At 45.7% G+C, this 72,089-nt stretch overlaps 5 protein-coding genes across 5 annotated transcripts; 2 read left to right on the forward strand and 3 right to left on the reverse strand.

The window, feature by feature from the left end:
* Positions 1–11,733: 11,733 nt before the first annotated feature.
* Positions 11,734–15,562, reverse strand: LOC127301358 (3-ketoacyl-CoA synthase 10). Its single transcript, XM_051331583.1, has 2 exons — positions 15,073–15,562; positions 11,734–13,235 (listed from the first exon to the last, which is right to left on the reverse strand). The coding sequence occupies exons 1-2, from the start codon at positions 15,484–15,486 to the stop codon at positions 12,018–12,020; spliced, it is 1,632 nt and encodes a 543-aa protein (XP_051187543.1). The 5' UTR covers positions 15,487–15,562; the 3' UTR covers positions 11,734–12,017.
* A 9,685-nt stretch (positions 15,563–25,247) lies between these two features.
* LOC127301359 (protein WHAT'S THIS FACTOR 1, chloroplastic) lies at positions 25,248–27,133 on the reverse strand. The gene has a single exon (XM_051331584.2). It carries the CDS (start codon positions 26,933–26,935, stop codon positions 25,574–25,576), a length of 1,362 nt encoding a protein of 453 aa, XP_051187544.1. The 5' UTR covers positions 26,936–27,133; the 3' UTR covers positions 25,248–25,573.
* A 243-nt stretch (positions 27,134–27,376) lies between these two features.
* Positions 27,377–29,519, forward strand: LOC127301360 (cyanate hydratase). The gene is made up of 4 exons (XM_051331585.2): positions 27,377–27,764; positions 27,964–28,035; positions 28,560–28,668; positions 29,216–29,519. The coding sequence occupies exons 1-4, from the start codon at positions 27,490–27,492 to the stop codon at positions 29,258–29,260; spliced, it is 501 nt and encodes a 166-aa protein (XP_051187545.1). The 5' UTR covers positions 27,377–27,489; the 3' UTR covers positions 29,261–29,519.
* Positions 29,520–31,290: 1,771 nt separating this feature from the next.
* On the reverse strand, positions 31,291–32,155 carry LOC127298133 (protein NEGATIVE REGULATOR OF RESISTANCE-like). Its single transcript, XM_051328077.2, has one exon. It carries the CDS (start codon positions 32,053–32,055, stop codon positions 31,654–31,656), a length of 402 nt encoding a protein of 133 aa, XP_051184037.1. The 5' UTR covers positions 32,056–32,155; the 3' UTR covers positions 31,291–31,653.
* Positions 32,156–36,300: 4,145 nt separating this feature from the next.
* Positions 36,301–36,768, forward strand: LOC127303954 (uncharacterized). The gene has a single exon (XM_051334667.1). It carries the CDS (start codon positions 36,301–36,303, stop codon positions 36,766–36,768), a length of 468 nt encoding a protein of 155 aa, XP_051190627.1.
* Positions 36,769–72,089: the final 35,321 nt, after the last annotated feature.

The raw sequence follows: 72,089 nt of genomic DNA on the forward strand, positions 1-72,089 counted from the left end.
GTAACTGGAGAAACTATTCTTCACTTATTTTCTCCATATCTTTAACTAATCCATGCTCTTATCATAAACCCTATGACATCCATTCTACTTTAATCTTGGAAGCAAGACAAGGAGATCCAACTAAGGAATATAATTCTTCTCTATTCCACATTAAATATGCATCAAACCTAGAGAGGTGAGAGTTCTATATTAATTATTAAAGAAGCAATAACAAACCTTGAGCTAAACCTTGTATATGCATCCATGTATTCAAATAATCATCTTTAAGAGAAACCCTAGGATGTTATTCAAGACCATCCCTAGAGAGAGAACCCAATTATGTTAAACATAGATATTGAGATCACACCAACCTTTATGGAGCCTAACCTTATGTTAGTGTTAAAAGTTCTTCCCCAAATGAGAGAGAGACCACTCATACCAATCTTAGCTTTACATATTTAAGAATCAAGAACAACCTTGAGCTAAAGTATTAGGTTGCAAACCATTTCCTCTTGGATTGGTGAGATAACCTAATATCAAGTGAAACAAGATTATATCCATGAATTGATAAAGTAAGAATGAGACTAATCCAACCAAGATAGCCAAGTGGAGTCTTAGCCTAGATACCTAAGAAGATATTAATAGTACACCCTAAAACCAAGAATAACTATTCATTTATGAGGGAGTTCAAGTTATGGTGTTACATTCAAGTTAGTGAGGCAACACTTGGATTTGAGGGGAAAGAGCTATCCATATACCCAGATGCTTATATCATCATTCCCTGGAAAGAACCCTAAGTAATATCTCAGGCATTCTCTTGGGATATAAACTAATAAGGCAACCATAGTAGTCCCATACAAGAAGGTAAATTAGAAGTGCTATACCTTGATTGATCAAGACCATGCTTGATCATGGAAGTGAGAACCCATTTAATGAGAGATCCCTAGGAATCCAAACCTTGATCATTATAAATTGAGTGATGATCATAAACCCTAAGAACTTGAGGTAGAGATATTAAGAACAAGTGGATCATGCTTAATCCATGATCATGCTCTTGAGGAATGTGAGGATAAGTTAAACCCTAATAGTATAAATAGATATCATTCACCACATGAAATCATAGGGAGGTAACTAGTAAGCAACCCTAGGCTTATATCCCAACCTTAACTTGTGAATCACTTGGTGATCATAAGTAGAATCCTACCATCTCTATATTTCATAAATTAAAGAACCTAAGAAAACCTTAGAGTAAAACTCCATACTTAATATGGTGAGAAACCATCCATCCATATGACCAAAGTTAACTATAAAAAGAACTATAACAACTTTAGTTACTTTAATGATAAATTGAGGATATCAATAGAAGTTAATTGGGAGAAGACAAAACTAATTCTCAAGTCCTTAGTAATTAAAGGAGCACATGAACAATTAAGCAAGTAATCATATTACCTTGGTTAGGGGAGATTAAACACTAGCAAATGCAATATGATGGCATCTCAATTCTACAACCCAGAATTATATCTCAAACCTGGTTGTGAATCACTTGGGTGATTACAATTATAAAACCAGACCATAATTGAGATTTGAACCAAGTACCATTAGGTGAATATAATTAGAACCTTAGAATTGCTCATTAGCTAAATTCTATGCTTCACTAATTAAACCTAAGAAATATCTAGTGCTTAAACTCATAATTAAACTATATGTGTGGTGATCAACCATTTATCTTTGTAACCAAGATAAACCATGATGGAAACAATATCTACTGAGATACTTTCAAATGTAGTGATAGTATTAACCTTAATAAGGGGGTTATACTAGAAATGATAAAACCCTAATAAATATGTGCTCACATAAAATCATATGCAAGTGACAAAATCCTCAAAATAGAAACCAAGCCCTAATAACAATCTCTGTAATACTTTGAGTTCAAAGTATCAACTCTAATCATTCCAAGGAATTTAATTCATAAGAAAAAGGAAATTAAAATGAGAATATAACCCATGTCTAATCACCATTTGGAATAAGTCCACATGTATGAAATTAACCAAATATAAAATACTTTCTTCAATTGGAGAATGGTGAAATAGTCATTGCATTACACCTTCATTGAATTAACATAATGGAGACACATGCATAATAGAAAAGAGTTAAAAATATGAATTCAAATTTGAATTCAAAATAGAATTGTAAAAATAGAAAATATACAATAGGAGAAATAAAAACAGAAAAAAGGAGGGAAATACTCACCTGGCCGCATCAGCCCACCAAGCCTCAGCCCATCACAGCCCAACACCACGGCCCAAGTCCAGCCCAACTTACCCCTTCGCTGAAAAATCAACGGGAGGAGGTCATCCTCATCCTCTCCTCACGCATGGAGGGCAACACGACACCGTGAGGAGCTTCTCCTCTCGCTGGCGTCCTCTCCTCGCTCGACGTCGTGACGAGGCGTGTACCTGCACCGTATAAAAGCCTCACAACGCACAGCAGCATCGGGTTCTTCCTCTCTGGCTCCAGTTTCCCCCCCAAATTGAAACCCTAGCCCGTACGGTCTCCGACCATCGCCGCTGATGGAGACCACCCCAGGCCTCGCCGTGACCACCAACGTGACCGCCGACCTCGACTTGTTATTCCTGCAAGAGGAATCGAGCCGCCATGCTCGGAATCACCGTCGATGAACTCATCTTCTCCGACGCCGGCATCAAGCTATTCCGGCGACTGCAACCTCCCCTTGCCACGCCGAAATGCCCGTCGTGCTCGCGGTGAGTCACTGACTCTCCTGAGCATCCTAGCTCATCCTCTAGCACTCCCTAGCATGCTCCGCACCGTAGACCCGTAGGCACCACCGCAGCACCTCGCCGCCGGCAAGGTTCCGGCGACCATTTGGAGGCGGCGACAACACCAGTAGATTCCTCTCGTTGTGCTCGTTCCAACAAGCCCCTACACAGCCCCGCGAGAACCCCGTAGCACCGGCGACGTCGCCGACATTCCGCCGGCAGAGAGCCCCGCCGTGATTAAGAAAAGTGTCAAAATTAAATAAAAACCAGTAAATAAATAAAAAAAGATTAAAACTATTTTTTCTTTATTTGTTATTTTGTTAAATCATTATTAGAGAGATTTAAACACTAATTAAAAACTACCCTAATTATTAATTGTTTAAAATTAATAAAATGCCAACTTCAATATTATTTTTATTTCCAAGTTACTAATAACTTCAACTTTAAAATGAAGTTATTAATCATAGAACTATATGGTAAATAGCAAACCCTAACTCCAAATTGAATGATATTACAACCCTATCATTTCATGTGAAATCTAAAACTCTAATTCAACTAGAAACCCTAATTCCACTATTACATGTGAACCCTAACTTGATTCTAACCTAAACCCTAGGTTAGAACATGTGATCATGATACTTTCCTTTCAAACATAGAACCATAATAGCAACTAAATAATTGACATGACCACATAAAATGTAAGAACCCTATCACTAGCTAATTGCTATGTTATGTTCTCATCTAAATAAAACTTGTTGATCTAGTAGGATCAACCAAGTGTAAAACCCTAGTTCCTATTCCCAAGACCACCATCCTTAACTATCCAGGATTAGCATCACACCATTGTGATGAACCCTAATAGTAACCATGATTAATGATTACATTACATAACCTTGTTCCACTAAACCCTACTAGTGTGGGATACTTATCAACCATCCTATTTAGGAACCAACCATTCTTTACTTAGGGAATTAAATAGCAAACCTAAACAACCTCAACCTAATTGATATACTTCTTATTACTTAAGAAGTATGTTCTTCAAAAGTTATTCTTTTTGAAGTAAATAAGGAGTAGCCATCAACCCTGCCTTATAGGACCTATAAACCCTACCTAGCTATCACCAGCAAGATGAACCCACCATGATGACAACCATGTATAACTAATTGCTTAAGTTACTTAGGCTTAAGTAAAACCATTCAAGCCTAGATGCTAATGAATCCAACCTTGTTAGAATCCATCTAATAGCTACTCAAGAGCTAATGGGAACCATAGTTAACCATAGAACCCCACCAACCTAATTACCATACTTATTCTTTATTAAAGAACATGTTCTTCAAAAAGTTATTCTTTTGAAGTATATGATAATTAATCATTAACCATGTCATATAGTGCTACAACCAACCACTATTCATTACATGTTAGGATTATACCAAATGTTATTGTTGTGTGCTATTAGTATTATTATTATGATATATTACTTTATGATACCAAGTAACCAATCCTTAATAAGAACCTTGTTTGTGAATCACTCTAAAAGTGCAACACACCCTGAAACAATCATTACAACTCACTGATCCTAAATCATCGGGGTTAGGTCACGCTTAGAGCGATTGCATCTCATACTTATGCATTATTGCATCCTTGCCAATCTTTTAAACATCGTCCTTACCGGACGATGATGCTATTTCAGAATTTGGAGTTATCACGTATCGAAGACTTTGCCTGCATAATCTTGCAGTCATGAAAGGCAAGTTCATCACTTGCTCATACCATTTGAGTATTTTTATCAAATTACTTGCAAAGTACTATGTTTATCACTATTGCATAAAAACCAAAATCACTATTTTCATAACTATGAATATGACTATGTGGTGGGCAATGGAACCATGGATTGTGTTGATATGGTGGAGGTTCCATTGCAAGGGTTTATATCCATCTAGGATTAAACAACAAATGTCGTCCAGTGATTCTTGTGCCGTAATACCCGTGTTAACCATAAGATCCGGAGTGGGACGGAGTAGTAAAAAGTGTTTCCACCTCTCGTTCATCAACTGATGCGCATTACCGGGTGCACTTGATCTCGAGAGACAAGATGCAGGGGTGGGAACCCGTAGAAGTCCCAACGGTAATGTGGTCTATGATGGGTTGCAACTGCCGGCGTAGGAATGTATGGTAGAGCCCTACATTGTCGTCGTGGTCGGGGTCCACCCTGAAATATGGGAATAATGGGACCGGCGTGGACCCAGGGTCAGAGATTGCAGCAACGGGTGGGTGTTCGAGGTAGCGGAGGAACATGATTGGCTAGACCTTATACCGGGCCTCACACCATAGGAAGTGTGGACGGGGAATATGCCCGGTTGGCACCAAGGATAAGATCTCTTATGGGTAAAGCAACACACCTCTGCAGAGTGTAATGAACCGTGACCTGTCACTCCCTGTTCCGGGATATGGAACTGCGAACGCTGCCGGAAAGGAGCTCCATGAAGTTCTAGTAAACCGGTGAAGGCTGACGGACATAGTTCTTCTGAATAAAAGCAACCTTTTGAAGAAATGGTTATGAAAACTTGCATTGGTATTAGACTTTCTGGTCTAATGCTGTAGCTAGTGCATTAAACACCTCTTTCCTATAATGAACTTGTTGAGTACGCTCGTACTCATCCCACTATTAAATCCCCTTCTTAGATATGGAGGCATCGAAGGAGGATCTACAGTGCAACTCGAAGGCCGAGGAGTCAACAACTACTTCAAGAGACAGGACCCTGTTAGAGGAGTCAGATACCACATCCAACAAGGAGAAAACCTAGTTTAGCCATAGAAAGGAATTAACTTCCTAAACCTAGCTCCTATTAGCTAGAATCTATTCATAGCCTCTATAGCTAGTTAAATACTCTACAAATAGAGTTCGTGATAAGACTAGACTACGAGTCGTTCTTCTGGAGTTTATTTTCAGTTTTACCTCATTGTAAAGTAGGAGGCTGTGATGATCTTATGTAACAGAGTCTATGTGTAATTCTATAGACATGCCTTGAACCCGCATATGTTTCTGTTGTACCACTCTGAGCGATATATTACTAGTGGAACGGTGTTTCATTGGTGTTATATCAGACTTGCATACTACACCATGCAGTGGTATGCCGGGTCACCACAATGTTATTATTTAACTATTGTGCTACTCAAGTGGTTTTATTATGTGATCTCCGGGGACACCTTGTCCAATGGTGTGAAGGTGACAGTGTGCACACCGTGTTTGTTTCTTAAGCTTATTTTACAGAAATATTTATGAATTGTGGTGTCTAGTTAGTACCACCTTTGTATGCTCAAAGTGACAGCGTGGGGCGTCCATAGATTGGGAATCCTAACTTTAAGGAGTGCTTATGCATCCCTACGCAGTGAATTTGTGTTTATTATCAAACCGGAGAGTGGTTAAGAGTAGCGTAGTGAAGAGATAATATCTATGTATTCAATTATGGTATCATTGTTGAGAGTGTCCACTAGTGAAAGTATGATCCCTAAGCCTTGTTTTTAAGCATTGAAACACTGTTACAACCAGCTCTGCTACATGTTTGCTTGCTGCTATTTTTATTTCAGATTGCAATTACTACTTATAATCATCTATATTACTTGTATTTCACTATCTCTTCGCCGAACTAGTGCACCTATACACCTGACAAGTGTAATGGGTGTGTTGGGGACACAAGAGACTTTTTGTATCATAATTAGAGGGTTGCTTGAGAGAGATATCTTTGACCTCTACCCCCTGAGTTCGATAAACCTTGGGTGATCCACTTAAGGGAAACTTGTTGCTGTTCTACAAACCTCCGCACTTGGAGGCCCAACACTGTCTACAAGAAGAAGCAGACATCAGGGGGTCGCAAATGTTCCGTGGAGAGGTCGAGGACAGACACATCCGCGCCGATAGGCGGGTCCTGCTCGTGCCACGTCGCTTCATACGACCACGCCTCCAACCATCAGTGATCGTAGATTAATGAACAAACGTATTCAATGACCGTCACGACGTCTAAACTTTGTACGATGATAGTTCGGAGCCCCACCGATAAGTACGTGGATTGTTGTTGTATTTTACTCAAGAGTTTATCTCGCTTTCTATTTCTCATTCCAAACTAGCCTCATAAACAACCAAATGAATTGTTTCGTCGGTCGAAGTCTTTAGCCATTTGTGAACCAAGAAATTAACATGAGTGGGACCCATTGAATTTTTATTGATAGTTAATCTTGTGCCTTCTTAGTGGGTTTTAGATGATTGATAGCAATATGATTATGAGAGTATAAAATGATTATGAGACTAAAATGTTAATCTGATTTACACATGAATATAGTCCCGATAGTTGGTTTAACAGCGTGGAAGACGACCCCTCAAAAAGAGTTGAAGCTAGAATCTATTGTGGTGTGCTTGAAGACTCCAAAGCTGACAAGGCTAAAGACTGTAGTTATCTTTTTATAGCTCAGGGTTAAATATGGATATAACGTTTTTACACTCAGGAGCATATGCTCCTGATTTTTGAAATGCATTTTAAAATAATTTCAAAATGTAAAACAAATCCGGCAAAACATTTCACGAGTACATCTTTATGTTCTATGTCCTCGTAAATTCGTTTCATGAAAAACTGATATCTTTGGAGTCATATGTAAAAAGGAAAAAAATTGGTGCAAAGAAGAGAAGGCTCTTTGTGAGATATTTATTTATCTTTTTTTACATGGGACACCAAATAAGTCGATTATCCATGAAACTTGGAGTGTGCACATAGAATGTCTATATGTGCACGCCAAATTTTTGTTCAGAATTTTTTTACACTTTAAAATATATTTTGCAGTGGCAGGAGCATATGCACATGGGATCAAATGTGCATTTCTGATTAAATAGGAACAACTTTAATATTAATGAGGGTTACATATTCAATATTGGACGCGGAAATTATTGTGTGTTCAATCATACTTAAAATAGCTTCCAAATGATACTTAAAATCTCTTCCACATAGTTAATTCTGGCTCTTATCTTATAACAGAGATTATATTTTGGTGATACTGCATAATTTGATTAGCTGGTTAGGGATAATAGAGTCTAGCTATCACAATCAGTAAAACCCCGGATCATTTTTATTTAACCAGTTTAATTAAGTCTAGCTATCATGTATTTGGTATGTTTATATTCTAATAATCCAAAGATTTTCTGTGTAGTATTTATTGATTACGATGAGATACAGAGGTTGCCCGTGGCAACATGCTCAATTACACTCTCTAATACAGCTCCCTTGTCATAAAGATTGCAAACCACAGGCTGCGCCTCACCCCGTCGCTATTACAGTATTTTGGTCCATTGCATAAAACACTTATTTTTAGTTAAGTGTCTTATACGGTGTCGCCAAAATATCACACATGTGATGACAAGACCATTGAAGATTCTCAACAAAGGTTGAGTATTTGCAACAGAACCTTCTAATGCATAGATACAATGACGTAACCAAGAACTATTTCTATAGAACTCTCGTTTAATATAGCTAGCAACTGAATCTATGTCGAAATACATGTATACATTTTGTGTATATACAATCAAATAGAAATGAGTTTTGTTAACATATTTACATGAAATGTGGAATTATGGTCTACCGGGTACAAGTGAGTAATGCTTGTTGGATGCATAATGCGTTTATAATGCTTGCAAAACCTATACGGCCGGACGAAACAAATGTGTGCCATCCGTGATAAATGCATACATCTGCCCAAAAAAGAATCATATGCGATTCTTACAACTGACTTGCAACTGCCTGTAAGAAAACGTTTGTGATGACCCTTCACATCACAAACGATTATGGAAACAAGACCGTTTGCAAAAGTTGACCTCATAGCACACGGTTTATTTAACCATGTGCGTTGTAGAGGAGCATCGCCCACCTTTGCATAGTGACGGTACCATGTGCGACGGGCCATTTCCGCAGTGTGTGAAGGCTTGTTCTATACTGGTGTTATATCTCGATCTTTCACTTACATGTGAGACATAGAGGATGTGATTGACGACGATGAGATTGAGAGCATCATTTGATGCTCTCCGTAGTGGAAATTGATAAGAAGAAGAGAAATAAGAGGGTATCCACAATAGGTCATGTTTTGCATTCCTCAAACCTGCTCTCGGCCATGAAATGCTCATGAGGGATTATTTCATCGAGGTTTGAACCTACCCTGCTCATCAAATGCATAGATATCTCTTTTGTGCGCATTGTCTAAACTTGTGAGGATAGCTGCTGATTTTTCACTTGTTGGAGGAATGCTATCGACCTCACTTGATGCAGTGAACATCAAAATATATCATCAGAAATGCAGGTTATCTTATACGGTGTTTCAGGGAATGACACTGACAAGTATCTTCCTATTATATAATATACTATGCTCGCATGAATGTGGAGGTTTTCAAAGATTACGATCAAAGTCTTTGGTCTTGAGTACCTCTCACCTTCCAAGGAGGAGGACACACAGAGGCTGATGTCGCGGAATGAAGTAAAAGGATGGTCGGCATGATTGGTATTATCGAATGCATGCACTATTGGTGGAAGAACTGTCCTGCGGCATGCCATGGCCAGTACACTTTTCACCGTCATGATCCAACTATTGTTCTTTAAGTAGTGGTGTTTAAGGACTTGCGAATTTGGCATTGTTTCTTTCATTTACAAGGTTCTTTCAATCATATCAATGTTTTGTAAAGATCTCATCTATTTGCTAGCCTGCAAAATGGAGATGATCCGGCTTGCAACTACACGGTTGATGGTCATGGATATGTATACCATGTGGTAATATCTAGATTACAACATTTGTTCTTCATGGTCAACATTTGTAAAGATAATTGTAGTAACATCAAGAAGCATGTCGAAAGGATATTGTGAGAGCTTTTGGTGTGTTGCAAGCTCGGTTCACCATTGCTCGAGATCATACTTCTTGTTGGCACAATAAATCCTTCACCAATATCATGATGGAATGTGTGATTCGGCACAACACGATCGTCGAGGGTGACAAGGATTTGGACTTATAATTTGACAGTGTTGGCAGCCATGTCAAATCTCTTATGAACTTGAACTGGACTTAAGATTTTCTTGAGACGTACTGGTCGATTGAAAATTGTGCTTTGCATACCCAAGTTTGTGATGATCTCATTAAGGATCAGTAATTTGGAAGATAGTCTTCCAGTTTATTCATTTGTTTTCAATTTTATTCATGTGTGATTTGAGCCATTCTTTGCATCTAGGACCTTTGTTCCATCATTTAAATTTAAACTATTATTGTAATTTGGATTAGTGTGATATTATATGATGTTAAAATATTTATAAGTTTGATTTGTATACCGTTAAATTGGTATTCTTTTATCAGGATCTCTAAGCTATCCTTTTTTATCTTTATACGTATCATCGATAAACAACTCATAGTCATCTTGTCTCTCTAATAAAGAAGGCTTAGAGCATCTCCATATCCATCAGAAGGAGAACAACGACTCGCAATTCCTAAAAACTATCAAAATTCCCAAAAACTGATGAAAATGGTGGTTCTGCCCAGGGTGAAAACGGCTCCCAATCCCAAAAAATGGGAGGTGAAAAAACACCCCCTTGCCTTCCTTTATATAGGGACTTTGGGAGTGGGCTCCCAAAATCCAGTCATCATGCGGGCTCCCAAAATCTTTCACTTACATGTGGGACATAGAGGAGATATGATTGATGACGATGACCACCCATATGCTGAACCTTCTACATCGTCCCCCTGTGAACCGTCTTCGATGCCCTGCCGTCCTTCGGCCAAATCTGGTCGTGTTCGGCTTCACCCATCGTCCCGTCGCCATTCCCCGCCCCCATCGTTGTGTGTTTCATCATGAATAAGGTCATCGAGCTCCCGAGTTTCCGCCACGCCATTGACAATGGGAGCTTCAATTTGGGAGCCCCTCCACCATCCCGCCTCTGTACATCGCCGGTACTGTCTCACCGCTCTCACAACCTCCACTGATGCCTAGCTTCCGATGTCATCTTCTGTTACGCTCTGCCGCCTACGTTCGTCGACATCGATGTAGAAGACCTACATGAGGTTTGTGGCTGTTCGCCGGCGATTGGGAGTGCCTCGCGAGGCTACGGCATTGTCGCCACCATCTCGCACTACACCTCCCGCAATGTGCTCGACGCATTACGTCGGTGCCTTTGCGCTACCACCACAATGCGAGAGCCACCAGCTTTCGTTCGACCGCGAGATTCCAGCCGGTACACGACGGTGATCACGTCAGAGTGCCACCAGATTAGGCTAGACACCTTCGACATGGCAAGGTACATAGAAGTTCATTTGGAGCACGGGCATGCAGAGTTAGAGTTCTACACGGCGAGGCGTGCGGGGAAGAAGAAGACACTCGAGGAGGAAAGACGAGGTTGACCCCTTTACGGTGAAGGAGGATGAGATCGACAATCCATTCTATATGGAGGTGTTGATTGGGAGGCCCTAGCGCGGAAGGGGGATGCCTAGTTGCTTCTTTGTTCGAATGTAGATGATCAGAATGGTAGAGTTGTCTATGTTTAGGGTTATCAAACTACTAATACAGTTTATGATCTATGCTTAAATGTATCAAATGGATTTCTATGTTTTATGTGGAATCACCTATATGTTTGAATGTGTTAACCGAAACTATAGTTTCACGGAACAAATACAGTTTTTCTATGAGTTTGTTTTTCTCCTTTCAATGAGATGCTTTTATAAAAACATTGACCAAAAGGGGAATAATCTCTCCCTTGGCTATACGTTGTTAGGTAGAAATGAGACTCTCCCCGCGAATGAACGCTAGGATGATAACTCAATTAAAGTTCGCTCCTCCCGCAAAATTACCGCGAGATGGGGATTCAAACCCGGGTGGACTGGTTGCGCACTGGCCTTGCCTTGCCATTGAGCTAGAACTCAGTTCTCATGAGATGCTCTTATGAAGGTCTTACACAGTAGCTCAAAGTAATAAAATGGCACGTAGATAATTAAGTTCACATATAAGTTACAGAGAGCGCGCACATACAGTTGCGCATTATGGTACGTAGTCTATGATTAAACTCCTTAGATAAGTAACCGCTACAAGAGCAACACAAATCAAACAAAGTTCAAACCTTAACCAGTGGCACTGCACGCACTTGCGTGCAAATTGATATCGTTTCATTAGCCTGCACTTACCCAGAGACGGCCAGGTGCGACGACGTACGTGTTTTTGTCTCGCTTGATTGATAGCACGCCTGCTCCGGTCGATCAGGCGTCCATGCGCGCCGGGTACTGGTCGACGCAGTCCAGCCACGGGCTCCTGGACGGGCGGCGCACGCGGCGGACGGCGCGCCACACGGCGCTGTTGCACTTGAACCCGGAGCCGAAGGCGAGCTGCCAGACGCGGTCACCGCGGCGGACGCGTCCCTTGGCCTCCAGGTACGCCAGCTCGTACCAGATGCTGCTGCTGGACGTGTTGCCGAACCTGTGCAGCGCGGCGCGGGAGGCCTCCAGGTCTGTGTCGCGGAGGCCCAGGTTGCTCTGCAGGTGCTCCAGCACGTCGCGGCTCGCCGCGTGCATGCAGAAGTGCTCGAAAGCGCGCTTGAAGTCCGGGATGTACGGCGCGGCCGCCGAGGTGCCCCCTTCGGCCGTGGGCGGTGGCGGCGTGGATGTCTTGGACGGGTACAGGTGGCGGAACAGCACGCCGGCGAAGAAGAGGAGCTGCTCGGAGAACGGGAGCACGAGCGGGCCGAGGGTGGTGATGTTGGTCTTGAGCGCGTGGCCCCCGACCTCCACCAGGTCTCGGCTGATGGACAGGCCCTTGATCCGCTGCTCGTCCTCCTCCTGGTACACGGACCGGAAGCTGCGGTCGTCGGCGCCCTTGTGCGTGCGCACCACGTGCTCCAGCTGGTACTTCGCGCGACGGAAGTCCCGGCGCCGGTTCGACAGCAGCACGGCGGCACACCCGGCGCGGAAGAATGCGTTCGGGATGAGCATGGACCGGCGCTTCCCGGCGTACCAGGTGAAGGACACCGCCTCGGTGCTCACCACGACGGCGAGCCCTGCACCGCTGGCCTGCAGCATGTCGCGGGCCAGGTCGATGGAGATGACACCCGCGCTGCAGCCCGTGCCGCCGAGGTTGTAGCTGAGGATGTTGCCGCGCATCTTGTAGTGGTTGACGATCATGGCGGAGAGGGATGGCGTCGGGTTGAAGAGGCTGCAGTTGACGACGAGCACGCCGACGTCCTTGGGGCGGACGTGGCACTTCTCGAAGAGCTCGTCGAGCGCAGCGAACATGGCGGCAGAGGCCTCGGCACGGCCTTCCTTCATGGTGGCGCAGTTGGCGTCGGGCTGGAAGACGCAGCGCGGCATGTAGGACTCGTCCCCGATGCCGGACTTGGCCAGCAGCCGCGCCTGGAACGCCAGGCTCTCCTCGTCGAACTTGCCCGACTTGCGCGCAAGATCAATGAACTCCGCCTTGGAGACCTGCAAGCACACCACACAGTTTTTGGATTCAGGAAATGAGAGAGAACCAACCCTGCTATCAATTACTCAAAAACAAGTTTACGAGATGTTGAATGTCGTTCATTTTAATCTCATTTGATTTTCCCTGGATTGGATCACATCATGGAATCACACCGATCGGTTACGCCTCGCCGTCATCCGTGTCCAGCTGACCCCAGATCACAAGGTGAAAATGACGCTCACTCATTTGTGCAATAAATAAATATATGTGCAACACTAGTACGATTTGCAAACAAAAACTTGATTTTTTGAGAAATAAAAAAAAACTTTTCTTTGGAGGGTCATTGATTGTGCGTGTGCCGGATCTGCCAACCGTCTTTGATGACCAGCCGACGTATCCCAGCCGAAAACTCCACCAGCTCGATCCATGATCAATCGTCATAACTTCTGGGCCGCCCACTCATTCACATGGGCTGACCGGGCCCACGGGCCATAATTGGCCTGCTAATTAACTCCCAAGCTACTAAGTAGTACTAGTAGAAGTAATTTATCACGATGTGAGGGGCGTCTCCACAAAGTCTAGCCACTGGCATGGAGTACCCAATACCAATCGTTGACTCGTACTCCTTTTTAGTCTGACCAGTCTACATTAAAATCACCCGTATACATTTAAATCGTTAACGCGTGGCATGTCATACCGTCAGTGTTACTCAGTTTTTGCGAAATTAATAGTCTCTGATTGGTGGCAGTTGGCACGTACCAGAGGCTACTAATGGAAGCACTGGGGCAGGTATGACATGTATATATTGCGATTACTTCGTAGTATTTCGTTTTCTCTACCATATATATGTGTCCATTTTATCTTAAGCTACGCTCTTCCGGTAGTACAATGCAATATTTTTTTAACGGGGGCAAAAGTTTACCATAATCTATTAATTAACAAGAAGTTTGACAAGAATGTAAACAAGATCACTACAACGGATTACTCTTGTCACCAAACAGTACAATAGGTTCAAGTAGTTGCCTAACAGAAAAGGTGAAAGAGATGTATTCAGCCTATTTTTCGTTATCTTGTCGGCCAAACATGCATGAGAGTAACTCTTACTGCCAAAAAACAAAAGGACAGTAACTCTAAATCGACATGCACTGCACCAGTATGCAAATCACAGGAATAAAGTAAACTGAAATCCATGTAATGCATCTTCGAATCTTTGCTGTTTTCTTGGCCACATAGGTATTACTCTACTTTTTTTTACCTATATAATTTCACTACCATGTATGCTTGATTATCACAGCTGCATACCGCGTTGCATTCTTCTGAGTACTCAAGCATCTTAGCTGAAGACCAAGTAATATTTCTATACTAAGAACAAGGCAACTAACTAAATCCTAAAGTTTTCTCGAACATGTTTTCTTTTGTCACATGTTAGGCTCGTTCAGAAGATGGCTAGATCAGTACGCGAAGGTATTCCAGAGGATTCGATATATGCCTCACGCCAAGTTCATGTGTGCAGTGCCAAACGTACGTGACTTGGAAATCATGTCAACCTCAAGATAATGGAAAAAAAATTTAAAAAGCTAATAATAAGTATCTACTTAATTCTAACATTTTTGTCTGATCTAACTGTCCTTGAAAATTTGTCTGATCTACATACAAAATGCGATCTACTTACGGTTTTAATCCTCACAAAAATATCCAACTAAAACATAGTTTCGCCGGACATTAGCATGTACGGAGTAGTATTGAGTATACAAAAAATCATATGTGTACATATAACCTTGATGCAAGTATATACAGCAATCTCAATGTAAATATGTAATTAAGCATTCGTATGAGAGAGAAGATGAGTTAATTTACCTTGAGTTCGTCCGCGGGCTTGTATGTTGCGAAGTCGATGAGGTAGATGGGCCTGGGCCTGGACATGATGTAGACGGAGATGGTGAAGGCGAGGACGGCGAGGAAGGCGAGCACGGTGGCGAGGTCGTAGGTGGCCTCGTCCCAGACCTTGCGCCACAGCTCGTCGCGGCTGAGGCTGCCGACCTCGGCGCCGCAGACGAGCACGATGACCGGGATGGTGGCCAGGTACACGCCGTGGCTGAGGAGGTAGTGGTACCCCAGCTTGACGTACTTGAGGTTCACCGACTGCAAGAAGTCCGGCAGCCGGCGGCGCACGCGCACCGAGAAGGTCGGCGAGCCGGCGTCCGGGCCCGACGGCTCCACGCCGCGGTTGACGATCTCGGTCGACAGCAGCGCCTGCTCCTCCCGCGCCATGACTGAGGTGGGATACCAACGAGGTGCGGTAGTGTGATGAGGTGAGAAGGGGGCGGAGGTGTTCAGATATAGAGGGAGGTGGTGCTGGGGTTGGGGAGGAGATGGTGGGTGAGCGGGTTGTTGGGTGGCAGTTAATGCCATTGAGGGAGCAAAGCTAGGAAGGAGTGAGCCAGAGTGGGGGGAGAAGTGTGCAGCTCCTAGCTTGGGCATGGTGTTCACATTCATTCATTCATGCATGGACACACATGCATCTCTTGCTCTGAAGCTGACATGTTGTCCCGGAGCACAGAGCACAACATGTGCAAGACCAATGCTTGCAGAGAGGAAAATGTGCAAGGTAATTGCTTTCTTGTGCGTGTCACGCTTCAGTTCCGTGCGTTCTGCGTTTGGATTATGTGACACTAAAAGTTTGTTACTTAATTTCATCTACTATTTGTTAGTATGTTGAAAGAACATAAACTAATACATGTGCTTTACTGCCTTAGTACACTCGAAGGTGCATTTTGCATTTGGGGTCTGGAACACTAAAAGTTTCTTTTCTTCTGCTCAGTCCGATCCATAATACTAGTTGCTGCGGATTTAGCTCAAATCTGAGCAAATTTGAACTAAAGCCACAAGAAGTATTATGGATCGGATGGAATATCTGTTTTGTTGAAAGAACATGGACTTTACTACATTGGAGGCATTGGTGTTGAAGGTGAGCTGATTTTTATGTCTGAAAAGTGTACTCCTAGCAAGATGAAGTGAATTGGATCTGGCATTTGTGCAGCAGGCCGGCTAGCTAAGCTAGGACCTTATTGATTGCATGATGGCAGAATGAAGATGGTCATCAGATTTCATTTCATGGACGGCCTCTTTATTAGGTAGCTAGAGTAGCACCATGCATGCATGCATCACCACTGTCAGCGAATCCAGTTAAACAGGGCTGTTCCTGCCACTGCCAACACATGCATCTTCATTAGTCACCGTACGCGAAAATAGTTAGGAGATCTCAATGCCGATCAGATTTCGGAAACTCAAATAGTCCGTTTTGGTTCGTTTTAGTGAGTAGTGACCCGTGAACCGGCCGGAGCAATGGCGGAGGCAGAAAATAACTGGAGGCTGGGCAGACCTTCACAAAAAGAAGAATTTCCTCTCCCCAATTATGATAAACACTTTTGCCAAATGAGTAATATACATATGTAACCAATATTTCTCAAATTAGGGATAGAAATTATTTTTCTCAAATTTTGGAGTGGGCCATGGCCTACCAGGCCCACCCTGTGCGTCCACCCCTCGGCCGGAGGCCCATGTCCATTTGCGGGTGGCAGCGCACCCAAAGACATCTCACAATGGTCCGCGGCACAAGAATTCTAGGCTATTTTTCATTTTTTTAACACAAAGATAATATTGTGAAATAAACAAATAGAAAGCCATAGGTAATAGAATATCATAATAATAGCATCTTAGTTCATAAAACAAATACAAAGTTATTGGGCATAGTTTGTTACAATCATTAGAAATAGAAATGAATAGCAGTAGTAACTACTGGTTTCCAACATGATTGCGCATATGTTGAAACAAAATATTCAAGAGGCGGATGTGAGTTCGATCTCGCATTTCACGGTGCACATAAAGAAAATCTGCTAACTCTCCCGTTGATTACGGCTCAGGCGCAACCAAATCACCTAAAAAGTTTCCAGCCTTGGTCATACACGTTGTTATCGTGCTCCTCCTCAACTATCATGTTGTGCATGATCACACAAGCAGTTATGACCTCCCACATTGTCTCCTTGCTCCATCTCCTAGCATGGCGCCGAACAATAGCCCAACGAGATTGGTGCACACCAAATGCCCGCTCCACATCATTCCTAGCAGCTTCTTGCTATTTAACAAACCTACTTTCTTTCTCTTCTTTAGGATCGCGGATTGTCTTCACAAATGTGGACCAACGAAGATATACAATCGGCTAAACAACACCCTTTTTCATGGTGGTGGCCATCGATATCATAGTTGACCATTGGAACATCAACCTTCACAAGTCGAGAGAACTCCGGAGATCTCTAAAGCACATTGATGTCATTGTGAGAGCCTGCCATGCCGAAAAAGAGCGTCAAATCTAGAGATCTTGAGATGCAACCGCCTCAAGTATGACGGTGCACCCTTCCGCATGGCCATGGCATTGCCCTTATAACGCAAATGGACAGTTCTTCCATTCTGCATGCAATCTACGCTTCCAAGCATATCCAGAGATCCTATTGACTGATGGATTGACTCCTCGAAATAGGGTTTTCCCCTGCTTTATAAATAAAGCAACAATCACTGGTGGATTGACTAAGAGCCATATAGTGTCAGCATCATTGGGTTACCTCAAGTATTCATCTGCAAAACACATGAACAACTGCTTTGCAGGACCTGTACATTGACTCAAAACAAGTGGACTCGCTCATGCGAATGTACTCATCCACTAGATCACCGGTAACTTCATACACAAGCATCCTCGCGGCCGAGAACATCTAAGGAAAGAGGTGCCTTGAACAAGGGATCAGTCTGATGAGAGTAGTCCCGCCTGAGTTGGTCATGACCGGCCTCTCGCTTGCAGTCCTTCCCTGCGGCACGTCCCATGGTCGAGCCCCTATACATTTGTACTTGGTTTTCTTCATGCTCATGGACAACAAGATCCACGGCCGCCATGATCTCGCTATCATAACCAGACTCGTCTGATGATGTGTCAATGGCATTGTCGTAGAAAAACTCGTCTAAACTATCCGCCATGAAATATAGTAGAATACACCGCACTACGAGCACTGTTTTTCACATGTACGCACTAAAAATAGTGGACTGCGAGGCCTGTGAATTACCTTCTTGGACAGTGAAGTCTTTCGTCGAATAGGTTGCGGGCATAGGGGGCACATAGGCATATACGGCTCTATTGCCACACCAAGGCCACCCGATAACAGCGGAGAGATGCCACGTTAGAGAAATTCCAATAGTATAACCAACTGTTGGCTATAACAAGATGCCATGTCATCACATAGCTAACATGTACAATAGTTCGCTATAAAAGCATGTATAATAAGTCCTAATCAGCTAGCTACAATGATTAAAATAATATATTGTTGCCTAGTTGGAGGAGAGAGAGGAGGAGAGAGAAGAGGAGTGGGCTCTTAAGACTACTCAGAGCAATTCCAATAGAACAGTCAACTGCTGGCTATAACAAGATGCCATGTCACTTGTATTCATCATATAGCTAACATGTATAATAGTTGGCTATACTAATAAAGTACTTTACTAACATATGGTCCACATTTCACTCTCACAAAGTGTCTAGGAGCACGTGCAAAAGCTGGCTATTGCATAGTAGCCCACCTCCCTTTTCTCTCCTCTTCTCTCTCTTCCAACTCATCTAAAATATATTATTTAATGTTTTATAGTCAGCTGACTGGACTATATTGTACTTGCTCTTATGGCCGAAACCGGTGGCCGAATCTGCGGCGGCAGAGTGGCGATAGGGGAGGTGGGGAGGGTTGCGCGGGTCGGCTGTGTATCTTCCTGGGGCGGACAAAACGGCAGCACGAAGCGGACACGCGGGCTGTCCATTTGACCGCAAAGAAAACCTAAATATAGGTGGAAAATACGCCGAAATGCATCAGTCCGCGGGGCGTAATCCGTTTACGGGTCGCCATTGATCCTTGCTTGCCCTCCAGACCACGCAGACAGCAACGGACACAGACTATCTTCCTGCGAGCCGTCGTTGGAGGTGCCCTCAGTCTCTTCTGCCATGCTCGATGGCTTGTCGTAGATCAAATGTGTGATCGAGCTTCGAGTCTTTGACAGTCTGAAACGGTCAAGACCATGTTCATTGTGAAAGGAGCTGGAACAGTCTGAACTTTGAACTCGGCCAGCAACGATTAACTACTCTCTCGCCACCAAAAAATACATTTATTTATGGTACGACTATGTGTAATCTACATATACACAGTTGGGAGTTGGACTTCCAAAACATTACTACTCGAAAAGCGACCTCTCTCTTTCTAGTGCTCGTAGTTGCAAATCATGATCGTGGACATGGTCCCTGCTCCCACCTCGTCGTTATCACGCAATTGAAGGGGAAATTTTCAGTCAAGATCGCAACGACGACGACCTACGAATCAATCAAACGGCACAAAAGGGGATTAGCACGAGCGGTTTTTGTATTTTCAGATGCAGACATCTCTACTACTATTGCAAATTTTCAGGCCGCAGTGTCCTGCAGAAGTGCAGATTGCAGCTACACCCCTTCAATTTGGCGTGGCGCTGGTTCCTATATTCAGTACGCCCGGCAGTACGCCGGCCAAAATGGTGCAGCCTCAACTGACAGAGGGACGATGGTCTGATGCGGTGATGCTAGCTACCAGCAACAGGATAGGAAGAAACCTCCGCCTTGTTCCAACTCCCAACAAGAAACCATGGAGAAAATGATGGGATCCTTGAAGAGGCCGTATGAAGAGATCAAACGAGAGAAGGAGACGATGTTTTTGTGCTGGTCACGCGATCTGATGAACCGACCACCGTACCGCCATTGTTAGGCTGTGCGTGCAACTGCGAAGCCTTGAATAAGGATCATGGCTCCATCCTCCAGATACGCGTCTCGTCTGGTATGGCCGGTCGGGCAGTGTGGCTGGCTGGATGGGAGATGTGCAGTAGGAACAGAACATTCATGGTTGCACCCATCCAGGAAATAAATTGGGGAGGCTGTCTTGCCGTGCACCCCCATGTGGTAGCATTAAGCCGAGCCTCTGATCACCATGTGAGCATGTTTGGAGGAGCAGAGCCAAGGGTGGATGAATAATCTCTGACTATTTCCGGCCAGTGAATGCGTGCTCAAGTGTGAAGTTCTTTTCTGATGAAAAAACAAGCATAGTATACTCTGTCAGGAATAATATACTCCATCTTGAAACTTACGGAAACACTTCAGATGCAGTGAGAAATAGTATCCATGTTCTCTAATTTTGCCATATGTGGGTATATAAGTGGATTCTCTTTTAGCTACACGCACAAAAAATAGTAATTTCTGGAACTTATTAATCAGTATGCTAGGACAAGAGAAGCCAGTACGGTAGGATGGCATCTGACACCACTTTAAACCCCAAGGAAATTGAGCTGGCCAGTGTGAGATTGCATATAGTAGGGTACACAAGACGAAAATATGCCAGGCAATATCATAACTCAAGATACCCATGGCTTAGCCAGATTGATGAGACTATTTCAATATATGTTGTTGGGTGCCTTTCTTTTTCATATTAAGAGAGAAAGAAAGATTCACAGCCCCTTTTCGCTGTAACTGCAACGGAATGGACAGTGGAGTACCACTGCCCTGTACAGTACTGGCCTTATTACAGCTTATATTATCAAACAACAAAACAAACTGAGGGGACCAAATATCTACTGAAATAAGCCCAATGGTTCACAGGCTGTTGCTAACAAACAAAACAGTGTGCACTTAATAAGACACATCAGCTCTGGCAAAATTATAGCACCAACAACATAGCAAGAATCAGGCTGAGATTTCTCAAATTATAGCACCAACAACATAGCAAGAATCAGGCTGAGATTTCTCAAGGAATTTCATTCTACGGTGAGAGTTTTGTCATGAGCGTTTGAGTTCAAATTCAACAATGGCTACAAGTATTGGATAAAATAGAATAATCGATAACCCTGAGCATCCAAATCGTAGCCGCCATTGTTGTTTTCCTTGGTATCCCAAAGCCTTTGGCGATGGAATGCTGCACCCTGAACTATTCGGGCTGATGCTTGGATTATTCGTGGTAGGAGGGCCGGAGTCTCTGGGGTACACAAGAAACTACTCCCTCCGATCCATCAAGTAATATGGATCGGAGGGAGTAGCAATCATGACTTTATTTTGTATGTTTTTCTTTTGGCTCTGTACTTAATGTTGCACTTTTACCTATGCTATATTGACCTCTAATCAAATGCGGTAATAGTGAGTGAAGATATTTCCTATCGTTATATCAAAGGGGAAAGAAGAGGGTTGAGAGACATGTGGACGAAGTGCTTGGAAAAGAAGGAATGTGAGAGTGAGAATTTCAAAGAAACTCTGTTGGATGGAGAAGACCCTTCCACCTCCTCCTACCATTAACTTTCTTGTGATCCATCATCCTACTAGCTAGAGAGATTAGAAGGAAGCAAGTGGTTGATTATAAACCAAATAGTGAAATGGAGTATCGGAAGTTTTGAAACCCTGGGTTATTCACCAACCAATCTGAGTTGGAGAAAATTGCACGAATGGGAGATTCTGCACATTGGTTTAAATAAAAAAAAAACTATGAGAGAGTGTGCTCATGAAGAAAATACAAAGTGGCCCAACCAAAGATCGTCCACTTTGTCGTCATATGGAATAACCCCGAACACTTTGAGAAGTTATGGGGATCGTAGACAAGAATAATCTCTACATTATGGAATATCAACATGACATGAGTGGTGAAATCATCATGCGGTTCTATGCAACGCTTTACTTTGATGATGATGCAAAGACGATGTATTTTGATGACTTATGAAACCTAATACCATGCCACTTTCAATGATCTTTCTCATTTCATGGGCCTCCAATGTTATGAAGAGTTGAAGACACACATTCCTAAAATATCCACTTCATTGATGCTATGAAGGGCAAGAATCTCAATGGATATATGACAATTTCTTTGTATGTAAAAGGTGTGCAAACCTAGCTAGAATGTCTTCATTATTTGTGAGCATGGTGAAGATTTTTCATCACACCCTCACACCCAAGGCTAGGGATTATTTAAATGGGAGGAACTATTACCCTAGTCTCCTTTGGCACTTGCAATATGATCATCCACTTAATGTCATGAAATTCATATTGAATGAGACATGCCTCGCTATGACCGAACAAAGTTATTCACTCCCATTTTGATCCCTTCATTCAAACCCTTATGGTGGAGTGACTAAACTTTATTTTTTCAAAGAGGCCAAGCATGACTATTACAATATGATGGTTTAGAATCCCAAGGTGACCAAGAAGTCAAAATGTGGATGTACCAACGTCTTCTATATATTGGACTTTCTCCAAGGATAAGAAGTAGGAAGTAAGTGTTATGGCCAATGCTCACAAGTAACTCTTTGACATTTGCACCCGCCAAGAACAAGAGGCATGTGGAGCTCTACCGCAAGGCAAATATTCTTGTTTCCTCTTATGGATTGGAGACTAAAAAAGTTAGCATCTCTTTTGGGAAGATTTTGCGCTGATTGAAAAGATAATGACGATTATGAAGACAAGGGTAAGGATGCACATGATTCTTTTTTTGTTTTTGCAGTAAGGACAAGGATGATTGATTTCTTTGGGAGCTCTAGTGAAAGTGCATCTAGCCCACATGTGTGGTTTTGTAAATTACGACCCTCTTGGACTAATGATTTCATTGATATTTATATGAATCAACATTTCATAGTTGGTACACTAAGGATATTAGATGGACTCGATAAAAATGCCACTAGAGTGAAGTGATGCATCAGGAGCATTAAGTTTAGGAGATAAAAATATATTATGATTGAGAAGAGTTTACCCACGATTGACCAAGTTTTGACAAAGTTCAGGAGATAAAAATATATTATGAATCAAGGGTAAGGATGCTCAAGATGTTATATGAAAAAGATTGAGTGATGACCGAATTGTCCATGGTTAATTAAAGAATGATCAGAAGAGAATTGAGTTTTGGTGATCAATTCTTGCAGCAATATAGTGAAGTGCAGAATTTCTTATGGCTTTCAAGAGATTATTGTGGATACTGAAGAAGAGAAAGATTATCAAGACGAAGTCTGGGGATTGGGATCAAGATGATGAACACAAAACATAAATGATGTACCGCATGAGATCAAGTGATGTAATGGTATAATAACTAGATGTGAATCACACTCTGTAACCTAAACCATGGGTGATGTATTTGATATTTATATGTGGGTTAGGGGCCCCTCAAGGAGTTGTATCAAAAAAAAGTAAGATCCTATGTAGCCCATGTGAGGATGACATCAAGTGGAGATGGTAACTAAGGTTGAGAAGAGCAAGTTCAAGATAAGCAACTCCGAGCAAATGTATACTTGAAGCTTGCGGATCATTTGATGATAATGAACATGTGAAGATGTGCTTAAGATCATACATTTGAGACAGTGCAATACTCTACGAGAGGAATGCAATGGGATAGATGGTATAGGGTTGCATGCGCCCAAAAGTGATGACTCAATTGTCCCCTTGTCTATAGGGATCTTGTGGCATACACCTGCTACGACTCCTGTGTTATAGCCACCCCTTTCTTTTGACTGCCTCCCAGACCGACGGAAGAAGGGAAATTACAGAAGGGGCCAATGAATATGTAGATTGCTCACGCATTTGCATGTTTTGCATCCTCCTTCTTAAGGACTTACTCTTTCTTAGTTAATCTTGGGTGTTTCTCTATGTCAGGATCTTGAGTCTTGACCTTGTTGTTAATTTTAAAACGAGTCGACGATCATCGAAATTGGTGTTCGAAAGAGGACGAAGTATCCTAGATCAAACTTAGCTGCAGCAAAATACCAGAAGATATGCTTATGTCTATTTCCTCCAGAATTAAGGAAAATGCCCACAAAACCATCCCTGTTGCTAGGCAGCCTTTGTTTGCCAAAAACTTCCCTGGCCACACACAAATTTTGCTCCGGGGCAAAGGAAAATGATACGATCAACATCCTCCACCGGTCCACCCCATAGCAAACACACAAAATATCCCCAGGCAAGCCACGCAGGGCCAGCTGCGAAGCAGATTGAGTCTGCCACCTAAAATACATCCATAAGATTTTTTTTGTTCGTTTCAAAGGAGAGTTAGTCTTCCACATATCCAGCATTCTTAGATCTCTTGTACCAGGGTTCAACATAAATCTGTACAAGGACCTAGCAGTGAACACCTTCTTTCTCTCGAGGCTCCATTTGACAAGGTCCTCATCCCCGACAGGCTCACATCTGCAAGCAGCACACTCAAAACCTGTCATTCCTGTACTTCCCCAGGCCCAAAGGATCTTTTAAAAGACAGCCCCCAAGACCGCCCATCAAAAACTTCTGCAATAGTTTTATCCTGTTGCTCACAACAAGAGAAACCTAATGCAAAACAAGTTTTGAAGGGGCAATCACCCAATCAGACATCAAGCCGAAAGAAAACTCTCCTGCCATTCCCGACCTCATATGAGGTTTCTTTTTGGAACCAGAACTTAATTTTATGAAGAGTTCTCCAAAACTGGGACCCGGATCTGGCAACTAAGATCATTGTCTAGAACAATTGGATCAAGATGAAGAATTTAACATTGTCTGTCAAGCTGTTCCAGCCAGCCTGGTTTCAGTAACCTTTTGGATGTCCAGTATAATCACGACAGCATGAAAAATTCAAGATACATAAATGCAAGAGTATTATATCAATTTGAGGTTTTCTCATACGTAGACTTTGAAGTGTTATTCGGTATAGGCTTATTAATTGGTATCTTTGGCATGCAAGAAAATCACTATGTCGTTACAGATTCCATTCTTGCAAAATGAGTTGTTCTTGTTTTTATAGAACGAAATTGATGTGAATTTTTTTAAAAAAAATTGCAAGTGACACAGAGAAGTACTCCCTCTGGTCGTGTTTAATCGACACAGACATAGTAGGTGTATAAGCTGTTTTCGATTCACACTTTGCGTCAATTTTATCCGACCGGAGGGATTAGTTATGTACATATCTGAATTTGGAATCCATTACTTCCTGGACTGCTGAAATCAGAAAAAGCTATGGGTTACTTCAGAGTAGGTTGTTCGATAATTTCATAACTTGAGTACAGGGTGTGTTGATGTAAACAAGACACACTAATTTTCTAGAAGAAAAGGCAGAGCCAGCTTAGATGCCAGCCCGATATATCCTGTTTAAGCTTGGGGGCTAGCACATGAGACACCAAGTTTCCTAGTAAAATATGAGCTCGGGGAAAATCTCCAGCTACTAGACAGAAACCAAGCACAGCTCTTCCTCCGGTCACAAGCACTTGTCAGCTCAATTTCAGGAACCAGAAAAACAAAAATGTTTTGTATACCACCAGGGTACTAACTAGATTTCACTGACACATCCTCTGTATAATCACTTAGATCGCCTAAATCCATCTCATCATCATCTGCAAGAGTACCATCATCCAATACATCGTCTGAATCTTCACTTTCGACATTCAATATATCATCATCATCACCACCAAACAAATTGTCATCTGAATCAGAAGACTCGTGAACTTTCCCAATATTCTTGTTCTTTCCTCTATAACCAGTAAGTTGAAGGACCTTCTCTTTCCACCTTACCAACGGGGCCTTCTTTACCAACTCTGTCCCATCATATGCCTCTGTCAAGAACACGCTCAGCCGCTTCCCCCTCTCAGACACATAAAAGATACCATAATGCTTCAGTAGCAATCTCATCAGCTTCTGCGGCATAACAAACTCACGACGGAAATGCGTGAGGTGATCAGTTACCAGCCTCTTCTCCAGTGTGAAGCTCAGTATCTCATGCATCACAGCAACCGCCCTCTTGTCGAACTCCTGTGATCCAGGGGTCAATCCTGTCGCCTCTGCATAAGGGGATAGGTAAGATGTCTTCTGAAACTGTTCAGTATTACCAGTTTTCACATAGTGATGAGCTTTCCCCCTAAATTTGTAGTAGCTTTTGAAATCTGGTGGGAACTTCATATGGAATGGAAGTGAGAGCTCTCCTGGCGCACCAGCATTAGACTTGGCATTTGTGTCGCCGGCCAATGCTGCCACATTCTTCTCATGCTCGGTGACTGCCCAGTCTGGGTTCCAGGAAACTAGCTCCAAGTAGTCACCATCCTCCAGCGTGACCAGCCTGAAAAGCTCAGGGAACATGTGCACCCACCGCGTCCGAAAATTGTGGGGAAGCCCCATGTCACGCCGGAAATGCGCGATCTTGTCGACGGGCAGGCGCCGTCCCACCGACATCATGAGCAGCCTCGCCACGTACTGGGCGGCCGTGCGCGAGTGCTCCTCCAGAAGGCGCGCCTCCTCCTCGACGAGCGCCTCGGCCTGCGGCGAGAGGCCGGCCCACATGACGCCGCGGCCGTCGCGGCAGACTTGGAAGAGCTGCGGCGAGCGGTGCACGAAGTGGGCCACCTTGTGCGGCTTGGCGAGGCCGAGCTGCGGGCGCAGGATCTCGAGGCGCTTGAGAGGGGTGACGTGCTCCTCCTCCGTCTTGAGCGCGTCCAGCACCGTGAGCACCTTGGAGACCACCTTGCAGCGCTCGATGACCACCTCCAGGTCGTTCACGCGCTTCTTCTTGCTCCGCTCCATCACGCTCCGGCCACGCGTCATTGATCGCGCGGGAGATAGCTGCGAGGGGCAGCGCGTCTGGCCGTGGCGGCGGAGCAGCTCGGCCAGGCAATTGCGCGAACACGTGACGCGCATGGCGTACGAGGCCGCCGGAAGCGACTGGGGGAGGAGTAACAGAAACTGGATGAAACCGTCCGGCGAGGAATGGGATCGAGCTCCGCGGCTGACCTGCTGCGAGCGGGGGAGGTGGCGGAGGATGGCGGGAGGCTCGGGGAGCCGGAGGCCGGAGCGGTGAAGAAGGCGCCGCGGAGCTGCGGACACGAGAGCTAGAGGGCCAAGACTCCAAGACCTCTTAAGAGGCTAGAAAATGGCGGGCTAGGACCAACCTGAACTGCACCGGCCCAAATAAACCCAAATGAACCGGCCCACCTAAAAAAGCAAAGCCTTCGTGTGCTTTCCCCGTCGCATAGCCGCCGGCTTTCTGCCACTCACTGCCGACACTTTCGCCGTCGCATAGCCGCCGTCGCACTGGTGCACCACACCATGGCATATCCGGGGCTGCTATATAAGGCGGCGCGACCGGCGCAAGGTCTCACCCACCTCTCTTCCTCGCACTCTGCACTCCTACGCTTCCCCACCTCGCCATTCCGTCGAGCACCTCTCGAGCAATACCGGCGGCGCCAGCGGCCATGGAAGACAGCGGTGCGAGGGTGGCGGCGGTGCAGCAGCTTATGGCAGCCAAGGCCAAGTCCGGGAAGAGCTTCTCCGAGATCGGAGCCGAGACGGGGCTCACCAACGTGTACGTCGCGCAGCTGCTGCGCCGCCAGGCGCAGCTCAAGCCCGACACGGCGGCCAAGCTGCGGGCGGCCATCCCGGCGCTAACCGATGACCTCGTGGAGCTCATGATGCAGCCGCCCTTCCGGTCGTATAACCCGGACATGGTCCACGAGCCCGCCATATACAGGTCCCTGGTTGCTTCCTTATCATCACAGTTTCCCAATGCAGCATGATATAGTAAAGCAAGATAATAACCTGTTCTGTTGCCTTGTTGGTGTCGAAACATCAACCAGCTTTAGCTTCTCCTCACTGCTAGTATGATGGTTTGTGTTGTCTCTAATCTTTCATTATTTAACGGTTACAGTGGTGTATTTCGTTGAATACAGACTGAATGAAGCTATCATGCATTTTGGAGAGAGCATCAAGGCAATCATCAATGAGGACTTTGGTGATGGAATGTAAGACATTCGCATTTTTTTTTTTTGATGCTCCTTTCTCTCCTCCAACTGTCAGAGAGTTCACAAGCGCCAAACAAAAATAGATGGGTTGACCGATGGGAAGTTAACCTACATTTAGCCCTCCTCTCTACATTTAGACCGCAGTTTAGAGCAAAGCGTGAACTCCGTTTCTAACCATAAATAAGGTTGACTCAAACCAGACTGGGTTGATATGACAAAAAAAAAATCTTTGTAAAAGTTTATAAGCCCATTTTGGTGTTTTCATTTAATTTATTTTGACCGTACATTAATAACTTCGCATACAGCTGACACAACATTCGTCACAATTTCAGATTATTTGGATTCCAGCACGATTTTTTGTTTTGAAGATTCTCAATAAACTTTTCTAACTGTCTCAAATTTGCCAATTCTGAATCCAAAGATGGTGTTCATTTCCATGATATTTTGTTGTAGTACAATCCATGAAATTCCAAACAGTAACCCCTTGCAAAGTTGACCTGATATCTTACCGTTTTCATTTGCAGCATGTCGGCCATAGACTTCTACTGTACAGTTGACAAAGTTAAAGGGGCTGATGGAAAAGATCGTGCAGTGATCACATTTGATGGGAAGTATCTGCCTCACACTGAACAGGTTTGTAATTTCTTCAGATGTTCTCTATTTCTGATAACCTCAAGGTGCTACTTTGCATATATTGAATGAAGTGCCATTGCAGAGCCATGATTCAATAGATTTCAGTTCCATTGCAGTCTATAGGAGTTTGGAGGGAGAAGCTATAGGAAAAAAAACACTCCGAGCCAAGCCAGAAATTGCTAAAGTTTACCAAAGATAAAATCCCCATCCCCTGGGCAGCCTCCCTGGGTACCTGGGGTCTGTCTCAGAACAGTTTATTTAATTCCTGAAGTTCTGCTAGTTTTGATACAAGTTACTTCATTTTTCGTTTTGTATGACTACCAGTGAATCTTAGTTAGATAGCTACTGAATGAAGAGACAGAGCTACAGATCTATTTCTAATATGCGTATCTAGATGCGTTTTAGTGTATAGACATATGTGAATCTAGACAAATCTGTGACATCTAATTTGGGACTATGGGAGTAGTTTATATACCATAAGGTACCATGCTTCTGGCTTGCCTGAATTTCACTGTTCTAAGTAGTTTTTTTTCCCTCAAATCTGCAGAAATCTGCAAATATGATGTCAAAGTTGGCCCGCAATGCACCTTGAGACAATGAGGTGGCTGCTGCTGTCGAAGGGACAATGTATTTCGCCTGCTAGTATGCTATGTAATGTCTGCTTATACTTCAGACATGGAAAGAACCAGGCATGTCCCTTTTCTAGTCTGAACTATCGACCAAATAAACAGTGGTAATATATAGTATGTAATGTGTGCTTGTACTATGGATTTGGAAGAGCATTGAACGTGCCCTTCCTTGTCTGAATGGTCGACTAAATAAAACTGGTGACATAGTTTACCATTCCTGCTTGTTACAGTGGCATTTTAGTTTGTAATTCCTGCTCGTACTTCAGACTTGGAGAACTATGCATGTGTTCTAGTCCGAATTATCGAAAACACATAAACTAACTTGTATTGATGTGCACATGAATTGTCTCTCTTTTGAAGTAAATCTATAGTTTGGTACGACCCCTGAAATACCAGCATATTTCATGAACCACCGTCTTATTTGCGACTGCACAACATGGCGAACCAAGTCATAGATTTTGTGGTTATCAGCAAATGATGGTATTTTCAGTAAGATGTGCTAATCAAAAGGAGCAGGAAAAGGAAATATATTAAATGTTGTTTTTGTGATGAAATTGAGACTATAGATCATATTTTCTTTGATTGTAAGATTGCTACATATTTATGGGGGTTGTTGAAATGTGCCACTGGAATAGTTGATGTGCCAAAGCACTTTCATGAGATAAATGTCTGGATTATTTTTTTCTGTTAAACCTAGGAATTTGATAGCTATGGGTGTAGCTGTGCTAATCTAGCCACCTTGGAAGATTAGAAATGTAGTTTTATGTCATGTTTACAATTATAAATTTATAATCCTACTAGTGTGGTGTATCAGGCTTCGCGTTGGATTAGCTTATGGGCTGAGTTGCAGAAAACAAACGCCCAGCAGTGCCAACCAGGGGTCTGGCAAAAGTGGCTTCTGAATTCTTCAACAGGCAATCAGGCTGTGGCGCTGTGCTCCAATGACAAGGAGGATAGGCGTTGGCTGAACTTGCCTGATGTTGGGGAGTTCTTGGCCTGAAGAGGAAAGTTAATTGTTTCTCCTGGCGGGAGGGAGCAGATTCTCCGGTCGATTTAGCACAAAACATTCCCTATTATATACTCGGCAAGACATTGTATTGTATTTTTTTGAATCCCTTTTGGTTCGGTTAGTTGTCTGGGTAGAATAGATTGGTGCTTCTTCCTGATGCTTTGGATTGTAAAAACTTTGGAACTTTTTTTTTTAAACGAGGCAAGACTTGCCATTTTCATTAATATAGAAGAATGGGTGGCCGGTTTATTAACAGAAAACCAGCCAAAAACCTTGGTACTTTGGTTTCATGTGAATGAAATCGGGAGCGTGAGCTCCTCATTTCGAAAAGAGAACTCATAGATTTTGTACAATGAATTAGCACAGTGAACGACAAAGAATCAATGATTGGATTTAGTTACTTCCTGTCAAGGTACTTCCTCCTTCCTAAATTAGAATGCCTAATTTTGTTTTGTCAAAGTCAAATCTTAAAAGTCATTATGTAGATTGTAACGTGTGGTGATCAGAGAAAATATTTAGCTATAAATAGGTGGTCGACATGAATTACACATTCGGAAGTCCATTTTGAGTAGTGTGGAATTGTGGATGCACCCCCTGCTGGAAAAACATATTTTAAAATATCTAAAAATTTCGAAAAAAAAATCAAGGTTTACTTCCAGATATTATATGGCTGCACATGAAGTGTCACGGAAAAATGTTATTTTTTGTGGCATGTGCAAAAAGACAATTTACATGCTCCAAAATAGATGTTCAGAGACATTCTTTCAGTCCTTTTACATAGGCCACCCAAAATGTTTTTTCCTGCAATACCTTTGTGACCTATAATAGTGTGACCTATAATGTTTTTTTCCTGCAATACCTTACATGAGTGTGTATCACAATGCGGGTCTAGACAAAGTGCAAACAATAACAAACACGAATCTTTAAGCAGAAACAAAATCCAACGGTAGAACACGTGACTAAGACATAAGCTATATCTCGCTAGCTGAAACTTAGCAATTCCAATATTTTTATAATCAATAGGTGTAGTATGAGCCAAAATACCGCATCGGGCTATAACTAAGGAAGCGATTATGAAACGGTAACACCCGATCAACAATTTTGGTGTCCAATGCAGTGATTAGTATCAGTCGATGGACTCTCCTTCCAAGTCTCACCTGGAAGATAATTAACGAGACGTCGGTATTGTTTAAGCATGCCGAATTACAAGCCAGTGACTGTTAGGCAGAGCATCGGCCGGTGATTAGCAGATCATCAGTAAGAACCCGGCCGCGCCGTCATGTAAATGTGCATGTATACGTAGTAGTACATACTTAGGCAGAGCGCGCGCGCGCGTCGTCTTCGTCCCTACGCCTGGTCGCGCTCTGGACGCGGGGTGGGCGGCTCCTGGGGCTCCGGCTCTGCGTTGAGGTCGAGGGCGATGCTGGCGGGACGCCGTGGCGGCGTGGCGTTGCCGGCCACCGGCAGTTGCTGCTGCCGCAGCGCCGGAACCGCCGCCGGCGTCGGAGCGGGCTGCGCGAAGTCCGCCATGGAGAAGCTGGGGCGCCACGGCGCCGGCATGTGCGTGGGAGTTTGGGTCCCCGCTCGGGCGCCGGCGCCGGAGACGGGGTGGCGGGAGGCGTCGAGCATGCGGCGGTGGCGGTGGAGGATGGCGTAGAACTCCTCGACATCGGCGTCGGACACCTCGTCGACGGCGGCAGCGGCAGCGGCCGGGCGCTTGCGCTTGCCCGCGGTGGTGGGCGGATCCATGGCGGCAGCCAAGCGAGATAGCTTAGGATTGGACGTTTGGTGCGTCTTGGAGGATTCTTTCAGAAGCTAAGTCGCAGAAAGATATATGGCGCGCGCGGAAAGAGAATCGCAGGCAAACATTCTGAAATCTCAAAAGATTTAGTACACTCAACCATGACTTGAGTAGCGCGGCAACGAGGACATGTCCCCGGGAGAATGGCATGGGAAGACGTCACCGACGGCGATCCGGTGTGTCGTGGTCTGCCTCCGTCGGGAAAAGGTTGGCTCCCGAAGGGTCGCGGCCGTTAGTCCGTTAGACGTCTATCTTTCGAAGATGCCACCTGAAACAAACAGAAAGGACTTTCAAAATGCACAGGAGTAGAGTGCAAAACAAATCGATGTTTTGGGTAAGAGGTCCATGGAATCTTACAAATTAAAGGAGTGGGCTCAGAATGGCCAGTGTACTGGCGTGACGCTCCACGAGACCTATCCGGTGAAACCATCACCCAAACAGTGTGAAAGATATGAAAGCAGTGTGCGGAGGCAACTGCTCTAAATTTTTTGTTGGAAGAACCTTGCACGCACTCACACTATTGGCCATTGTCAATTGCCGTTGCAGCCGAGATGCTCACACGTACTAGAGAAGAAGAAAGACCTCCACTGTCACAACTTGTGGTACCCATCTCGATTGCTTTCGTGGCACCATTGAGCTCCACTAAGATTGCGAAACCTGATGGCATGGCTAAAGTACTCGCAAAACGAGTTCTACACACACCACACAACACAGATCATTGCAACAGGTTACATATCATAAGCACCTAACAAGCTCTTGGTTGTGCAAATTTTCATCCTACTATGTCTATATTTGTACACTACCTAATGTGGACATTAACCTTCGAATACCCAACATTAGTCTACCTCCCTTGGCTCAATTAGGGGCCCACGAAGATTTTCCAAAGACTAAGGTAGGCCCATACATCGGTTCCAACAAAGGAGACCTACTAGGAGGCGGATTCTTGATGGACAAGGCAAGAAGACGTCAATACATATTAGATCTCATTGTAACCTAGTCGAGTTCGGACAGGACTATCGGGACCTGGCCTGCTATATAAAGACCAGGAGAGGGCCTGCCGAGCAACAAGAACAACAGTACATAGAACCATCGCAACTTAGAGCACAAACCAAGAATCCTTGCCTCTCGGCGAGTCGACCATAGCAGCCTATCGGCTACCCCATTGTAACCCGCCATATTTGATAAGTCAAGATCATACAAGCAGGATGTAAGGATTTTACCTCATCGAGGGCCCCGAACCTGGGTAAATCTCTCTCCCCGTTTGTTTGGTATCCGATGTCTCGTGCTAGCTTGCAGGATTCCATCAACCCTAAGCCCCTCATGTGCGCATTGCCGAGGAGCTCCCTCGTCAATTGCCGCCGTCTGTGGGAACACTACTAGTACAAGGCACTTCATCGGCTGCTCCGATCATGTCGGCTACGTCTTCGCCGGCATCACCGATACCATCGGCTCCGTCATCATCGAATTCGAGGAATTCAATTCATGGCGGATCCCTCGTGTTCACTCCGCACACCGACGCGTCACGCTTGGCCCCTTTGGGGCTGCGCGGCGGCATGTACATGACGTTTGGCAGCGTCCACTTCATCGTCGACTCCAGAGGTTTCCTTCGGCTCCGAGGCTCGATTGCGCTTGGCATGGAAAAGGCTGCGACTCCATCAACGGTCACTGTTCCATCATCAACCACAACAGATCTACCATGTTTGCTCAGCAACAACGGCGAAAGTAGTCAAAGGTGTCTGAGTAGCATCGGGAGTAGGCAGGAGCACCGAAAGAGGAGAAGGGATCTCCACTATGAGGCAATTGACCGTGCTGCCAGTCGTACCTGTCAAAACAGCAATCAGGATGACGGGCAATATGGCAAGCGATCAACCATAAGCCGCAACTGACAAATTCGCCTCCCTTAGACGCCTCACCTGCCGGCTCAGAGCAACTAGTCACCCCATGTTACTTGCACGTTTACATCGACCAAAAAGACAACATCGAGAAGGCATCGCATCTGCTCAAGGATTGTCGGCAATTCCTCGATATCCAGAAGCTATGCGAAAAATTAAGGTCCAACTCCGAAGCACTGGCGCACCCGACGAAACAGGGTATAGCTGCCTTTATTCTATCACCCAAGCCGCAGGAATGTTCACACGCGCCAGCCGAAGTTTTCCCTGTATCGCGAGGACAGGTGAATATGATCCACAAAGCTGGCATCTCCAAAAGAGAATCCAAGAAATTTACACGGGAGATAAAACTTGCAGAGGTGGCCATGACAAGTTTACCCGAATACATCGACTGGTCAGATCAAAGCACCCTGTTTAGCAGAGCAGATCATCCGGCAGTTGTACCGAGGCCTGGTCACGTTGCCCTAGTACTCGAAGCATAGATTGGTGGATTCAACATGAGTAAGGTCTTCATGGATGGAGGCATTTGCCTAAACCTCCTGTTTGCAAGCACAATGAAGGCAATGGGTATGATAGTCGATATGTTAAAAGAATCTGACACACGTTTTCACGGTATTATCCCGGTACTATACCAGATGGCTATGGCAGGAGTCAGTGTTATGGGTGCGGCGATAGCAGGAAGAGAGATAGCACCACAACCCGAAAGTGCTCCACGCCGGAGCAGCCCAAGGCAAAATAGTCCCCGACATACTGTGGCAACAACGCGAGATGCTCGAAGAGAAGGCGACGCAAGGAACACAGTAGCTCAAGCTCGAGTTGACAGAGCACGTGAGGAAAGAAGTCAAGAAACCAGAACACGTGGAAATCTTCGTACACCGGAAGATAGCGATGAGGACTTGTGCGGACTCCCTTGCTTTACCCGAAGGGTTCGCAAAACTCAAGTGCCCACTAGCTTCAAATTACCCGATAACTATAAAAAGTTCGACAGGATGCAAGATCTAGAGGATTGGTTAGCCGATTATCTGGAGACAACAAAGTTGATGGGTGGAACAAGAGCAACAGATATGCAAAGCATTCAGGTCCACCTGAGTGGAGCCGCAAGATCCTGGATGAAGAAGCTGCCAGAGGGATCCATAGATAGCTGGGAAACTTTCGAAGACTTGTTCGTAAGAAATTTTCGGTCCACTTGCAAAAAACCAGCATCAATAGAGCAGCTAAGGACTTGCAAGCAGGAGCCGGATGAATCGATGAGAACATACATTCAACGGTGGAGTATCATCAAAAACTCGGTTGAGCATGTATCCGATGAAAGAGCAATCGACACGTTTGTTGCAGGGATCCGAAGGAGAGACCTAATCGAAGAGTTGGGGAGGTCCAACCCAAGGACAATATCATAACTCATGGAAATAGTGAATCGGTGTGACGACGGAGAAGATGCCGTTCATAATAAACAACAAAGGTTACCCGAAGAAGATCGTAATAGAAGCAATAACCAGAATAGGTGAAGTTTCCGCAACTTCGCAGAGTATGACGGTCTCGGCCAAGTATCGGCTGGCTTCCGAGGAAACAGTGCAAGTGACGATTATCACAGGAGCAATGATCAACGAAGTGATCACAGAGATGCACCAAGTTCCAGCAGACAAAACAATCGGCCGAGGTTTCCAAGGCCATACAATGTGTCACCCAAATATTTGCTTAATTAACGGGCTGTGTCAGGTTCACTTCTACACCGACAATGATGGAAGGAGACAGTCAGGTCACCTCCAGAAGGACTGCCGAACTTTTCAAGCTCTGCGAAGGGCGACAGAAAGCACACATGCGGAAGTAGTAAACAGAGGATATGTGCAAGGACCAAGGAGCGAAGTACATGTACCTCTTCCACCACCACCCGCAGTTACTAGTGCAAACCAGCATCAATTGCAAATTGCGGGACCTCCAGGCGCCAATGATGAATTCACAAGTACAAGAGGAGTAGTATCAATGATACAGAAAGGTAGACCTTCGAATAGGTCACATAAGCTAATTTCTCAACAGGTGTACATGGAAGTACATGCACCTCCACCAACTACTGAGTACCTCAATTGGTTGGGTCAACCAATAGGATTCTGTATAGAGGATCATCCACCCCAAGTCCCACGGCCAGGACATTCAGCGATGATATTACCAGTGGTTATCGAGGGATATTACGTCTCTCGCATATTCATAGATGGAGGAAGCAATCTAAATCTCATATACGCGGATACATTGCGGAAGATGAACATCTCGCAGGCTAACTTGGCACCAACGAACACGCGTTTTCACGGCATGGCACTCGAAAAACCAAATTATCCTTTGGGTAAGATCACACTTGACGTGCAGTTTGGAACAAGAGAAAATTTCAGAAAGGAGAAGCTAGAGTTTGAAGTCATCGACTGGCCGTCGCAATATCACGCCCTCTTTGGACGACCTGCATATGCTAGGTTTATGGCTGTGCCGCACTACACATATTTGTTATGGAGGATCCCGAGACCTAAGGGCCCAATAACAGTCAAAGGAAGTTTTTCCCTGGCAGATAAGTGCGACAAGGACTTTCACAAGCTTTCCGAAACATTCGGAATGCAAGCTGAATACGAGGCATCAAAGCTGACCACCAACTACGACATGTTGCCAGGCGGAGGTAGATCCTTGCAGGAACAAGCTTTCGACAACTCCAAGGATTTCAAGGAAGTGCAGATCCACCCGACAGATCCTAAAAAGACAACATCCATCGCGACTAACTTGGATAGCGCATAGGAAAGCGCGCTCGTCGAGTTCCTCTGTGAGCGCTGGGAAATCTTCGCCTGGTGCCCAGCTGACATGCCAGGAGTACCTGGGGAACTTGCCGAGCACCCTCTTATTTTAGATCCAAGAGCCAGACCAATTCGACAACCTTTGCGGCGTTTCTCCGAGCCAAACCGCAAAGCTATGTTATCTGAGATCCGTCGACTCAAAGAAGCTGGTTTCATTAAAGAACTACACATTGAGGCCACGTGGGTCGCTAACCCAGTGTTGGTCCCGAAGAAAAACACTGAAGTCCTTCGCATGTGCGTCGATTTCACGTGTTTCAACAAACATTGTCCAAAGGATCACTTTCCCTTCTCGAGGATCGACCAAATTATCAACTCAACGGTAGGTTGCGAACTTCTTTCCTTCCTAGACGCGTATTCTGGTTACAATCAGATCAGCCTAAAAGAAGAGGATAAAGTCAAAACAGCTTTCATAACCCCTTATGGTGTATTCTGCTACAGAACAATGCCTTTCGAGTTAAAAAAACGCAGGAGCCACATATCAGAGGATGATGCAGAAGTGCCTCGCCACACAAATCGGCAAAAACTTCCAAGTATACATTGACGATGTAGTCATCACAACAAAGCAAGGGTCATCCCTCATCGATGATCTTCGGGAGACTTTCGACAACCTCGACAAGTTCCGTCTCAAGCTGAACCTGACAAAATGTTCCTTTGGCGTTCCTGCGGGAGAACTCCTCGGATACTTGGTGTCAGCTATAGGAATCGAGGTCAATCCAGAGAAAATACAAGCTATCCTGACGATGAGAAAACCAACCAAGCTTAAAGAGATACATCAGCTAACTGGACGAGTCACAGCTTTGAGCAGATTTTTCGCAAGGTTGGGAGAAAAAGCGTTGCCCTTTTACGCGCTTATCAAGAAAGGGGAAAAGTTCGAGTGGAACGAGGAAGCAGACAAGGCCTTTGAGCATCTGAAGCTTACAATTTCAACACCACCAGTACTGGTGGCGCCACGAAAAAAGAACCTTTGTTGTTGTACATTGCGGCCACACCCCAAGTGGTTATTACGGTTCTCGTGGTAGAACGAGAAGAAGGAAAAATTCATGGAGTCCAGCGACCAGTATATTTCCTTAGTGAAGTTTTATCACCATCCAAGCAGCGATACCCACAATATCAGAAGCTGGCGTATGGAGTCTTCATGTCAGCAAGAAATCTAAAACACTATTTTTTGGCACACCCGATAATAGTGGTAAATGAGGCAGCTCTCTCGAATATTTTAAACAATCCAGAAGCTACAGGACGTGTCTCCCTTTGGGGAATCAAACTTTCCCCTCGGGACATCACATACGAAAAAAGAAAAGCAATCACGTCGCAAATTTTGTCGGACTTTGTTGCAGGGTGGATGGAACTCCAAAACACAGGACCTCCAGATTTGTCGAGTACCTGGCATATGAACTTCGACAGGTCCAAGAGATTAGAAGGAGCTGGAGCTTAGTACAAATCCCTTGGATGAAATCTACTTGGCATATATCACGAAGAAAGAAATACCCGAAGACCCAGTAGAAGCAAGGAGAGTTATTCGGCGATCTAAGGCGTTCACAATGGTCAAGGGTGAACTCTACAGACGAACTATATCGAGTGTGCTGCAGAGATGTGTTACACCCGAAGAAGGATGAGACATATTGAAGAACATACATGAAGGGATATGTGGCCACCACGCAAGCATTCGAGCAATAGCAGCCAAAACTTTTCGAGCTGGATTTTACTGGTTATCACCCATAGAGGATGCGAAGAAAATTGTGCGCACTTGTGAAGCTTGCCAAAGATTCGCATCTAAACCTCACTCTCCGGCGGCATAATTAATGCCAATACCTTTGGCATGACCCTTTGGTCAATGAGGATTAGATATGGTGGGAAAATTAAATAAGTCCTGGCCGAGGACACATTTATCTGCTTGTAGCAGTCAACAGATTCACCAAGTGGATTGAAGCAATACCTGTAACTTCGGCAGATGCAACATCAGCAGTAAACTTCATTAAAGGGATAGTTTTTCGGTTTGGCGTCCCTAAGCATAGTCACGGATAACGGAAGCAACTTCACCTCTAGAGAATTCAAGGACTACTGTGAAGGTGTAGGCATCAAGCTGCAGTCTGCGTTCTGTGGCACACCCGCAAACCAACGGCCAAGTCGAAAAGGCAAACAGTCTCATATGCAATGGCATCAAGAAACGTCTGCTGACACCACTCGAAAAAGCGAGACATACTTGGGTCGACGAGTTACCCTACGTGTTGTGGAGCTTACTAACAATACCTAATGCAGCAACTCAAGAAACTCCGTTATTCTTAGTCCATGGTGCTGAAGCAGTGCTCCCGATAGAAATAGAACATAACTCACCCAGAGTTGTGGTATATGATGAAGAGGCTTCGCAGAAGGCGCTTGAGGATGATGTCGACGCAATCAATGAAGCAAGAGATGCGGTGCTCTCAAGAGTAAGTGCATATCAGCAAAACCTCAAAAACTATCACAGTCGATGTTTGCGGTCCAGATCCATCGAAGTCGGCGATCTAGTTCTTCGACTCAAACATGATGGTCATGAGAAGCTGGAACCACCATGGTTGGGGCCATACATCGTTACCGAAGTTATCCCAGGAGGAGCATATCGACTAAAGGATAAGAAGACATGCAAAGATGAAGGGAACCCGTGGAACGTTGCACACTACAACGTTTTTACGCGTAGATGGAAGCCAATATAGTAGCAACCATGTAAACATACATTGTACTTGAACAACTTGCAAGTTTTCATGATGCACTCTTTTCCTTTCAGGGCACCGAGTGGGGATGAAAGGTTTTTAATGAGGCTGGCTTGCGTTTCTGCAATATAGCGTGGTTGAAATAAAAATAGAGATGCCAAATATCTTTATTTTCTTCACAAACAACACTCGGGGGTTAGAACTTGCAAAATACAACAAAGCTTAACTCGACGAATTTGGTAATATATCCGCCTTGGTTTCACAAAGAACCTTGCGAACAAATAACACTCTTATACCACTGTTATCACCAGATTTTGGACAAATCCAGAGGTGGGCCGTAAGAGAGATGGGCTTGGAAGACTACACGTGGAAGATCTCTGAAGCGGCCTTGCACGGAGAATTTGGGCTAGTTTGCCCGTGTATCTTTAATTATAGTAGATTATATCTTAGATCGAGATTTAGAGTTTGTATCGCACACGGTGGGATATTCCCACGTTAGAAAGTCCCCTGGACTATAAATATGTATCTAGGGTTTATGGAATAAAACAACAACTCACGTTCAACCCAAAACAAACCAATCTCGGCGCATCGCCAACTCCTTCGTCTCGAGGGTTTCTATCAGGTAAGCGACATGCTGCCTAGATCGCATCTTGCGATCTAGGCAGCACAAGCCCCACGTTGTTCATGCGTTGCTCGTACTGAAGCGTCTTTGATGGCGAGCAACGTAGTTATCATAGATGTGTTAGGGTTAGCATAGTTCTTCGTATAACATGCTTACGTAGTGCAACCCTTGCATGTCTAGCCGCCCTCACACCTATCTCAGGTGTGGGGGCGGCACCCCGCTTGATCTTTATTTAGTAGATCTGATCCGTTACGATTGCTCCTTGTTCTGCAAGGATTAGTTTAATATCTGCAATAGTTAGGCCTTACAAAGGGGGGGAGGATCCAGCGGCACGTAGGGTGGCGTTCGCAAGCCCTAAACAGGATGTTCCGAGGATCAACTTCATGTTGGTTTTTAGGCCTTGTTTAGGATCGGCTTACGATTACCGTGCGTGGTCGCGAGGCCCAACCTGGAGTAGGATGATCCGATTATGCGGTGAAAACCCTAAATCGTCGTAGATCTCATTAGCTTTATCTTGATCAAGCAGGATCACCATATATTCGTGCACCTCGTACGAATCATGGGTGGATCGGCTCTTTGAGCCGATTCACAGGATAACCTGAGAGCCGATCGAGGCTCGTATTTAATGTTTACGTGTATGCCATGCAGGAAACTAAGCGAGGCATCCCCATCACCTTCCTGACCAGGTATAGGTCAGGTGGCACGCCCTTGCACTTCGCATCGGACGTGTGACCAGAAGAGCATTGCGGGCCGTCGCTCGGAGGGGTCTCAGCCAGCCGCAGCTCTAGGCTCTTCCCGGCTCTACCGTGTTGACAGTCGCTGCCCGCCGGTGGGTTTTGGCAGTCAACACATTCTGGCACGCTTCGGTGGGACAATCGTCTACATCAACCACATCGCCATCTACATCTGAGATGGCGGACGGCACGCCAGTCACCTACGAGGAGCTGCCTGACGAGCTCAAGAAGAGATACGACGAGATCAAGGTCACCCTCGAAGCCGACCTCATCGGCTCTTTTCAGAGAACCCGTTCCCATGGCATCAGATGGAAGGGATTCTCACCGCAAGGTGCACTCGATGGGATAGACCTCTCTGCCCCGTCGGAGGAACGCACCAGGGGCCTGCGGCAGGAGATCAACTACTTGGTGGCTCACTCGCTACACCGCCACTCTGAGAACTTGGTCAACGTGTTGGAGCGTGTCGCTCTGCGCGTGATCCAGGAGATCATGAGCCACCAGTACTCGCCGTCAGGACCAGCTCTCGGGACGCATCAAGGAGAGTTGCCACTCCAGTCCCGTCCACCGCTGCCATATGCGTTGGCAGCACCAGCTGAAGTGCCGGCTACACCGGCATTCGTAGTCTACAAGATCGGTGGTGACCCTAGTGACTACCAGTTCTTGGCTGAGGCGCCTAAGGAGATCCCTCAAGGATACGCGTGCACGTATGTGCGGATTGTGGCAATCGGGCACTCTCAAACCAGGCCACAACATCGGGGACTCCGGCGAAGACAGGAGGAACGTCGCCGACAGAGCTTGAGAAGCAGACGTGGCTAACTAAGTATGCCACCCCGACGAAACTCGAGCCCAGCTCCTGCAGTTGGCTCAGAGCTGGAAAAGCAAACATGGCTGGCTAAGTACGCCACCCCGGCGAATCTTCGAGTGCAACTCTGCAGCCAAAGACAATGGATCAGATCAGTACCATGCGAGAGACCAGTTCGGCATGGTGCCGAAAAGAAGGGCAATCGGCTATTCCAAGCCGTGCCCCGACGAGTACGAGATGATCCCGCTGCCACCTCAATATCGGCTCCCCGACTTCTCCAACTTCAGTGGATCAGATGGCTCCAGCTCCATCGAGCACGTCGGCCGATATTTGGCGCAACTAGGACCGGCTTCAGTGTCGGATCAGCTACGCGTGAGGCTCTTTTCACAGTCCCTCACGGGATCGGCTTTTGGATGGTACACCTCTTTGCCAGCAAACTCCATCCGGTCTTGGAAGCAATTGGAAGAGCAGTTCCATATGCAATACCATTCAGAAGCTTCCGAGTCCAGCATTGCCGATCTAGCACAACTACGTCAGAAGCGCGGAGAAACGGTGACAGAGTACATCCAGCGCTTCAGGAATCTTAGGAACCGATGTTATTCGGTTCGTATAAGCTGAAAAGGAGACGATCGAGTTGGCAGTAGCTGGCCTTGCAACACAGCTCAAGGACATGGCCTCCCAAGCAGATTATCCTCGCCGGCGCACATGGTTCGAAACTATCAGCATATGAACAGCGCCACCCGGACCTGTACCAAGACAAGTTCAAGCGTGCGGTAGTCCTGGTCGATGCGAGAGGAAGACGAAGTTCTGCGGGAGACCAAGAAGTAGCGATGGCTGAGTGGACTCGGGGAGGAACCCCGTGTCCCGCAAATGGGTAAAGCCACCAGGGCCGCCCAGGGGTTTTGATTTTGTCGTGACCAAGACTGAACAAATCTTCGACCTCCTGCTCAAGGAGAAACAGTTGACGATTCCTGAAGGTCTCAAGTTCCCCACGGCGCAAGAGCTGAGCGGAAAGCCATACTGCAAATTCCACAACTCGCTCTCCCATGCCACCAACGACCGCAGGGTGTGGCGTCAGCACATCCAAGCGGCGATAGAGAAGGGGCGTTTAATTTTCAACCAGTACGCCATGAAGGTCGACACCCAACCCTTCCCCGCCGTTAACATGGTGGAAGTCACCTACCCTGAGGGTTGCCAGCCAGGTCCCTCGTTCAGTATCAACATGGTAGGACACGGAAACCACTCGGCAAAGATGGAGATGAGGGCAGTGCTCTCATAGCAAGGACACAAAGGAGGCCGCTCCACGCGATCGGCTCCATCATGATGGCAAGCGCTACGTCACAGAGGGAGAGGTGAAGAATATAAGATATCAACGACCTCTTTCTGATCACCTCCTCAACAAATATGTGAGTCAGTATGACCAACGCCGACGGTCCAATTATGATGATGAAGGAGATCGTCTGGCTGGAGAAGCCAGAAGACATCGTCGGCAGGATCGCGATGAGGAGGAGCACGAGCGCCGTGCCACGGACAGGTCAAGGGAGCAAGATGACAACGCTGCACATCGGGACTGCCCTTTCTTCAGACACTGCTGGGATTCAGGAATGAGCCGATTGCCCACAATCGGCAACTGCCCAGAATGCAACCAGAAGAAGAAGGAGGCAGCCAACGTGTCTGTGTTCAAGCGCTTAGGGCCACTCCCGCCACAAAGCAAACGCGCTGAGTCACCTCGTTGGGCAGATCTTGAGGATTCCGAAGACGAGGGACTAGAAGATGATGAAGACAGGTACCACCGTCCAAGGTGGTGCCCTGACGGACTTAGCCGTTCACAGAAGCGCAGGGTTCAGCGGTTGCGCGGCCTAGAGGAAGCCGAAAGGTTATACCTGCATACGCTAAGAAAGGCACGGCCTGATCTGGCTGCAAAGTTTCAGCGAGCCCTGGATGAAGAGGGTCGTCCACGGAGAATGGAGTGGCGTCCCAAGCAAAAGAAAGCCGATGATGAAACATCGGCTGGCACAAACATGGTGCTCGTCCTTCCGACAGAGTTTAGTGCTCCACGAGTCTACGATGCACTCAAAATGGACGACAGCAGGCGCATCAAGTCAGAGGTTGGGTTGGTTTTATCCAGCCTGACCGAGTAGCAAGAACACACCAGTGAGCAAAACAAGACGAGGCTGATCCTTGTGATCGGCTCCATGATTATGAAGGAGCTTTACAGAACCTTCAGTCAGCACTCTAATGGAGGCCGATTCCAGCAATCGGCCAAAATTATGTTCGCTACATATTCAGCACATATTCTGCTTGTGTTCAGCAATGATTTACTGGGCAGCGGCCACGTCGGCAGATGAAAGGCAGCATGGATCTTTGTGGAGCCGACGTGTAAATACAGGGCCCTGGCTAAACCATAGAAGCCGATATCTGCAGTCATTTGGCAAATATCGGCTCGGGGGGCATATAGTCAGATGAACATGTGCAGATAAACATGTGCAAATACGTGCAGACATGCGTGCAGTGGAACATTGGGGGCCGATTAGGAAAAATCGGCAACATGTGCAGATAAACATGTGCAAACACGTGCAGACATGCGTGCAGTGGAACATTGGGGGCCGATTAGGAAAAATCGGCCAAATAAAAACAAAATTTTCGCACGAAGCGAAGCTGATGCGCAGCCATCGACTAGTACAGTCACACAAGACCAAGACCGGCTGGTTATATGCTCAAAGTTCACATCGACATCAACGGTCAGTGCAGGGAAGGAGCCGACCTGGCCTGCAAGGCGCGAAAAGTAGACTGAAGAAGCTCGGGGGGCAGCTCACCCTGAAGGTTCTCTGCTTTGGGGAGCCGATTTTGTTGAAATCGGCTAACTCTGCATAGGCGGCACATTCGGCTGATCCATTACCGTTCTTGCCTCGACTGAGACTCGGGGGGCAGCTGGCTTGGTGGCTGCTCTGTTTTGGAGAGCCGATTGAAGTCGCATCGACTGGCCCTGCATTGTGATCTCCTCTGGATCGGGATAGGAGGCCGTCGGTTTTTTGCAAGTTGGACCGTCCTGTCGCTGCAAAAGGAAGAAAGGGACTAGATTCTCAAAATAGCCGATGAGTAGTCATCGGCTAAGGGATTGCGAAAAATTGTGGTCGGATACCAAATCGCAGCCTGAAATTGAGAAGTTCTTGGCCTACGAGCTAACTGACATGGGGTCCGGCTTCATGGGCGTCCAAAAGAAGAGAAATCCGATACGCTGCTATCGGTCTTGGCATGACAGGCGGAAGGAATGAAATTGGAATAATTGAAGGCTGAATCAAAAGACCGATTTCATTAATTCAGAGGAGCGGCTTTACAAGAAAGAGCCGATGGCTCTCAAAAGAGGGATCTAGTGCCTAGTGCACTGCTACTACTAGTCCTATTCTACTAGTCGTCGCTGTCCTCGTCATCACCGCCGTCGATGTCGTCGGCGCTGCTCCCAGGGAGCTCCTCGTCGCTGCTGCCCCAGCCCGTGGCCGGAGCCTCTTCCTCCTCGTCATCATCATCATCCTCGCTGTCCGCCCAGGAGCGGAAGCGCTTGGTTGGCGGGTACCCGGCGGAAGAGGAAGATTCATCTTCCTCCTCCTCTTCTCCTTCTTCCTCGTCATCTTCGTCCTCGCTGTCCGCCCACATACGCGAGCGCTTCTTCGGCGGGAGCTTGGTGGAGGGGGAGGTCTTGGCCTTCGCTACTTCTCCTTCTTTCTTCTCATTATCGGAGGAGAGGGGGTTCACCTCGGAATGAGGCTTGTCCTCGTTCTTCTTCTTCGGCGAGAATTGGGGGAAGAGGTTTGAGAAGGAGGAGGAAGAGGAAGACATGGCTGAGGGAGAAGAGGGTTTTTTGGGTGCCGATGGCTGGAACAGAGGAAGGGGATGAAGAAAGCTAATCGATCGGCACAGTTAAATAATGAGGAGCCTGGTGGAAATTTAATGTCATTACAGTTTCCAAGGAGATGACGCCAGAGCTATCGAATTTTGCAGAGAAGCTGAGAAGACAGGGCATAATGATAACGGATCGCAACAGCTCTGCTTTCACGCCACGACATGACCCGACGAAGGAAGGCATAATGATTTTGGAAAAATTATTTCCAAAACCAGGGGGGCATGTGTTATCACCAGATTTTGGACAAATCCAGAGGTGGGCCGTAAGAGAGATGGGCTTGGAAGACTACACGTGGAAGATCTCTGAAGCGGCCTTGCACGGAGAATTTGGGCTAGTTTGCCCGTGTATCTTTAATTATAGTAGATTATATCTTAGATCGAGATTTAGAGTTTGTATCGCACACGGTGGGATATTCCCACGTTAGAAAGTCCCCTGGACTATAAATATGTATCTAGGGTTTATGGAATAAAACAACAACTCACGTTCAACCCAAAACAAACCAATCTCGGCGCATCGCCAACTCCTTCGTCTCGAGGGTTTCTATCAGGTAAGCGACATGCTGCCTAGATCGCATCTTGCGATCTAGGCAGCACAAGCCCCACGTTGTTCATGCGTTGCTCGTACTGAAGCGTCTTTGATGGCGAGCAACGTAGTTATCATAGATGTGTTAGGGTTAGCATAGTTCTTCGTATAACATGCTTACGTAGTGCAACCCTCGCATGTCTAGCCGCCCTCACACCTATCTCAGGTGTGGGGGTGGCACCCCGCTTGATCTTTATTTAGTAGATCTGATCCGTTACGATTGCTCCTTGTTCTGCAAGGATTAGTTTAATATCTGCAATAGTTAGGCCTTACAAAGGGGGGGAGGATCCAGCGGCACGTAGGGTGGCGTTCGCAAGCCCTAAACAGGATGTTCCGAGGATCAACTTCATGTTGGTTTTTAGGCCTTGTTTAGGATCGGCTTACGATTACCTTGCGTGGCCGCGAGGCCCAACCTGGAGTAGGATGATCCGATTATGCGGTGAAAACCCTAAATCGTCGTAGATCTCATTAGCTTTATCTTGATCAAGCAGGATCACCATATATTCGTGCACCTCGTACGAATCATGGGTGGATCGGCTCTTTGAGCCGATTCACAGGATAACCTGAGAGCCGATCGAGGCTCGTATTTAATGTTTACGTGTATGCCATGCAGGAAACTAAGCGAGGCATCCCCATCACCTTCCTGACCAGGTATAGGTTAGGTGGCACGCCCTTGCACTTCGCATCGGACGTGTGACCAGAAGAGCATTGCGGGCCGTCGCTCGGAGGGGTCTCAGCCAGCCGCAGCTCTAGGCTCTTCCCGGCTCTACCGTGTTGACAGTCGCTGCCCGCCGGTGGGTTTTGGCAGTCAACAACCACCCCAAATACTCGGGGGCTAAGAAGAAAGTTGCAAGTCAAAAGATGGAAATATTAGCAGATGAATTTGCTTTGACTATCCAACTGTCTCGCAAAGTTTTACAAAAAAAAGATATAACAATATAGCACACGGGAAAATTGTTGTCTATACAAGGATCCGATACTTAAAAAGAAAGCGTATACAAACATACGTATATAACTTTGCATTTTGGCTCAAACCTCACGCAGTTAGGAATATAAAGAGTCACTATATCAACCTATCTATATTTTCCCTTGCAGCGCGCATCTGTTGCATCGAATCATCGTATCGGTATTCTTTGAAGAAAGAGGAATCTATCTCGAGGATTTTATCTATCATCTTCTCGGTAACAGGCGACACAGCTGCGTTGTGCCGGTCCAGGTTTATTTTCCTCCTCGAGCTCTTGAGGAGAACACCTTCCACGATTTTGTCAAGATCCATCTTCGGCTGATAAATCCTCACCCAGATCAAGGAAAATTTTGCGCCAGCAACCATCTGAGCCTTCACGAAGTCGATTACGAGGAAACATGGCGTTGTATACCATGGCCAAAGTGCTGTTGCAGAAGTCAATAAATCTCCGAGTCTAAGTAACAAGGTCTTGGAATTGAACAATACGGCGACAACGTGTTTCGTCCACCCAAAAATCAATATCTCGCAAGACGAAGAAGGCTGTCAACTCGCAAGCTCACTCTTTGTTCTTCGGCTGCAGTATCCAAGAAAGCGCCTGCGGAAGACAAAAGAAAATCAATATAGTGCACAGACAAAGATAGGAAGTAGTGGTGAAGTGGTTAGATAAAAAAACGTACCAGCCATATCCTGACTCGTATCAGTCATAAGGTCCAACATATAATTTTCCCGTTGACCGGAGCGGGTAGCGTTGGCAGTCGCGGTTTTTTCCAGTTCAAGAGATTCTTGAGCCTGACGAAGGGCAGTTTGCTCCCGATCCGAAGATTTTTGCGCTTGCTCCAAAGCAGTCATGGTTTGTTTCTTCATCAACTGAAGCTGTTGACGCAAATTGGCCACCACCTTTTTAATCGAGTCAGGGCACGATGAAACATCCAAGGAAGCACTTTCAGGTATTTTCATGGAGTGCGATGCAACAGGGGATGTGTCGGAGTATCCAGCCCCGGTATAGTTATCAAAAATCATCTGGAAGGCAAAAAGTTATCGAAATCAATCATTCGGCAAGCCAAATTTTCCATTCATGAACGCATTACATTACATAAAGGAGTTTTTTTCATAATATACGGCTCATAAGGCGCTTACACAAATGGTCAGGAGCAGCAAAAGGCGAAAGTATCTACAAAGAAAAAAAAGGAGTACAAGTTTGTCTACTTGACCTCCGTGTGGGCAGCGCTGGTGGAAGTTGAAGACCTTGGATCATAGATGGCGATGAGTTTCTTCGCGTAGAGCTTGGAATCCTTCACCAGAACCTTCCACCTCTCGTTGTTCAAGCCCCTGGCAACAACAACTTTAGCCCAGTCTACTTTTTGGCCACTGAACGCCACGAGAGCAAGAGTTCCTTCGACTCCAATCTTCAAGCTTGCTTGGCGATGCGTCAAAGCTGGATCATCTTTTCCAAGGAAATGTTTGGCGAGTTGGTCGAACCTCTCAGGTTGTGTAGTCCTTGGGAAAAAGTGTGGGAAGATGCGCTCAAACACCATCCGAGCAGACTTCAAGCACTCGCGCTAGAGAGCAGTTCAACTCGAGGACGGTGAGAGTATCCAGGAGACGATCTTCATCTGAATCTTGGTTCCTGGTATAATGATCACCAATTTTCTCTACTGAAGAAAGGAAAGATCTTATCAACATAGATACAACATCAGCATGAAAACGCAAGTAAAATAAAAAGACAAGGGAGATGCAGTATTACTTGAAATCTGGAGGATTGCGTCTCGAAGCGCAGAATTATGTCGTAAACTCGCGCTGGACGAGCTTGGTTTCTTTGTCGCTCAAGGCATCTTCGGCGGCTTGAAGTCTTTGGCGAAGATCTTCGACACCCGCAACTTCTTTTTCAGCCTTTTTGCGAGCTTTCTCGCTGGCCTTAAGCTTTTTCTCCAAGTCGTTAGCGCGCTCCTCAACAAGACGCAATGCCTCTGAGAGAGAACGGATGAGTGCACAACACAAGAAAGAAACATCAAAAGCATTGGGTGCAATAAAACTTTACCCCTTAAAGATTTAGCTTTGTTGCGGAACCCGATAAAACGAGAACCTATGTCAGCCATCTCCTTCATCAATGGCTGCAAAAGAGTCGACATACAAAAATATAGTATCAAGAAGTTGAATTTTTTTCGAGTAAATAAAGAACACGACAGACAGGAAAGGATATCTTACATCGTCAAGGAGAGGAGTCAATAAACTCCCGGTGGCAATTTCCTGTTTACCAGAAGCACCCGTCCTAGCCCTCTTCTTCTTTGACGCTTGGGGGCTGCGTGATGGAGCCGATGCTTCTGGAGCAACACATGTTGGAGGCGAAGTTTCTGGCGCAACATGCAGTTCCTCGGAGAGGACTAGCGTGTGAGAAGTACTCGTGTTTGCTGGCCTAGGAGCTTCGAGTTCCAACATTTCTTCGTCATCTCTGTCCTTATATCAGCATTATCAGTAAACGAAAACAAAAACACAACATAGTTGAACGAAAGGAAGGCAAAACTTACGAGCTAACGTCACCCGTAGCAGTGAAGGGTTTGAAGTTTTCTTGTTCTTCGAGAGGAGATTCATCGGTTGCTAGTTCAGACAGTTTAGACGCGTGAAGCGTGTAGTTGACACGTCCGTTGGGAACCCCAAGAGGAAGGTGTGATGCGCACAGTAGCAAGTTTCCCTCAGTAAGAAACCAAGGTTTAATCGAACCAGTAGGAGTCAAGAAGCACGTTGAAGGTTGATGGTGGCGGAATGTAGTGCGGCGCAACACCAGGGATTCCGGCGCCAACGTGGAACCTGCACAACACAATCACAGAACTTTGCCCCAACGTAACAGCGAGGTTGTCAATCTCACCGGCTTGCTGTAAACAAAGGATTAGATGTATAGTGTGGATGATGATGGTTGTTTGCAAAGAACAGTAAAGAACAATTGCAGTAGATTGTATTTCAGATGTAAAGAATAGGACCGGGGTCCACAGTTCACTAGTGGTGTCTCTCCCATAAGATAGCAGATGTTGGGTGAACAAATTACAGTTGGGCAATTGACAAATAAAGAAGGCATAACAATGCACATACATATATCATGATGAGTACTATGAGATTTAATCAGGGCATTACGACAAAGTACATAGACCGCTATCCAGCATGCATCTATGCCTAAAAAGTCCACTTTCAGGTTATCATCCGAACCCCCTCCAGTATTAAGTTGTAAACAACAGACAATTGCATTAAGTATGGTGCGTAATGTAATCAACACAAATATCCTTAGACAAAGCATCGATGTTTTATCCCTAGTGGCAACAGCACATCCACAACCTTAGAACTTTCTGTCACTGTCCCATATTTAATGGAGGCATGAACCCACTATCGAGCATAAATACTCCCTCTTGGAGTCACAAGTATCAACTTGGCCAGAGCCTCTACTAGCAACGGAGAGCATGCAAGAACATAAACAACATATATGATAGATTGATAATCAACTTGACATAGTATTCAATATTCATCGGATCCCAACAAACACAACATGTAGGATTACAAATAGATGATCTTGATCATGATAGGCAGCTCACAAGATCTAACATGATATCACAATGAGGAGAAGACAACCATCTAGCTACTGCTATGGACCCATGGTCCAGGGGTGGACTACTCACACATCGATCCGGATGCGATCATGGCGATGAAGAGACCTCCGGGAGATGATTCCCCTCTCCGGCAGGGTGCCGGAGGCGATCTCCTGAATCCCCCGAGATGGGATTGGCGGCGGCGGCATCTTTGGAAGGTTTTCCGTATCGTGGCTCTCGGTACTGGGGGTTTCGCGTCGGAGGCTTTAAGTAGGCGGAAGGGTAGGTCAGGGGGCGTCACGAGGGGCCCACACAACAGGCCGGCGCGGCCAGGGCTTGGGCCGCGCCGCCCTCCTGTGTGGCCACCTCGTGGCCCCACTTCGTTTCCTCTTCGGACTTCTGGAAGCTTCGTGGAAAAATAGGACCCTGGGCGTTGATTTCGTCCAATTCCGAGAATATTTCCTTACTAGGATTTCTGAAACCAAAAACAGCAGAAAACAGCAACTGGCTCTTCGGCATCTCGTCAATAGGTTAGTGCCGGAAAATGCATAATAATGACATATAATGTGTATAAAACATGTGAGTATCATCAATAAAGTAGCATGGAACATAAGAAATTATAGATACGTTTGGGACGTATCAAGCATCCCCAAGCTTAGTTCCTACTCGCCCTCGAGTAGGTAAACAATAACAAAGATAATTTCTGAAGTGACATGCTATCATAATCTTGATCATACTATTGTAAAGCATATGAGATGAATGCAGCGATTCGAAGCAATGATGAAGATAATGAGTAAACAAATGAATCATATAGCAAAGACTTTTCATGAATAATACTTTCAAGACAAGCATCAATAAGACTTGCATAAGAGTTACTCATAAAGCAATAAATTCAAAGTAAAGGTATTGAAGCAACACAAAGGAAGATAAAGTTTCAGCGGTTGCTTTCAACTTCAACATGTATATCTCATGGATAATTGTCAACACAAAGTAATATAACAAGTGCAATAGGTAAACATGTAAGAATCAATGCACACAGTTTACACAAGTGTTTGCTTCTAAGATAGAAAGAAGTAGGTAAACTGACTCAACAATAAAGTAGAAGAAAGGCCCTTCGCAGAGGGAAGCATGGATTACTATTTTTGTGCTAGAGCTTTTCATTTTGAAAACAAGAAACAATTTTGTCAATGGTAGTAATAAAGCATATGTGTTATGTATAAGATATCCTATAAGTTGCAAGCCTCATGCATAGTATACCAATAGTACCCGCACCTTGTCCTAATTAGCTTGGATTAACACGGATTATCATTGCATAGCATATGTTTCAACCAAGTGTCACAAAGGGGTACCTCTATGCCGCCTGTACAAAGGTCTAAGGAGAAAGCTCGCATTGGATTTCTCGCTTTTGATTATTCTCAACTTAGACATCCATACCGGGACAACATAGACAACAGATAATGGACTCCTCTTTAATGCATAAGCATTCAACAACAGTTAATATTCTCATAAGAGATTGAGGATTAATTGTCCACAGTGAAACTTCCACCATGTATCATGGCTTTAGTTAGCGGCCCAATGTTCTTCTCTAACAGTATGCATACTCAAACCATTTGATTGTGAGAACCGCCCTTACTTCAGACAAGACGAACATGCATAGCAACTCACATGATATTCAACAAAGGTAAAAGAGTTGATGGCGTCCCCAGAAACATGGTTACCGCTCAACAAGCAACTTATTAAGAAATAAGACACATAAGTACATATTCTTCACCACGATAGTTTTTAAGGCTATTTGTCCCATGAGCTATATATTGCAAAGGCAAAGAATAGAAGTTTTAAAGGTAGCACTCAAGTAATTTACTTTGGAATGGCAGAGAAATACCATGTGGTAGGTAGGTATGGTGGACACAAATGGCATAGTATTTGGCTCAAGGATTTAGATGCACGAGAAGAGTTCCTCTCAATACAAGGCTAGGCTAGCAAGGTTGTTTGAAGCAAACTCAAGTATAAAAGGTGCAGCAAAGCTCACATATGAACATATTGTAACTATTATAAGACTTTACATTGTCTCCTTGTTGTTCAAACACCTTAACCAGAAAATATCTAGACTCTAGAGATCAATCATGCAAACCAAATTTTAACAAGCTCTATGTAGTTATTCATTAATGAGTACAAGGTACATGATGCAAGAGCTTAAACAAGATCTATATGAGCACAACAATTTCCAAGTATCACATTATTCAAGACATTAAACCATCTACCACATGCAGCATTTTCCGTTTCCAACCATATAACAATGAATGAAATAGTCCAACTTTCGCAATGAACATTAAAGATGAAGCTAAGAACATATGTGTTCATACGAAACAGCGGAGCGTGTCTCTCTCCCAAACAAAGAATTCTAGGATCCGATTTTATTCAAACAAAACAAAAATAAAAACAAACAGACGCTCCAAGTAAAGCACATAAGATGTGACGGAATAAAAATATAGTTTCACTAGAGGAAACTGATAAGTTGTCGATGAAGAAGGGATGCCTTGGGCATCCCCAAGCTTAGACGCTTGAGTATTCTTAAAATATGCAGGGATGAACCACGGGGGCATCCCCAAGCTTTGAATTTTCACTCTTCTTGATCATATTGTATCATCCTCCTCTCTTGACCCTTGAAAACTTCCTCCACACCAAACTCGAAACAAACTCATTAGAGGGTCAGTGCATAATTCATATATTCAGAGGTGACATAATCATTCTTAACACTTCTGGACATTGCACAAAGCTACTGAAAGTTAATGGAACAAAGAAATCCATCAAACATAGCAAAACAGACAATGCGAAATAAAAGGCAGAATCTGTCAAAACAGAACAGTCCGTAAAGACGAATTTTAAAGTGGCACCAGACTTGCTCAGATGAAAATTCCCAAATTGAATGAAAGTTTCGTACATATCTGAGGATCACGCACCTAAATTGACAGATTTTTATGAGTTACCTACAGAGAACCATACCCAAATTCGTGACAGCAAGAAATCTGTTTCTGTGCAGTAATCCAAATCTAGTATTGACTTTACTATCAAAGACTTTACTTGGCACAACAATGCGATAAAATAAAGATAATGAGAGGTTGCTACAGTAGTAACAACTTCCAAGACTCAAATATAAAACAAAAGTACTGTAGTAAAAACATGGGTTGTCTCCCATAAGCGCTTTTCTTTAACGCCTTTCAGCTAGGCGCAGAAAGTGTGTATCAAGTATTGTCAAGAGATGAAGCATCAACATCAATAGGTATCTTAGATGCTCCCCCATCCGTAGTGGTGCTAAGGGCTTTGTCAATTTTAGGCCTATAATAGTTTTTTGGCTTAGGCACTTTAGAGACATACATAAACTTTTGCTCCTTACCCACATAAGCTTTCTCCTTAAACTTAAGAGAAGAAAAAGTTGAACCCAAGGTTCCTATAGCTTCTTCAAGTTCACCAATCCTATGGGTTCGATTATCATGAGTAGCACAAGTTTCTAAAACAGCAATTCTCTCATTAATTCCACATAGAGATTTATCAAGTTTATCAGTGCTATTAAGTAATATTCCCAATTTAGTCTCAATACTTGGAAGATCTTTTTCTATGGCTTCCAACTTTTTCATGACATCTTCAAGAGAGATTTCAATTTTAGCTTCATTAACAGGTGGTATTCCAACTAGACTCTCAATAATGCAACTAGCTTCTAAAGCCGGAGTGCCTAGGAAATTACCTCCCGCAAGAGTATCAAGAACATACCTATTCCAGCTAGAGATTCCAACATAAAAGTTCCTAAGTAGTATAATAGTGGAGTGTTTCTTAATGCACCTATGATGAGCATCGCTAATTCTATACCAAGCATCTTTAAAACTTTCTCCCCCTTGTTGCTTAAAGGAACGAACTTCAACTTCCGGATTACTCATTTTTAGCAGTAGTAAATAAAGCAAACTAAATAAAGTAAATGCAAGTAACTAATTTTTTTATGTTTTTGATATGGAGAACAAGACAGTAAATAAAGTAAAACTAGCAACTAATTTTTGTGTGTTTTGTTTAAGTGCAGCAAACAAAGTAGTAAATAAAATAAAGCAAGACAAAAACAAAGTAAAGAGATTGGAAATGGAGACTCCCCTTGCAGCGTGTCTTGATCTCCCGGCAACGGCGCCAGAAATTTGCCTGATGCGTGTAGTTGACACGTCCGTTGGGAACCCCAAGAGGAAGGTGTGATGCGCACAGTAGCAAGTTTCCCTCAGTAAGAAACCAAGGTTTAATCGAACCAGTAGGAGTCAAGAAGCACGTTGAAGGTTGATGGTGGCGGAATGTAGTGCGGCGCAACACCAGGGATTCCGGCGCCAACGTGGAACCTGCACAACACAATCACAGAACTTTGCCCCAACGTAACAGCGAGGTTGTCAATCTCACCGGCTTGCTGTAAACAAAGGATTAGATGTATAGTGTGGATGATGATGGTTGTTTGCAAAGAACAGTAAAGAACAATTGCAGTAGATTGTATTTCAGATGTAAAGAGTAGGACCGGGGTCCACAGTTCACTAGTGGTGTCTCTCTCATAAGATAGCAGATGTTGGGTGAACAAATTACAGTTGGGCAATTGACAAATAAAGAAGGCATAACAATGCACATACATATATCATGATGAGTACAATGAGATTTAATCAGCGCATTACGACAAAGTACATAGACCGCTATCCAGCATGCATCTATGCCTAAAAAGTCCACTTTCAGGTTATCATCCGAACCCCCTCCAGTATTAAGTTGTAAACAACAGACAATTGCATTAAGTATGGTGCGTAATGTAATCAACACAAATATCCTTAGACAAAGCATCGATGTTTTATCCCTAGTGGCAATAGCACATCCACAACCTTAGAACTTTCTGTCACTGTCCCAGATTTAATGGAGGCATGAACCCACTATCGAGCATAAATACTCCCTCTTGGAGTCACAAGTATCAACTTGGCTAGAGCCTCTACTAGCAACGGAGAGCATGCAAGAACATAAACAACATATATGATAGATTGATAATCAACTTGACATAGTATTCAATATTCATCGGATCCCAACAAACACAACATGTAGGATTACAAATAGATGATCTTGATCATGATAGGCAACTCACAAGATCTAACATGATATCACAATGAGGAGAAGACAACCATCTAGCTACTGCTATGGACCCATGGTCCAGAGGTGGACTACTCACACATCGATCCGGAGGCGATCATGGCGATGAAGAGACCTCCGGGAGATGATTCCCCTCTCCGGCAGGGTGCCGGAGGCGATCTCCTGAATCCCCCGAGATGGGATTGGCGGCGGCGGCGTCTCTGGAAGGTTTTCCCTATCGTGGCTCTCGGTACTGGGGGTTTCGCGACGGAGGCTTTAAGTAGGCGGAAGGGCAGGTCAGGGGGCGTCACGAGGGGCCTACACAATAGGCCGGCGCGGCCAGGGCTTGGGCCGCGCCGCCCTACTGTGTGGCCACCTCGTGGCCCCACTTCGTTTCCTCTTCGGACTTCTGGAAGCTTCGTGGAAAAATAGGACCCTGGGCGTTGATTTCGTCCAATTCCGAGAATATTTCCTTACTAGGATTTCTGAAACCAAAAACAGCAGAAAACAGCAACTGGCTCTTCGACATCTCGTCAATAGGTTAGTGCCGGAAAATGCATAATAATGACATATAATGTGTATAAAACATGTGAGTATCATCAATAAAGTAGCATGGAACATAAGAAATTATAGATACGTTTGGGACGTATCAACGCGCCGGAGTCTTCTTCATTAGGGTTTCTCTTCCTCTTGCGCTTATCTGGAGAAGCCGCAGGAGGAGGAGAGTTTGTGTGAGAGGAGCCAGAAACTTGTCCTGACTCCGAGATTCGGTCAGAGGAACCCACACTCTTTTCAGATTCTGCAAGTTCGCTCTCGCGGATAGAGGTTTCTTGCGAGTCATCAGTGATGATGGATCGCTCGGATACATCTCCACCTTCAGTCAGTGGAGGAAGGGAAGAAAGAATTTGGTGATCCTGCAGGCAGAAAGAGCAAGTCAGCACCATAAAATTATTGGACTTGGAGGAAGAGCAATTACAGCTGGAAGAAAACGTACAACTCGAAGAAAAGCGCTTACAGTTGGAAGCGCATGGACACCACTGAATGGTTCCACGCGATAGGAGAAAGGAACTTCACTCTTCTTGCTTAAAGAGGTGAAGCGCGTACTAGTTTTCCCAAATCCTTCAAAGGAAGATCTTTGGAAACCCTATCAGCATCTTCAGCACCCGAATATAACCAAAGGGGATTCTTGCGAGCTTGAAGAGGCTGCACTCGAATCCGCAGGAAGTTTGCGATGATATGCACACCCAACAGCTCCTCCCCTTTAGTGTTTTGCAGCTCCTGGATACGAGCAATTAGAGACTCGGTGGCCGCCTTTTCTTCGGCTGTGGCTTCCGCATCCCAGGATTTGCGCCTCTGAATGTCCTCCGAGGAGTGATGGCGTGTATTTCACACGTTCGTTGGGCAACCCCAAGAGGAAGGTATGATGCGCACAGCAGCAAGTTTTCCCTCAGAAAGAAACCAAGGTTTATCGAACCAGGAGGAGCCAAGAAGCACGTTGAAGGTTGATGGCGGCGAGATGTAGTGCGGCGCAACACCAGGGATTCCGGCGCCAACGTGGAACCTGCACAACACAACCAAAGTACTTTGCCCCAACGAAACAGTGAGGTTGTCAATCTCACCGGCTTGCTGTAACAAAGAGTTAACCGTATTGTGTGGAAGATGATTGTTTGCAGAAAACTGATGAGAACAAGTATTGCAGTAGATTGTATTTCAGTAAGAGAATTGGACCGGGGTCCACAGTTCACTAGAGGTGTCTCTCCCATAAGACAAACAGCATGTTGGGTGAACAAATTACAGTTGGGCAATTGACAAATAAAGAGAGCATGACCATGCACATACATATCATGATGAGTATAGTGAGATTTAATTGGGCATTACGACAAAGTACATAGACCGCCATCCAACTGCATCTATGCCTAAAAAGTCCACCTTCAGGTTATCATCCGAACCCCTTCCAGTATTAAGTTGCTAACAACAGACAATTGCATTAAGTATGGTGCGTAATATAACTAGTGACTACATCCTTGAACATAGCACTAATGTTTTATCCCTAGTGGCAACAGCACAACACAACCTTAGAACTTTCACATCCTTTGTCCCAGGTGTTAATGCAGGCATGAACCCACTATCGAGCATAAGTACTCCCTCTTGGAGTTACAAGCATCTACTTGGCCAGAGCATCTACTAGTAACGGAGAGCATGCAAGATCATAAACAACACATAAGTATAACTTTGATAATCAACATAACAAGTATTCTCTATTCATCGGATCCCAACAAACGCAACATATAGAATTACAGATAGATGATCTTGATCATGTTAGGCAGCTCACAAGATCCGACAATGATAGCACAATGGGGAGAAGACAACCATCTAGCTACTGCTATGGACCCATAGTCCAGGGGTAGACTACTCACACATCACACCGGAGGTGACCATGGCGGCGTAGAGTCCTCCGGGAGATGATTCCCCTCTCCGGCAGGGTGCCGGAGGCGATCTCCTGGATCCCCCGAGATGGGATCGGCGGCGGCGGCGTCTCTGGAAGGTTTTCCGTATCGTGGCTCTCGGTACTGGGGGTTTCGTCACGGAGGCTATTTGTAGGCGGAAGGGCAGGTCAAGAGGCGGCACGGGGGCCCCACACTACAGGCCAGCGCGGCCAAGGGGGGGCCGCGCCGCCCTATAGTGTGGCCCCTCCGTGGCCCCTCTTCGTCTCTCCTTCGGACTTCTGGAAGCTTCGTGAGAAAATAGGCCCCTGGGCTTTGATTTCGTCCAATTCCAAGAATATTTCCTTACTAGGATTTCTGAAACCAAAAACAGCAGAAAACAAAGAATCGGCACTTCGGCATCTTGTTAATAGGTTAGTTCCAGAAAATGCACGAATATGACATAAAGTGTGCATAAAACATGTAGATAACATCAATAATGTGGCATGGAACATAAGAAATTATCGATACGTCGGAGATGTATCAAGGAGTCAAAAGGAGCAACGCCATACTATTGAGCATCCAAAGATTTGTCCTTAAAAGATAGCCATTTCTTGCGCTAGCCTTGGACGGATTCAGCAAATTTCAAATCAAAATAGCCGATTTCTGGCCGGACACAAATACATACACCGCCTACATTGTAGATGGCGTTCTTCGAGTTGTTGCGACGGAGATAGAAAATGTGTTTCCATAGGCCCTAGTGGGGGTGGATGCTGAGGAAGCATTCACACAAGGTAATGAAGATGGAGATATGGAGCAGACTAGCAGCCGCACAAAGGCACTCGATAATATATTCTCAGAGTGCGCCCGCCGCGGTAAAAACTCTGAATGTCGTGACTCGAAAAAGAGTTCACGAAGGTAAGACCCCAGGTTCTGTCCTGTGTGGCGTGTCATCGCACATGAATGCGCTTTCCCACTTTATCCGCATCAGCAGATGTGAAGAAAAATCCCGACGAACGCGTTGGGTATCCGATAAAATAAGCTGGAATTCGATTCACGATAAGTCCTGAAGTGGCACGTGTCGAGTTATGCCATTATTCCGGGTTCGAGTCCAAGGACTTGAGCTTGAAGTAGGTTTATGCGGGTTTTCCACGAGAGCATTTAACTGGTACCTGATCCGTCAGATGAACCAGCCTCATCTACCATTATCCTTGTGCAAAATACACTGAGTGAAAATCGATCATAACTCGAAAGTTTTATTAAATAGATGTACGATGGAGATTTTAATCGACTCTACAATTCAAGCAAAATCTCGGGGGCTACTGAAATAGGTATGCCTAACAGGCATGCCGAATAAGTACCATGGGTCTATAAGAAAGTATGAAGCCCATGAACTCGGAGCTTTGGAGGCCCAGAAGGTTGAAGAGTTCCGGGTTAGGAAAGTAGAGTTGTAATAGAAAACTTTTATCAATATAGGAAAGGCCCAACGCGGCTCAACAGTTTGTAACTTGTACGACACGAAAAGCCTCCGCGTCGCCTCGTATATAAAGGGGAAGCCGAGAGAGAAAGAAAGGATCGAAATCATTGTAACCCTAGCCACCATAATCTTGAGTTGAGCACCTTTGTTCGGCTGAAGCTTCGAGATCTACTTGCCCTCTACTTCTTACGAAACCCTAAGTCTACAATCTGTAGGCATTGACGAGTTAATCCCTCGTCACGGACCACACCAAATAGGTCGACGCAATATACTCCTTTCTTTCTGGTACATGGAGCCCAAGCTATTCTGCCTGCCGACGTTCGATTTGAAGCACCTCAGGTCATTGCATACAACGAGAAAACCTCTATTCAAGCACTACAGGATGTTGTGGATCTAGTAGACGAAGCTCGAGATATTGATTTGGCTAGAACAGCGGTATATCAGCAGGCGATACGAAACTAACTTAGTCGAAGGGTGCACACTTGAAATTTTAACATGGGCGACCTAGTATTACAGATAAAGCAAAAAAGGACATCTAAAGCTCGAATCTCCTTGGGAGGGACCCTACGTAGTCATTGAAGTCATCCCAGGGGGAGCCTATCGCATTAAGAATACTACAACAGGATTGGTAAAAGGCAACCCATGGAACGTTGCTTAATTGCGCCGATTCTTTGTTTAGGTATGTTCTTTTTCACTTCCTTTATTTTATTAAGTAAGCATTATTTGCCATCTTCAAGAAAATGTATACCTCAATTGCATATTATCAATAAACTTCTAGTTTGGCTCATATAATTTTCATTTCACCCGAAAAATGATTCGGTAGCTGGTTGATATGTCTCAAACGTATCTATAATTTCTTATGTTCCATGCTTGTTTTATGACAATACCTACATGTTTTGTTCACACTTTATATCGTTTTTATGCATTTTCCGGAACTAACCTATTGACAAGATGCCGAAGGGTCAGTTCCTGTTTTCTGCTGTTTTTGGTTTCAGAAATCCTAGTAAGGAAATATTCTCGGAATCGGACGAAATCAATGCCCAGCATCCTATTTTTCCACGAAGCTTCCAGAACACCCAAGAGCCGCCAGAGGGGAGCCCTGGGGGGGCCACACGCTAGGCCGTCGCGGCCTAGGCCCTGGCCGCGCCGCCCTATTGTGTGGTGGCCCCAGACCCCCTCCGACTCCGCCTCTTCGCCTATTTAAGCCTCCTCGACCTAAAACCTCGAGACGGAAAAGCCACGGTACGAGGAACCTTCCAGAGCCGCCGCCATCGCGAAGCCAAGATCTGGGGGACAGGAGTCTCTGTTCCGGCACGCCGCCGGGACGGGGAAGTGCCCCCGGAAGGCTCCGCCATCGACACCACCGCCATCTTCACCAACGCTGCTGTCTCCCATGAGGAGGGAGTAGTTCTCCATCGAGGCTAAGGGCTGTACCGATAGCTATGTGGTTAATCTCTCTCCTATGTGCTTCAATACAATAATCTCATGAGCTGCCTTACATGATTGAGATTCATATGATGATGCTTGTAATCTAGATGTCATTATGCTAGTCAAGTGGATTTTACTTATGTGATCTCCGGAGACTCCTTGTCCCACGTGTGTAAAGGTGACAGTGTGTGCACCGTGTGGGTCTCTTAGGCTATATTTCACAGAATACTTATTCGCTGTTATGAATGGCATAGTGAAGTGCTTATTTATATCTCTTTATGATTGCAATGTGTTTTGTATCAAAATTTATCTGTGTGCTACTCTAGTGATGTTATTAAAGTAGTTTATTCCTCCTGCACGGTGTAATGGTGACAGTGTGTGCATCGTGTAGTACTTGGCGTAGGCTATGATTGTGATCTCTTGTAGATTATGAAGTTAACTATTGCTATGATAGTATTGATGTGATCTATTCCTCCTTTCGTAGTGTGAAGGTGACAGTGTGCATGCTATGTTAGTACTTGGTTTGGTTATGTTGATCTGTTATGCACTCTAAGGTTATTTAAATATGAACATTGAATATTGTGGAGCTTGTTAACTCTGTGTTATCACCAAAATTTGACCAAATCGGAGGTGGGCCACGATCAAGATAAGCTTGAAGGTTATATATGGAGAGAGCACAAAGATCGGCCTTTTATGCGAAGTTGGGCTAGGTTGCCCATTTATCTGTAATTTATTAGATCGTATCTTAAGTTAGAAGTTAGAGTTTTACCCGTGCACGGTTAGGTGCACGTCCGAATTAGAAAGTCCCTTGGACTATAAATATGTATCTAGGGTTTATGGAATAAACAACAACTCACGTTCAACCCAAAACAAACCAATCTCGGCGCATCGCCAACTCCTTCATCTCGAGGGTTTCAATCAGGTAAGCGACATGCTGCCTAGATCGCATCTTGCGATCTAGGCAGCACAAGCTCCACGTTGTTCACGCGTTGCTCGTACTGAAGCGTCTTTGATGGAGAGCAACGTAGTTATCATAGATGTGTTAGGGTTAGCATAGTTCTTCGTATCACATGCTTACGTAGTGCAACCCTTGCATGTCTAGCCGCCCTCACGCCTATCTCAGGTGTGGGGGCGGCACCCTGCTTGTTCATCATCTAGTAGATCTGATCCGTTACGATTGCTCCCTGTTCTGCAAGGATTAGTTTAATATCTGCAATAGTTAGGCCTTACAAAGGGGGGGAGGATCCAGCGGCACGTAGGGTGGCGTTCGCAAGTCCTAAACAGGATGTTCCGAGGATCAACGTCATGTTGGTTTTTAGGCCTTGTTTAGGATCGGCTTATGAGCACCGTGCGTGGCCGCGAGGCCCAACCTGGAGTAGGATGATCCGATTATGCGGTGAAAACCCTAAATCGTCGTAGATCTCATTAGCTATATCTTGATCAAGCAGGATCACCAAGTATTCGTGCACCCCGTACGAATCATGGGTGGATCGGCTCTTTGAGCCGATTCACAGGATAACCTGAGAGCCGATCGAGGCTCGTATTTAATGTTTACGTGTATGCCATGCAGGAACTAAGCGAGGCAACCCCATCACCTTCCTGACCAGGTATAGGTCAGGTGGCACGCCCTTGCACTTCGCATCGCCGCGTGTGACCAGAAGAGCATTGCGGGCCGTCGCTCGGAGGGGTCTCAGCCAGCCGCAGCTCTAGGCTCTTCCCGGCTCTACTAGTGTTGACAGGCCGCTGCCCGCCGGTGGGTTTTGGCAGTCAACACATTCTGGCACGCCCGGTGGGACAATCGTCTACATCAACCACATCGCCATCTACATCTGAGATGGCGGCGGACGGCACGCCAGTCACCTACGAGGAGCTGCCTGACGAGCTCAAGAAGAGATACGACGAGATCAAGGCCACCCTCGAAGCCGACCTCATCGGCTCATATCACAGAACCCGTGCGTATGGCATCAGGCGGAAGGGGTTCTCACCGGAAGGCGCACTCGATGAAGTGGATCTATCTGTCCCGTCAGAGGAACGTACCAGGGCCGTGCGCCAGGAGATCGGTGGCATGGTGGCTCACTCGTTGCATCTCCATTCTGAGAGCCTGGTGAATACTTTGGAGCATGTCGCCGTTCGGATGGTCAAGGAGGTTATGAAGAATCGGCACTCTCTATTAGAGCCAGCTCTCAGGACCTACCGAGGAAAGGTGCCACGCCAGCCCCGTCTGCCGTTGTCGTGCACATCGGCGGCACCAGGAGTGCCTCATTCACCGTCGCGCACCGTTGACAGGATCAACGGTACCTACCCTGGGAGGTGCCAACCAGGACACTCGTTCAACGTCAACATGATAGAACTGGGACACCCCCTAGATGGAGATAAAGGCGAGGGCAACTGCTCTCGTGGCAAAGATGAGGAAGAGGCTGCTCCATGCGATCGGCCCCGACACCGCCAAAACATCTTGGTGATGATCAAGGTAGAAGCCGATGCTAGTAATCGGCCCGTAGTATCCGTAGCACCTGCTCTCCCAGTATGTGGCGTCGACCTCACAGGTGACAGAAAGCTAGGGTACGGGTTTACATCAGCTGATGAGCTAGAAGAAGTCGACATCGGTCCTGGGGATAAACCTCGACCTACTTTCATCAGCACGAAGTTAGATCCACAGCTCAGGGGACAGATGATAGCCCTGTTGAAGGAATACCCAGATTGCTTTGCATGGGATTACACGGAGATGCCTGGTTTGGACAGGAGCATCATTGAGCATCGGCTCCCCCTTAAGAAGGGATTTCGGCCGTTCCAACAGCGAGCACGTCAGATGAGGGCCGAAATCCTGGAAGAAGTCAAGAAGGAGATCGAGAAAATGTTGGCCGCTGGCTTCATCAGGCCATGCAGGTATGCGGAGTGGATCTCCAGTATCGTTCCGGTGGAGAAGAAGGACGGCCGATGGCGCGTGGCCATCGATTTCCGAGATCTTAACAGAGCCACCCCAAAGGACGAATATCCAATGCCCATGGCAGAAACATTGATAAACGCTGCTGCTGGCCACGAGGTGTTGAGCTTCATGGATGGCAACGCCGGTTATAATCAGATTTTCATGGCTCCGGAAGATATACACAAGACCGCATTCAGGGTACCAGGGGCAGTGGGCTTGTTCGAATACGTGGTCATGACCTTTGGGTTGAAGAATGCTGGTGCAACGTACCAACGAGCCATGAATTATATATTTCATGATCTGATCGGCAAGTTGGTGGAGATCTACATCGATGACGTGGTGGTCAAATCGGTCTCCATGGAGGGACATTTGGGCGATCTACGGCGCGTCCTAGACCGAACTCGGAAATTCGGGCTGAGAATGAATCCGAAGAAGTGTGCCTTTGGCGTGACGGCTGGTCAATTCCTAGGTTTTTTGGTTCATGAACGGGGAATTGAGATCGGCCTGAAAAGTCAGGAGGCGGTGCGTACCATGCAGCCGCCAACCACGAAAAAGGAGCTCCAACGCCTCATCGGCAAGATCAATTTCGTCCGGCGGTTCATCTCTAATTTGTCAGGACGAATCGAGCCGTTCATGGCGCTGGTGAAGACTAAATCTGACGACGAGTTTCACTGGGGGGCAGAACAGCAACAGGCGTTCGATGAGATTAAGCGATATCTGACGACGCCGCCTGTGCTAGTTCCGCCCCAGCAAGACAGGCCATTCTACATCTACCTGTCAGTAGCTGACACGTCCATTGCTTCGGTGGTGGTGCAACTCTACGAGGGCGTGGAGAGAGTCGTTTTCTACCTCAGCAGAAGGATGCTGGACGCGGAGGCAAGATATCCTGAGGTCGAGAAACTTTGCCTCTGCCTGTTCTTTACCTGCACCAAGCTTCATCACATCCTTCTGACGGCAGAGATCATCGTCATCTGTAAATCAGACGTTGTCAAGCACATGTTGTCGGCCCCTGTTTTGAAAGGCCGACTCGGTAAGTGGATGTTGGCACTGTCAGAATTTGATCTCCGGTACCAGCCGGCGAAGGCAGTCAAGGGCCAAGCGTTGGCCGATCTCATCGCTGAACGGATCAGTACCAATATAGCAGCACTATCTATACGTGCATGGGCTATGTTCTTCGATGGATCGGTTTGTGACGGGGGTTGTGGCATCGGCATTCTGCTTGTGTCGCCTCGGGGGGCGGAGTACTCCTTCTCCATCAGATTATCTACCCCTTGCACCAACAATGTAGCAGAATATGAGGCAATACGCAAGGGAATGGAATTGCTACTAGAAGCTGGAGCGGAAGCTGTGGAGCTCTTTGGAGACTCAAAGTTGGTGATTAACCAGCTCACGGATGAATATAATTGCGAAAGTGAATCACTTTTCCCATATTGGGTGGAATGCCGTGAGTTGATGACACAGTTTCGGTACATCAACTTTAATTGGATCCCAAGATCCCAGAATACCGATGCCAACAATCTCGCACAAATGGCGTCAGGCTACATAGATATAGCCGACGGATCGGAAGTTCAGATACAATTCCTGGAACAGAATGATTGGAGAGCCGAGATCTTCGATTATTTAAAAGATTCGGCTCGGGGGGCACCTAAACGGGTAAGATACAAAGCCATGAAGTATGTCCTTATAGGAGACGACATGTTCTACAGGACATTGGAAGGGTTGCTACTCAAGTGCCTAGGACCGACTGAGTCTAATCGGCTCTTACATGAGGTGCATGAAGGTGCCTGTGGAACGCATCAGTCGGCTCATAAGATGAAGTGGTTGATCAGGCGATCAGGGTTTTATTGGCCCACTATGCTTGAAGATTGCTTCAATTATTACAAGGGGTGCCAAGCGTGTCAGATGTTTGGAAAGATTCAGATGGTGCCAGCATCAGCAATGAACCCCATCATCAAGCCTTGGCCGTTTCGGGGGTGGGGCATGGATATGATCGGCAAAATCCATCCGGCGTCAGGTAAAAAACATGAATGGATTTTGGTTATCACAGATTACTTCACTAAGTGGGTGGAAGCCGTCCCTATGAAAAAGGTGAAGTCAGAAGATGTGATCAAGTTTGTGAAAGAACACGTCATTCATAGGTTTGGGATCCCCCAAACTATCACGACCGATGGAGGTTCGGTCTTCACTTCTAAAGAATTCAGGAAGTTCTGTGATGACTTAGGGATCAAACTGATCCGATCATCCCCATACTATGCTCAAGCTAACGGGCAGGCTGAGGCGTCCAATCAGAGTCTGATCAAGCTAATCAAGAGAAAAATTGACGAGAACCCTCGGGATTGGCATGAGAAGTTATCAGAAGCATTATGGGCCTACCGCATGTCGTGCCATGGAACCATAAAGACTTCACCGTACCAGCTTGTCTATGGACAGGAAGCCGTATTGCCTTGGGAAATTACGGCTGGATCAAGACATGTCACGTTTCAGAATGATCTGACAGCTGAAGAATATGCAGCTTTGATGAGCGACACTATTGAGGACGCAACAGAACTCAGGCTTTGGTCGTTGGAGAAGATTAAGGAGAACAAAGCCAAGGTGGCTCGTGCTTACAACAAAAAGGTTAGGCCAAAGGAGTTCCAAGTTGGTGATCTTGTGTGGGAAGCTGTGTTGCCATTGGGAACCAGGGATAAGGCATATGGCAAATGGTCTCCTAATTGGCACGGTCCGTACAAAGTTGTCCAGGCCTTGAAGGGTAATGCATACATGCTGGAGGAGTTGAGCGGCGAAAAGTTCCCAGTGGCTGTAAATGGTCAACACCTCAAGAAATATTTCCCAAGCATGTGGGATGATGGACAGTAAGATATGGGGGCCGATTTCAGAATCGGCCAGTAAAAAAAAAATCACAGCTGATGCACAGACATCGACTTGAGAAAATGTGTGGAGATTGACAGTATGCAAGAACAGCCGATGCACGGGCATCGACTTCAGAAAACAAAGCCGATACGCTGATATCGACTTTAGCGAAATAAGTTTATACAACAGCTTCCTAACCACGGCGTGAGATCTCCTAATAATTGCTGAGGGATTCAGTCTCATGGTTTGGACGCGATTTAGGCCTGTTTATACAACAGCTTGGCCTCAGACAGTAATATGAGCCGATGCTCTGCTATCGGCTCCCTGTACGACAACTCCCTTCGACAATCGGCAAGGGAGCGAGATTAATTAAGGGATTTTCTTCATTAGTAAGGGGATTTCTTACAAAGAAAGAGTCGATTTCTCAGGAAGGAAGAACAAAAGAAGGGTCTATTGACCAATCTACTACTGCTAGGCCTACACTAGTAGATCCTAATCTACGGGCCATCGCTTCCTTCATCGTCATCCTCGGAACTCTCATCGGCACTGCTGCCGATGGGTTCCTCGTCACTGCTCCCATAGCCCTCTACAGGAGCTTCATCTTCGTCTTCATCGTCGCTGCTGTCGTCGTCCCACCACATGCGGAGGCGCTTCGCTGGCGGGTAGCCCTCGAGGGAGTCGTCGTCATCATCGTCGTCTTCCTCTTCCTCTTCTTCAGAGGTGGGGCAGCCGTCCCAGGGGAACTGATCGTCCTCGCTCTCCGACTCCAGTTCCCCGATGGCAAGGAGCTGAAGATCTTCGTCCCCGCTGGTCAGGGACTGGTCGTCTTCGGACCAGACCGAGGAAGCGTGGTCTTCCAGGTCCCATGCTTCTGGGGCGCGGATGTCCGGCGGCGTCTCACGGGAGGAGGAGGACCCGTAGGAAAGCTCGGAGGAGGAGTCGTGGAAGACCGACGACGAAGAGGAAGAAGAGGAAGACATGGCTGTGGGAGATTGGGGTTTTTTGGTGCCGATGGCCAGAATAGAGCAGGATAGTGAAGTGACGAACTGCTCAGAAGCGGTTAAATAAAAGGGGGGCTATGGTGAAGAAATTCAATGCCACAGCAGTTTTCGAGGAGGCGGTGCCCAAATACAACGGTCAAATCACGCGGAGCAGTCGAGAAGGCAGGGCATCGTGACGAAAAATACTGCAATAGGTTCTGCTCTGCCACGACATGACCCGACGGTAAAAGCATAATGATTTTGGAAATGTTATTTCCAAAACCAGGGGGGCATGTGTTATCACCAAAATTTGACCAAATCGGAGGTGGGCCACGATCAAGATAAGCTTGAAGGTTATATATGGAGAGAGCACAAAGATCGGCCTTTTATGCGAAGTTGGGCTAGGTTGCCCATTTATCTGTAATTTATTAGATCGTATCTTAAGTTAGAAGTTAGAGTTTTACCCGTGCACAGTTAGGTGCACGTCCGAATTAGAAAGTCCCTTGGACTATAAATATGTATCTAGGGTTTATGGAATAAACAACAACTCACGTTCAACCCAAAACAAACCAATCTCGGCGCATCGCCAACTCCTTCATCTCGAGGGTTTCAATCAGGTAAGCGACATGCTGCCTAGATCGCATCTTGCGATCTAGGCAGCACAAGCTCCACGTTGTTCAGGCGTTGCTCGTACTGAAGCGTCTTTGATGGCGAGCAACGTAGTTATCATAGATGTGTTAGGGTTAGCATAGTTCTTCGTATAACATGCTTACGTAGTGCAACCCTTGCATGTCTAGCCGCCCTCACGCCTATCTCAGGTGTGGGGGCGGCACCCTGCTTGTTCATCATCTAGTAGATCTGATCCGTTACGATTGCTCCCTGTTCTGCAAGGATTAGTTTAATATCTACAATAGTTAGGCCTTACAAAGGGGGGGAGGATCCAGCGGCACGTAGGGTGGCGTTCGCAAGTCCTAAACAGGATGTTCCGAGGATCAACGTCATGTTGGTTTTTAGGCCTTGTTTAGGATCGGCTTATGAGCACCGTGCGTGGCCGCGAGGCCCAACCTGGAGTAGGATGATCCGATTATGCGGTGAAAACCCTAAATCGTCGTAGATCTCATTAGCTATATCTTGATCAAGCAGGATCACCAAGTATTCGTGCACCCCGTACGAATCATGGGTGGATCGGCTCTTTGAGCCGATTCACAGGATAACCTGAGAGCCGATCGAGGCTCGTATTTAATGTTTACGTGTATGCCATGCAGGAACTAAGCGAGGCATCCCCATCACCTTCCTGACCAGGTATAGGTCAGGTGGCACGCCCTTGCACTTCGCATCGCCGCGTGTGACCAGAAGAGCATTGCGGGCCGTCGCTCGGAGGGGTCTCAGCCAGCCGCAGCTCTAGGCTCTTCCCGGCTCTACTAGTGTTGACAGGCCGCTGCCCGCCGGTGGGTTTTGGCAGTCAACACTCTGGCATTGAGGGTTCGTGTAATCCTACACAGTTAGTGGTGTTCATCATCCAACAAGAGGGTGTAGAGTCTAGCATCTATTTATTTATTCTGTTATGTGATCAATGTTGAGAGTGTCCACTAGTGAAAGTATGATCCCTAGGCCTTGTTCCTAAATACTGCTATCGCTGCTTGTTTACTGTTTTACTGCATTTATACTGCCTGCAATATTACCACCATCAACCACACGCCAGTCCTGGACAGCAAAGCACTTTTCTGGTGCCATTGCTACTGCTCATACTTATTCATACCACCTGTATTTCACTATCTCTTCGCCGAACTAGTGCACCTATTAGGTGTGTTGGGGACACAAGAGACTTCTTGCTTTGTGGTTGCAGGGTTGCATGAGAGGGATATCTTTGACCTCTTCCTCCCTGAGTTCGATAAACCTTGGGTGATCCACTTAAGGGAAAACTGCTGCTGTTCTACAAACCTCTGCTCTTGGAGGCCCAACACTGTCTACAGGAATAGAAGCGTGCGTAGACATCACTGGTCAAAAAAATCGGCTATTACAACTATTACTCCCATCGGGAGCTCTGGTTTACAAAAAGCATCATCTCGAAGTTTTTTCGAAATGTCAGATATAATGTAGCTTACCCGGCAATACTCGGGGGCTGCAAAGTTCTTATCTTTTAATTTTTGTCAAAAGCCTCAGGGAACATGCGAGTGCTACGATTGACATAAATCTCTATACAAATAAAAATACAAATACTTCCACCAAGCCTCAGGGAACATGCGAGCGCTGCAATTGGTGGAAACTATGCAAATAAGAAAGGCTCACGCCGATGCACCGGGCTACGAAGCCAATTAGGCACATGGTTCCCTCGTTTACTCGGGGGTTGCTGCCAATACAAAAATACACACGGCCCAACAAAACGTACTTGCGATTACTGCAGGGTCGTCAAACGAGCAAACTGACCCGATCCCTCAGTTGCCTTCGACCTTACACAAACAAAATTATCGACTGGGCTTACGACCCCTTCAAAAATTTCACGAAATCATCGACTGTACACGATATTACAAAAGAATATCATCCATATGGTGTTAAAAAAGAACATCATCGTTGCAATACAAGATTCTCTTCAACAAAGAAGAGCAATTCAATTGACAAACACAGTTGTGGTAATTACAAAATAAATGTTGCACTACATGCATGAATATTTGAATATTTCCTTCAAGACATGGCTCCTTGATCATTATGGGTCCGCAAATCTCTTTCAGTACCTGCTTCCATCCTAAAAACAACAATGTAAGCATGATGCCTGGCCACAGGGTAATATTGATTGAGCTCTACGTCGGTGACATAGGCATCCCAAATGGGCCTGCCGAAGATAGTACCCGGGGTTTACTGAAGGCCCACTACCCGAAGAATAAGAAGATTTGGGAGCCCAAGATATATTAAGGAAAGTTAGAGTTGTAATAGAAAGTGTTATTTGTAATCTGGTGGGATGAGTTAGAAACCGTCCCGGACTCTGTAACTTGTACAAAACGAAACCCTCGGCTCCGCCTCCTATATAAAGGGGGAGTCGAGGGACGAAGAGATCATTGAATCATTGTTTACAAACCCTAGATTTCATAATCGTCGAGTATTTTTCGGCTGAAACCTTCGAGATCTACTTGCCCTCTACTTCCAACTAAACCCTAGCCTATAATCCATAGGCATTGACAACTTGATACCTTGTCAATTGGCGCTGACCGTGGGGATTAGAGGCGTAAGGATCTGATCTCGATGGCATGTTCAAGATCTTCGACATCATCAACCGCAAGCAACACAATGGATCGAGGTAAACAGATCGCTGCTGGTCTTGTCGATTTTGTTCCTCACCCACCCTCCCGTTTGGATGCATATGCGTACCTGGCGGAGCCTATGGAGATGACGTTCGGAAGGTTTCGCTTTCGCGTCGAGAAAGAAGGATCGTATCGTGTCGAAATTCCGATTTCGTCGGGATCGTCGGCGGTCGATTCCGATTTTTCAAGCTATACATCGTCAACCGAATCAGGAGAAGAAACTTCGTCGACACGCTACATCAGTACCAGGGCAAGAGAGAAACTCGCCAAGATCTTCAGCGACATGTCGTTTGAGTCATCCGCGGACTCATATATAAGCGATGGCTCAAGCGATGTCGACAGTTATGACTTCATCGACAAATCTATTACAGTGGGCAAGGTTTTCATCAATCTCAACGATGATGTCACCAAACCCAACATAGATCTGAATACAAAATATCATCAGATTTATGCTATTGAAGATCAAGAGGAAACATCTGAGGCTTTCGACAATCTGGGAAATCCATACGTCGATCCCTCCGATCTGCGACGAGGCCTGGGCAATAAATCCGTCGGGCCACAGCCGCGAGACAGAGTTCAACTTTCGTAAGCAGCATGGGACAGAGCCGCGAGAGCTATGAACGGTATAGAACCAATGGCTACCACGGCCACACCAGAGGAATTACAAGCATATCAATATAGGCTCGCACGAGCTGCCAGAGAATTGGAAAAACAGACAGCTGAGTTAAACAGGAGAAAGGAGGCAGCTTCTGCATCCAGCAGAAGAAGGGCAGATCTAAGTCGACAATCCAGAACTTCGGGTGATAGCCACAGGGAGGCTCGAAACAGAGGAAGATCAAGGTTACAACACATACCCGAAGCAGAAAGAGAGCACTTGGTTCAAAACCTCGACAT

Source organism: Lolium perenne, chromosome 4 (genome assembly GCF_019359855.2).
Source record: "Lolium perenne isolate Kyuss_39 chromosome 4, Kyuss_2.0, whole genome shotgun sequence".
Classification (NCBI taxonomy): Eukaryota; Viridiplantae; Streptophyta; class Magnoliopsida; order Poales; family Poaceae; genus Lolium; species Lolium perenne.

Excerpts from the sequence above, each read along its gene's own strand:
- LOC127301358 (XM_051331583.1), bottom strand. The coding sequence starts at position 15,486 with ATGGCGCGGGAGGAGCAGGCGCTGCTGTCGACCGAGATCGTCAACCGC. Across the intron at positions 13,236-15,072 it reads AGCCCGCGGACGAACTCAAG|GTCTCCAAGGCGGAGTTCAT; the intron begins GTAAATTAACTC and ends GTGTGCTTGCAG.
- LOC127301359 (XM_051331584.2), bottom strand. The coding sequence starts at position 26,935 with ATGCGCGTCACGTGTTCGCGCAATTGCCTGGCCGAGCTGCTCCGCCGC.
- LOC127301360 (XM_051331585.2), top strand. The coding sequence starts at position 27,490 with ATGGAAGACAGCGGTGCGAGGGTGGCGGCGGTGCAGCAGCTTATGGCA. Across the intron at positions 27,765-27,963 it reads CACGAGCCCGCCATATACAG|ACTGAATGAAGCTATCATGC; the intron begins GTCCCTGGTTGC and ends CGTTGAATACAG. Across the intron at positions 28,669-29,215 it reads ATCTGCCTCACACTGAACAG|AAATCTGCAAATATGATGTC; the intron begins GTTTGTAATTTC and ends TCAAATCTGCAG.
- LOC127298133 (XM_051328077.2), bottom strand. The coding sequence starts at position 32,055 with ATGGATCCGCCCACCACCGCGGGCAAGCGCAAGCGCCCGGCCGCTGCC.
- LOC127303954 (XM_051334667.1), top strand. The coding sequence starts at position 36,301 with ATGGCACTCGAAAAACCAAATTATCCTTTGGGTAAGATCACACTTGAC.